This window comes from Dipodomys merriami, unplaced genomic scaffold (genome assembly GCF_024711535.1).
Source record: "Dipodomys merriami isolate MVZ:Mamm:240054 unplaced genomic scaffold, mDipMer1.0.p SCAF_1487, whole genome shotgun sequence".
NCBI lineage: Eukaryota > Metazoa > Chordata > Mammalia > Rodentia > Heteromyidae > Dipodomys > Dipodomys merriami.
Window position 1 is genome coordinate 39,338 of NW_027202812.1, and position 71,270 is coordinate 110,607.

Below are 71,270 nucleotides of genomic sequence, written 5' to 3' on the forward strand. Positions count from 1 at the left end.
AATAATTAACTATATCATCCTTTACATCCTGAAGAATAAAGTGAGATGTTACTCAATGCTAATCTACATTGTATAAACTAAAAGGAGAAAAAGAAAAAGGAACTTAATTTATTACCTTTCACACAATTAGAAATTGATTACTGCAATTCTCATTTCTTTTTTTAGTTTTCATTATAGATTTTTCTTAACTTATACTACATATTCAAGGAGGATTCATTGGCACATTGTCACACATTTATACTGTCTTCCAATCAATCTCACCCCCTTTACCATGCTCTGTCCCCTTCTCAAAATATAGCTCCCTCCTTCCCTCCAGATTTCCTTGTTTGGTTTTCATAGTTGCAAATAATCTAGTTTGTCAGTATTAAACCTGTTTACCCCGCACTCAGGCACACACTGTCTGCTTGTTCACACTCAACTAGAGTCTATTTCTGTTCTTCTCATTCCCCTATTGACCATCAGCTTTTAAGTTTCTGTATGCTGTTCAACTATATACTTGCAATGTAATACAAAGTTATTTACCTTCCTCTCTTCCATTCTCCTCTCTCCTCCTCCTGAATATTCTCTTGATTCATTTTCAAAATTTAACCATATAAGAAATTAATTATATGCATGAAAAAATTATATGTATACCTACATATGGATGTCTATTTATATGCATGTATATAAATGTATATTCATATGTATATATTAACATATATACATATACACATATATGCATACTTATAACTATGTAAAGCTTTATGAATATGTATGACTTTTAACTCTAGATTTCATATACAAGTAAAAATATAAAATATTTTGTTTTTTGAGATTGGTTTGTTTCACTTTGTATGATACGCTCTAGTTCCACAGCTTCTTTTCCCAATGTATTTGTCACATCTAGAGGGTTTGTTAAACACAGGATTGTGTCATTAGAAAATAGGGATAGTTTGACTTCTTTCTCTAATAGAATTTCTTTTTATTTCTTTCTCCTGCTCGGTTGCTCTGATAAGGAACTCTGGCATAATGTTGACTATGAATGAGGGGAGTGGACATCCTTGTCTCATTCTTGAATGTAAAGTAAATGATTGCAGGTTTTCCTCATTTAATATAACATCAGGTATATGTTCGTTGTGCTTTATGAATTTTTTGTATGTCCCTTTTATTCCTAGTTTCCACAGAGCTTTTATTATAAAAGATTGAATTGTATCAGAGGCATCATCTGCATCCATTGAGATGATCCTGTGTTTTGTTCTGTGTCCTGTTTAGGTAATACATTACATTTATTGATTTGCGTAGGTCAAACCATTCTTGCATGCCTAAAACCAACTTGATTGTGGTGTACAATTTTGTTGATGTGTTACTAAATTATATTTGCAAGTATATTATTAAGAATTTTTGTACCAATAGTCATCAGTGAGATTGATTTATAATTTTCTTTGTAGCATTTGTGTTCGGTTTTGGGATGAGGATAATACTTGTTTCATAGAATGAATTTGGTAGTGGCCCTTTTTTATTTCATGAAGGAGTTTGAGAAATTCATTTGATTTCTCTTGTTTAACTTCTCTTGGAATTAATCTAGTTTTAAAAATATCTGTCCCTTTATTTCATTGGCAATTCTTGTCATGACTCTAATGAGCTGGTTATCTGGACATTTCTCCTTCATGTTCACTCTCACAGCCTTCCTTATGACATTACTGGTTTAGTTTTTGTGGCATGCTGTCTTATTTGTTCATGAATTTCATGAAGTTTTTTCTGGGATTTACTTATCTGGATCCAGAGTATGTGGCGGTTTCAATCTCCTGAATGCTCTTTAGTGGATGACTCTGCAGCTTGGTTCAGGTCTTGTGTATGCTGGGAGTGTGCTCATCAGTTGAGTTTTTCATTCTCAGTGCTCAAGATACTGTGCAGGACTTTTTTTATACTCAGGGTGAGAAAGCTTGGTTCCAAAGATTATTGTAGACAGAACACTACAGTTTTGTGCTGAGGTTAAGTTCTAAAGAAGAGTTACTGCTCCTGTTGTGATCTTCTTAGATAAATTGTGGACTTATGGGATATCTTTGTGTTCTTTAACCAGAGGAAGCATAGTGAGGATGCTGAGGGGACAGTCCTGTTAGAGTAATTCCAGACATTTTCGTGTGTGTGTGTGTGTGTGTGTGTGCACGTGTGCACCTGTGTGAAGAAATGGAAGTTAAGCTTTACAGAAGAGGTTAATGGGAAGCTGGGTGAGGTAAGCAAGCTGAAAAAAGAAAGAAATAGTTCAAATTTTATGGGGTCAGGGTACATTGGAGATGAGCTTGGGAGAAATGAGCAAGTATGTAAGCACTCACAAATAGATGTGAGACAGAAGCCACGGATTGTCAAATAAGGAAAAAGAATAAAAAGGAAACAAAGAGAAAGACAGGTAAACGGACTAATAAGGTAAACAGAGGCAGAAAACAGAAAATGAAAAACAAAAAACCACAACAAATAAAACAGAACAACAATGAAAAAACCCAGGTCATATTCAGGTAGTCTGGTTCCTAGGTGTTCAGGGAGAGAGATTAAGGGATGGGGAAAACAGGGTTAGGAGAGGAGAGGGCTAGGAGTTTCACTGGTAGTGTAGGGTGGTATAAATGGGGAGAGGCAGGGCTTTTGGAAGGGCATGAAACTGTGATTCACAAGAGAAGACTAAAGGCAGCAGTGGTACTCAGTAGACACTATGCTGAAAATGAACTGTACAACTTGTGGGTGGAGATGGGAGGGACAAACTGGGACAGAACAAGGGAAGGGGTGACATTGTCCAAAAAGGAGTATACTCCTTCCTCCTGACTGTAACCCCTCTGTACATCACCTGTACCTCACATAACAATTTTTAAAAAATAATTAAAAAGAGAAGACTGATGATCGATTATTGGGTTCAGAAATGACAGTTTCAGTAAAACAGGGAGAGCAGGCAGCTGAATGTGTTACAGTTCTATGATGGAAGGATGCAATTGAAGATAAAGTGGCCTTTTTCTGATTTGTAGACGAGAGGAACCATAGGGCAAGACAAGTACAACACTCAGAATGGTTGAAGCAATGTGAGAACAAGGGCAGACAGACCTCACACAGCAACTAGGGGTTCCTGGATGTTCTTTGTGACTGCATACCCACATGTGCAGTTTCAGTCCAAGTGTGGCAGCTTTGCTTCCATTGTAAGACCTCACACAGGGGAAAGGCCTCGGAGTTCAAGCTAAGGCTCATGGCTTCCGCCTCCCTCCTGTGTCTGTCTCCGTGGAGAGTCCCCTGGTTGCTGGGCTGCCAGTAGGGACTGTTCCAGACGTCTTTGAGCTTCTGTAGCTTGGTGGTTCTCGGGGAGACTACATGGAAGATGCATAGTTCCAGCCTTCCACTTTCCCTTGTCACTGTGCAGCAGTTCAATGCCGGCCTTTCTTCCTCTTGGCTGTTCTTTGGGTCCATGTAAAGGTCCCGCTCAGTGGCCCACATAGAACAGTTCTCAATGTCCCCCAGGGCAGTAATGAAGTGGCTCATCCCACAGTGTGGAGACCCAATCCCCAGTCCCAGGCACCAGTGTCCTGGTGTCCTCTGGTCTCCTGTGCAAGTACGGGCAAGTGAGTCACTTGTGGACTCTTATTGGCTGTAGGTTCCTTCCTCACCTTCTTCTTTGGGACTGGACATAGGGCACAGACTAGCACCTGCACCCTTGCCCAGAACTCCCTTCTCTTTTGCCCACCTCCACCTCAGCCTGGGGCAGCTCTGAGCATACCCTTCCCAGACCCTTCTCCACCTGAGGGCCACAGGAAGATTCTTCCGCAGCAAGATATTACCATTGGTCACATACCTCTCCATCCCAAGGCTGTGTGGGTCTATTCTCCTGTGAAGAGAGTGGGCTGTGCAGCACCACAGATCTTTAAATTTAAATACAGAGTTTTGAATTGTACGCGAATTCTATTTGTTTCCTCCGGCTTTCTGAGTGAAATGGGTGTTCCGGGGACAGGCATCCCCCTCTCCCTCTGGCTTCACACCAGTTGGAGGGGAAGCGTGGAGGCAGGAGCAAACTGCTGCCCCCTGGCCACAACTCCAGGCACCATTGCAGAAAGGGGGTGGGTGGGTGGACGGGAGCTGCAGAGGGGTACACTGGTGGACTGTGCACAGGCAGACTACAAAGAGGTTCCTACAAAATGCACTCCATTGGAGCATTGATGTCCCAGAGGCCCCTCAGGCCCCTCTAAGCTGGATCTGATGTGTACCAAACATGAGTATTGTTCTAAAACACACAGGGAAACATTACCATCTGGTGGCTAAATGTTAGCATTACACCCACAGGGCTGGAAATCAATCCAATCAGGGATCACCTAATTTCCTTTGTATTATCTTCAGTTGTACAAAACAGGTTCAACAACATGTATGTTAATGAGTACAATACATCTTGGTGACTGCACCAAAACTATCATTAAGACATGTCTTGAGGGCAAGAAAGATACATAGTCTTTTGTAAATACATCTAGAGAAATAAGAAACATTCCATTTAGAGTTTTCCCCAGTTCATAGACTATTGGCCACCTCAGTGGAATCATGTATTTCTAAACTTAATCAAATGTCTCCTCACTACATTCAATTGCAAAGACTTCATTTCCCCAGGTTACAAGTGCCCGGGGACAGTTCAGGAGTGGAGTCCAGAGGGAAACACTTTCAGGTGTTGAGCCTTGACGGGGAATGGGAACCCATAAGTCCATCCTCGGGATTATAGCGCTTCTCTTGGCAGAAAAAAGTGTTTTTGCATCCTTCCCCCTGAGGATGTGTCTTAAGCTATTTTGGGTTGCTAAGAACACAATGCCACAACTGGGCAAGGTCCTATAAAGAGGTAAAATTCGACTTGTGTTCTGAAGGTCCAAGGCCCACAGGTTACACCTGGGTCTTCAGGGACTTCTTGCAGGCAGGGTCCCAGGGCAGCACAGGGCAGTGGAAGACAAAAAGAGGAAGGTGTGTGTGTGTGTGTGTGTGTGTGTGTGTGTGTGCACACGCGCGTGCGCCACCCCCCCTCATCTTTCTCTCTCCTCCCCGATTCCTGTCAAGCCATTAATACTTACCGTATTCATCCCATGGGGTCCAAGCCTGTTGACCTCATTGAACCCTAACCACTTCTCAAAAGCACCCAAACACGCTAAGCGCCAGAGTCAGGTTAGATGCCCACTCTCCAAATACTTAGAGATGGATGGGGATGAAACCCTAATAGGAGCTTTGGAAGTGACAAACCATATTTAAATGACAGCAGATTCCCCAACTTCCCCCCACATCGGGTCCCCATAGCAGCATACAGTCACTCCAAACAAAAAGCCCCAGCATCGCAACATGGTTCAGAATTGATTCAAGGTCAAAGCCTTATTCTCTGGGTAACTTTTTCTGGTGCAGAGTCCTCAAAAAGTCAAAACCAGGTTACCTCTGTCCAAGATACAACAGCAGCACAGACACAGCACTGACTCTGCTGTTTCAGAGGGGAGAAAGAAACTGAGAATCAGAAAAAAGCAATCAGCCCAAATCAAGGGCAGACATTAACTTTTAGGGTTAATGTCTGGCCTCCTCCTGGTTGGGTCAGTGCTCCTAGATGCTGCATGGAGCACTGCTCTGAGAGGTGCAAGTTTAAAGCCCAGAAGCTGCTCTCTTCAGATCCTTTTGACAGACCGCAGCTCTCTGTGACAGATGCTGGAAAGCTGGTTGCCAACCTTTCTGGCTCCACTGTGCATTTGCAGCTGAGGGTACTTTGATGCTGTGGCAAATGTCTGCCTGGCTCCTAGGCTTTCTTTTGCAGTCAGGGTCGGTGGAAACTGCAGTGACCCTGCCACTTTTGTGTTCTATCTGCCCTGGAGCCCAGGGGCGCTTCCTTGTGAGCTTTACACTTGAACTATGGTTGTAGCTGCGCTTTGTCAGATGAAAGCAGCCAGAGAAATGCTGAGGCGGCGCTAGGCGCTGAGTTCAAAAGTGGTCAGCTTGGTCTCTAAAAACGCTCTGTCCCTGAAGGCCACTTTGTTCGTAGTGTGGGGCAAGGCCTCCTTCCTCCTCTCATGAACAAGCCTTTTCATTTCCCTGGCAAAGCTGCCAAGTTTCCAAATCTTTCTATTTTGATTGTTATTATCATTAATTATCAATTCAAGTCTCACTGTAAATCTGACTAACAGCAGCCAATAGATTCGCATAATAGTCTTAAGTGCTCAGCTTTGTAAGTTCCTCTACGGAGTAAACTAATGTATTACTTTTTAGTTCAGCCATTCACAGGTCTTAGGGCATGACACAATGTATCCACGTGTCCTCACAATTTCCAGCCCTATAGTTATTTACACCGGAAGCTATTCTCAGTCTCACGTACCAAGCCTTCACAAAAACCTCCCCCCAAAGCTTTGCTGCAACATTCTGGTTTTTGCAAGATTCCCTCCGCCAAATTTCTATGACCTTTGCCTGTCATTGAGTTCTAATGCCTAGTGCACATGTTCAGAAAGGTTTTGCTTGGTAACTGTAGTCCTGGATTTTGTCTGGTCTGTTTTCAGATGGAAAAGCCTGGTGCGATCTGGAGGCGCAGCTAACATTCTCAAGGCTCCCGTCGAATGGTTTAAAGGACCGGGCAGCCACAGGTGTCCCGTGCAAATGTGGGTGGGGATAAGGTGTGGTTATCCCGAACTGGTCCAGCTGTGAGGAGAGGCCTGAGGAAGACCCAATCTCGGGGCGTGGCCGGGCCTGAAGCCTTTCACCCACGGCGGGTGGGCGGGTGGCGGGGACGCGGCGCCGGCCCGGGCTGCAGGCTGGTCCGGTGCGGACCGCGAGCCGGGCTGGGGACCGGATGACAGCTGGACACGCGGCAACGGGCAGCCCGGGCGCAGGCGCACAACCACCAGCAGCGCAGGCCGCGGAGCTGCTCCGCGCCCGGGCCGGCGCCCCCTCCGTCCCCGTCCTCCCCTCGGTCCCGGCCCCCCTGCCGCCCCTCACCCGGCCCCGCCGCACTCGGGGCGCATTACGCGGTTGTAAACCGTGCGCGTTCTTGTCCCGCACCGGGGGGGGGGGGGGGTGCTCCCGCTCCGGCCGGCGCCTGTGACGTCATCGCGAGTCACCTCATTCACGGCCGGGCCCCTTAGGTGTCTATTAAGAGCCTGTCTCGCGGTGAGCCGTCCATGAAGGAGCCACCTTCGGCGAGGGGCCGAACGTGTGGTGCCTCCACTGTCCCTGGCCGTCTGTGTTTACCGGCGTCTTTCCGCCGCGCCTCGAGGCGCCCCGCGTCTTCTGTGCAGGCACTGGGCCGGGCAGCCCCGCGGCGGCGAGGGGCGGGGCCGGCCGGGGCGGGGCGGGGTCCTAGCCGGGGCGCGTCGCGCCGGGGGCCGCCGGGGCGCGTTTCTCCCGGGTGCTGGCGGAGCTTGCGGCCCGCGGGGCGCCTCGTCGTCTCCACGGGGACGTCCGTGCACGGATGGACCCGCCCGGCGCCGGCGGGGAGCGGCCCGGCAGGCGGCGGCCCCGGCGGCGGCACCAGCAGCGGCGGAACAGGGCGGACGCCGTGGGTGTCTGAGGCGCGCGTGCCCCGGGCCCAGGGCGGCACCATGATGCCGGGCGAGACCCACTCGGCGGCGCCCGGGACGGCGGCCGACCTCGCGCAGTGCCAGGGCTGCGCCTCTCTGCAGCAGGTACGCGCGTCCCCGCGCCCGCGCCCGCCCGCGCTTCCCCGCGTCGTTGTGGGGACCGTTCCCGAGGCCTTGCTGGGCTTTGCATCCGGAATTCGTTCCCCGGGATGCGGCCTTGCGGGGTGGGGTGGGGAGGGGGCGGGACGCGCACGTTCCGGGGGGGGCCCTTGTGTCCCGACCCAGCCCCAGGGCTTTCGGGGTCGGCGAGTGACAGGTGGAGGCCCGAGGAGATTTGCCCTTCTGAGAAGAAGGCCGTGCACCGCCGGCCCCCTCCTGAATGTGTGCAGTTCGCAGGCAGGGTATTAGGTGGCGTGCGTGGATTGTCTGGTTCCACGTTTGGAACCGCAGTCTGGCGTATAATCCCAAACTTAATTTATAAAGCTAACTGACGCGTTAATTGCAGGACTAAAAGAATCAGAAGCATCCGGAGGTATAGTTTGTAACAGCAGCGGCGTGGATTGTTTATTCTTTACGCCGGATCGGCAGTCTAGCTCCAGATCCTCAGGGAGCAGTGGGAACAGCCCCCAGTACTTATTTCCAGCGACGCCCCCAGCTAGCTGTCTGAAGGCGGAGCCTCCTTCACACTGTCTTCACGGTGAACATTGTGGTGAAGCTGGTGGACATCACCTTTCATAAGGAAGACCTTTATGGTGTTTGGGAAGGAAATATAGGAGGATGTTGAGATGGTGGTCTTGCCTCTTGGCCGGGGTGGTCAGGTGCCCAGTCTCGGAGGCAGTGACAGTCAGACGTTGGAGTGAATTGCTGATCATTGCTGAATGCCCTAGCAGGTGCGGAATGAACCTTCTGGGAAGGGGGATTAACAGGTGGAAAGACAGGTGGTGAGGAGGGCAGGGGTCCCTTTGACTAGAAGAACTTGGTCTGTGTGGCATGAGCAGAGGAGAGGGTAGAAAGAGCCACAGACTAGATGGCCATCATGGGAAGTGTGGCTTTTATTTTAAGTGCAGTGTCTCAAGTGACTCCCCACATATTTACAAATGGTTAGGAGCAGGAGATTGAGGGCTCAACGCTGGCACTCTGGTAGAACAAACCCAAGAGTCGGTTCATCGCCCTAGTTAGACTGCCTTGTGTAGCGATCTTATCCTCAATACCTCTCAGAAACATAGGTGAAAATCTTCTGAATCTCGAGTCATATTTATTAATTTATTCATTCAGCAAATCATTGATCCCCTGCTGTTAGGCCTAGAAGATTCTTGATCTCTTGGAGCATCATTTCTCGTAGGTGGGGTGACAAAGAAGTTAATGTTAGAAGATAGTAAATATATCAGTGATAAACAGGCAAGAAAAAGAGGGCATGCACGGGTAAGAAAAAGGGCAGTGGCTGTTGGAATTTCAGCAGTCCTAGGAAAGCTAACATTGAGCTGTGGGGTGAGAGAATATGCTGTTGAGTATTCGGAGAAAAACCTGTCACTGGAAGTCTCAAGTATGCAGCGCTGATGGAGTAGGTGCTTGCCCAGTTCCTTGGACAGACCAAGAAGGCCAGCAGGTCTGGAGAGAATGGATGTTTGGGTTTTGTGAGACTATAAGTGTAAGAGCAGGGCTGGTTATGTGAGGGTGTGACTGGCTTTTGGAATGAGATGGTGAGCCATTGGAGGTGTTTTGCTGGAAGACAGTGGATGTGAAGTGTGTTTTTCAGTCTTGGGTTGATTTTCTTTCATGAACATGTCTACCAGCCATAGTTTGCATTTTGTTAAAAGTGATGTCCCTCAGGATGTTTAGCCTGAAACTGGATGCCACCCTTACTGCCTCTTTTCCCTGGCAGCCTGCTTTTACCATTGCTTCTCTGGAGTCCTCCGTTGTCTCCCCTCTCCCCCCACATCTCCCCACTTACCACCATTTTCACTTTTTACACCATGGTCAGAACCCCTCTCACCTGTTACCTAGAGATCTTCGCATTGATCTTCTTTCTTACCATCATGCCACTGTTGGTTCTCAAAACAGCAATTGATGAAGTCATGTTTTAGTTACATCCAGAGTATGTAAAACATTCTGTATGGTACAGGATCATAATAAGTTTTTAGGCTTTGAGGACTTGTACTCGGTTTACTCAGTTCTGCTACAGAAGTGTGAAAACAGTCATGGGCAATATATAAAATCGTCTGTGTGTCTGTGTTCCATTAAAACTTTGTAACAATTAAGAGGGCCTTAGTGTGCAGATCGCCCCTCTAGATTAGACTTTGGGTTGTATGTTGGTTTCTGTTTGCCTGGAACTGGAATGTCTTTTTAGTGGAAAGGGGTAGCTATTATGAGTGATGTCTCCAGCATACTCCTTAACTGTATGACACATGAGACTGGAAGAATAGGTTCCTTCCGATGACAGAGAACGTTGAGTGGTGGCCACTATGAAGTTTTGTACTTCTGTCAGTTTTCTTGAGTGATGGAGCTTTACAGTGCTTGGTGTTGAGGCTGAGCTGGAGGAGTATACAACTGAGATAAATTGTTTTGCCAATACATTCTAGTGTAATAAAAGCCCAAATTAGTTGAAGGCTGATGGAAATGAGAATGGAGTAAACAGTGGTTCTGAATAGGAGAAAGTGAAGATAACTCTGGTTTTTGGAAAATGGAAGGGGTAGAGACTTAAAATATGAATGACCTTGAGAACTGTAGTAGAAGGCGAAAGGAAGAGCAAGACAAGTCAGAAGGTGTGTTAGAGATATAGGACTGATGTTTAGGAATGACATTAGGACCTGGATTTTCAGCCATTTTTTTCATTTATTCTTTTAGATGGTCTATTATACTTGTAAGGGAGTATAGAGGAAGCCAGTTTCGATGGAGACATTCATTGGGAGAGTTTTACTGGGAGTTGGAAGTAGGAGGAAGAAGAATGAAGGAATATATTGTGTTAGTTAAACTGAGAACCACCTACCTAATGAGTAGCCCTTGAAGGTGAGTGTGGAGAAAGAGAAAAGCAAAGGTAGACAAGCAGGGAATACATTATAGAGCCACCCAGTATTGAAAAGAATAAAAATGAAAGAAGAAACAATTCGTTAGTTAGATAATCACTTTTAGGAAAGCTATTTCTGCATCTGCTGTCTATTGCCACAGCAGGGACTGTATTTTATACCTGTATTAAACTTTTGCATGAGAGAGAAACCGTAGCATTGGTTCTACTAAACTGAAATGATCTGGCAAAAAATTGATGGGCCATCCGTGTCAGGGGTACTTCATTCTAAGGACTTAAGTTTCTGAATTGACCTCACTTGCTTCCACTGAAAAGCTTCCTTTCTTGTCTATTCTTCTATTTTTTCAGTAGTTGGCTTTGCTAAGAATTTTGCTTCCTGCAGAACTATATCTGAATGTAGTGCTTGAGTTTATTGTGCATATCTTTCTAATGTAGTTTTCTCTATCTCCTCATCTCCTGTCCACACTTTCCTTGGCGGCAGTGTTTTGTCATTGAAGTCCATGTGGGTTGCAACACTTCCTCAGTCCTGTAAGCCAGTGTGGTCTGATGATTGTATACATATGAAGTCTTAAGTTAATCACCTATCAGGTCACTTTATTCTGCTTTTGAGAGCCCTGGTTTGCCAACTTCTCTTTAGTGCAAATCAGCCATACTCTTAGGAAGCCAGATGAGAGTTTGAAGCTCTTGCCCTCATGAACTAGATTAGATTTAGTCAGTTGCGTGCTTAACCGACCTGGGACAAAATTGAGCTTATGATTTGGATAGCCTTGTGCTTGGCTCACATTGGCCACAGATAGAAGTTAAAGCTTCACTGCTTGGAACCTGAAATATATTTTCCCCCAGACCTATTTGTAGTAGGAAGACCCCTACTCAGGCAGGCAAGCCCACCAAGTCCTCCAGAGTGACAGAGCCCACCGCAATAAAGTTGTTAACAAAGAAGCAACTTTATTGAGAAGGTTCCTACCCTGACCGGCCAGGGCCGCAGCACCGGCTGGGGAGCTGATACTTTGACCCGGATGGCCTACAAGCTAGGGTTTTTAAAGGCAAAATCCATGTGGTCAAACCTGGCCGCACACAGGTGACCGACTACACACAAAGGATTGCATAATCATCTTAGGCCATACGCAGGTGGCCAATGGAGTTACAGTCTGTCTTATACTAGTTGTTTAAACTATCCTATCATTTTGGTTTGAATTGGCATGCGAATTTGGTGGGCAAAAAGCAGGTTTACAGTAAGCGGGTGGTATTGCCAGTTGAGCAAGATTACAACCTATCTACTTTCTTGGTCAGTCTTTAACTGAACAATCAAGGGTGAGTTAGGTTGTGAAGAGGAGGGGGACCAGGTGCATTTTTTTCATTCTGGGAACTAGGCCTGTTGGAGCCAAGATGTGGCCCTGTGATTAAGGTGGTTTTTCTAGTTTGAACGTTGTTTAAAGGTTTTTAGTCACCACCCTAAAAAATGGAGTCTAAAATCCGTAAAACAAAGGCAAAGCTCAAAATGGAATCATACCAGCTTGAGCCCCATCTCAGGATCCACTTCATATTGATGTACACATTGTTCTGTGGCAAGGAATGCTTACAGAATTGTAATTCATTTACCAATCAATGATGTACTTGCTCCTGGCATGGATTCTGATGCACAGTCTTGAGCAGAAGCAGCACGGAGCTCATTCTAGTTGGAGTCAGAGAGGAAAAGCACCCTCAGGTTAAGTGTAATGGAGTCAGTTTGGTAGGAGATCCCCAGGGAGCCCATCCTTGGGCCCCTGCGTGGGATGAGTGCGGCCTGCCCAGGGCTTCATGAAGCAAGCTCTGAGGGCAAGGGCGCACTTTGCAGGTCACTGGAGGAGGGAGAGTACTGTTGGCTGAGGCCACAGGCTGTACAGAGGACTAGGGGAGGGAAGGGTTCACTACAGACGAGGGACAAAGGAAGAGGTCCAGGACGGGCTTCCTCACTCTGGAACTGAGTGCCTGCGATTGCCTACGTGCTGCTGCTGCTGCTGGCACCAGTAGAGCAGCTCTACCCTTGCCGGCATCGTTCGTATTTGCTGCCTGGACCAAGAACGGCTCTTTTCCTTCCTGGTTGCAACTCCTGTCAGGAACACACCACATTTCCTTGTCTTGGCTCTTCAGTCTCCCTTCATCTTTGCCTTTTATGTTTGTGAAAGTTCATGCTGTACAGCCTTAGCATTCCTCAGGAGACCTTTGCTGAGACCTGGAGATGCTGTGGCGTCACATTGTGCTGGCGGCCAGGGGTGACACCCAGTCCCAGTGATTCCCTGGGGCTCAGTTGTTAGTGCCTGGTAAAAGTCCTGGGCGTGGCTTACTGCCGGGGAAGACTACCAACCAAGCTAGCGGAGGGAAGACACACCCCACACACTGCATGTGCTACAGCGTCTCCCAGCGAAGTCCAGCAGGGAAACTCCACAGAGACTCAGCATGGCTGGTCTTGTACTGGTCCTGTAGCATCGCAGAGAGGAAGCAGGTGTCCACCATAAACCACATTGCACTGGGAGCTAGGGAACGAATAGGGGGAGGGAGCTGTCCAGATTTTCGAGTTTGCAAGTAGCAGCCTGTGGTTTACCTTGCACGCTGGCCTTTCTCAGTTGAGTATTCTCACAATGCTCGTTGCTGGGCTCACACACTTGGATGCTCAAGCAGGAGTGTGCTCAGAGGTCAGGGATGCCCTCAGCGTCTGTCCTTCCAGCCCAGAGCATCACCAGTGCTCAGGTTGCGAATCTCCTCCTGCCTCTCTAGATATTCCTATTTGTATAGCGAACTGGTTCCCAAATTGCTCCTGGATACCAACATCTTGATGTTCAAGTCTCTCATGTAAAGTAATGTAAGGCATATTTGCTTATCATGTGCACACAGACTATTCTATTCTTTAAATCATCTCTAGATAAGTTAGCTCCTGACACAACACAAATAACGTGTAAGTAGTTGCTGTTGTATAGTACTGTATTGTTTAGGGAATAAAGCAAAGTCTGTGCACTGTCAGAACAGAGAGCCGCTAGTGGTCAGGACTTCAGTATGTCTTGGGTGGGGGGCACGTTCTTCAGCCAGGAGCACATAGTAACCCAACCTAATAAACTATTATTCATCACAGACATATTTGTGGTTTACTTTCTCATTAGACGTTTTGAATAAGGAAGAGGCATCTGATTTTATGAGCCTTGTATATTATTAGAAATACTGGACATAGTACAAAAAAAAAGACAGAAAGGCTCCCTCTGAACTAGATTGGAGAAACTGCTTCAGTAGGATATTGGGAGACTAAATCTAGCAGGGTATGTAAACAGAATTAATGTAGCATTTAGTTGTTTTTATTCCAGGAATGTAAAGCTGCTTTACCATTAGAAAATCTGTTATAATACACTGCAACTCATGAAAATAAAAGGTGGAAGAAAAACGCATTTAAACTAAATAGAAACAAATTAATTTAGGAAAATTTATGCATATCCAAATCTTTTTAGGAGACTATGTATAGAAGTTTCATGACATGTTGAAGGAATATTAACCAAAAACATGGGACAGAGAAAATTGTAATTTAAGACAAGGAAGTCTCACTTGCTATTCATTGAGCACTCTTTCAATTCAGGAAGACCAGGTCTAACAGATGAACCATAAAGCCATCATTGTGGGCGGCTGTTACAACTATTCACATGGAACTTCTAAGGGAATCTGCAGATAAATTATTTAATGTTGTAAGAATTGTGTTGCAATACTCTGTTTAGCTCCTTGTATCTATTAATAAGTAGCATTTTTATACAATGAGCAAGCCTAGTTTAATTAACAAGCAGCATATATAGAGATATATATAATACCTTCGCATAGCAGTAAAAACAAATTGGGAAATGAAATGTAATAGAAACAGCACAAAGGTAGTTTTGTGGAAGGGGCAGAAACAAGTTATCTGAAGCAGAGTCGTAGAAAACTTACACAAAGAATTCAGGATTGAAAATAGGTAAACAGCATTTTATATATTTTGATTTCAGATACTACAGCTCTTGTACAGGGGTTTTCTCCCTCACATCAGTACCAGAGTTTTTATTCTGGTACAAGATAGTAGATGAAAGATGGATAATGCAGTGGATGGGGTGTGAATCTTTTATTGCAGTGTAGTACGGTGGGTGGGGCATGGACCTTTGTTAGTGGAATTTACACTTCCTGATGCCAGTAGGGTAGAAGACCTTTTGATGTGCCTGTTGTCCATTCTGGATTCTTCATTTCCGAATTCACAGTCTGTATTCTTCATTTCTTATAACTGATTAGTATGATCTGTCTATATGTTAGGAATTCTTTGTGTGTTCTTCTTATGAATGACTGTTTCAAGATTGCCATGCTTTTGTTAGCAATTGTATAGTGTTCAGTGCCACATAGATACAAGATTTTGTTATTGTTGTTGCTGTTTTTGTTGTTCGTGGGGCTTGAGCTCAGGGTCTGTACACTGAGTATGAGCTCTTTTGCTCAAGGTTAGTGCTCTACCAGTTTGAGCCACAGAACCACTTCTGGTTTTCTGGTAGTTAATTAGAGATGAGAGTCTCACGGACTTTCCTGCCTGGGCTGCTTTCAAAGATCCTCAAATCTCAGCCTCCTGAGTAGCTAGGATTACAGGCATGAATAACTGGTACCCAGGTAGATATAAAAATTTGATGTTGCTTATAAAATATGTTTGTGGTTTGGTGTGTAATTTAAGAAATCTGTATTTACCTTGAAATTATAAAGGCATCATCCTGTTATATCAGCCTGACAATATTTAAATTTTATTACTGTAATCTACATAGGATTTATCTTGCATACATTAGGTTAAATGTGGAATGCTAAATACAGTAATACAACTGAATAGTTCATTTGTTGCCTTTCTGATTTATATTTTTAGAGTATTCATTATGGTATACCCAAGAATAAATTCTAGTGGACTTAGAGATACAAATATTTAATAAAGACCTAAAAATGCTCAAATGACACAGAAGAATTCTTTTATCCTTTGGGGGTGGGAGAGAACCTTGTAAATATGATTCAGGGAACTAAGGCTTAACACAAAAGTCATTCATCTCTGTGTTTTAGAACTTCTGTGTGCATGTGAGTCTATGTTAAGGATCAGTTGGCAGCACATACAGATTGGTAACCTTTGAGAATCTACTGCCCGCCCTGTGTTGTAGCTTGTAAGAGGAAACATCAGTTGCGCACATGATGCATACATTAACAGGCTCTTACTATGAGAAAAGTATGAATGTGCAGCAGTGAATACTGAGGTTTCTCAAGATCATTGTTAGCATTAGTTAAACCCTCTTAAATGCCCCTGACCGGAACGTGGGAATGCAGGTGCTTTGGGTGAGGCTGGCCTGCCCTGTGGGGGTGGAGGGACTGTCATCCCTATGCAGGAGAGCCTGACAGCACTCAGTGTACCTCGGTAAGAGCGGCCAAATGGAGTGTGACCCCTTGGAAAGATGGTGGGAACAGAGTGGTTGTCTGTAGGCGGGGAGGGTCCAGGAGGGCCTCGCTCAGCTTTCTGGCCTGTAGCCCATGCCTGATCTCTCTTACTGACAAGCCAGTGAAACTACAGAGCATGGCGGTCGTCGTACGTGAACATGCCGTTGTAACTACTGGACCATTTAAGTGCACAGTATTGCTGCTCCTGTCCCACTGCCTGAATGTGGACTACCATAAGTGAAACCATCAAAACAGCTGGCTTTTCTAGAAAAAGACCTTTTTGAGATTCTCAGTGAATACGGGGCAGTCTGGATGGTATAAAGGGATGATTATTTGTATTACATATGAAGAAGCTAGTTAGCTACGTTTAAAAATATTATTACTGAAATATATACGGATAGAAAAGGATACATTAAAAGCTTATGTTAAAAGAAAAAAATTGGTTTTAAATCTTAGGACCATTTGAACAGTATAACAATGTTTTCATTTTTAAATTTGAAAGTAATAATTGAGCATTGAATTTGTGGTTGGCACCTAAAGTATTTTATATATCCTTTTATAAAGTGAATCTTGGCCGCATGCTTTTTCTTTCTTTTTTCTTTTTTTTTTTGTCGGTCGTGGGGCTTGAACTCTGGGCCTGGGCGCTGTCCCTCAGCTCTTCAGCTCAAGGCGAGCGCTCTACCACTTGAGCTACAGCACCACTTCCGGTTTTCTGGTGGTTTATTTGAGATAGGAGTCTCACGGTCTCTCCTGCCCGGGCTGGCTTTGAACCACGATCCTCAGATCTCAGCCTCCTGAGTAGCTAGGATTACAGGCGTGAGCCACCAGCGCCCGGCTTTTCTTTTTTCTTTTTTCCTGTCTTGGGGCCTGGGTGCTGTCCCTGAGCTTTTTTTTTTTTGCTCAAGGTTGGCACTTTACCACTTTGAACCACAGCTCCACTTCCAGCTTTTTGGTGGTTAATTGAAGATAAGAATCTCACTGTGGCTCAAGTGGTAGAGCACTAGCCTTGAGCTGAAATGCTGAGGGACGGCGCCCAGGCCCAGAATTCAGGCCCCATGACCAGACCAAAAAAAAAAAAAATAGAACCTCACAGACTTTCCTGCTGTAGCTGGCTTCAAACCACAATCCTCAGATCTCAGCCTCCTGAGTGGATAGCATTACAGGCGGGAGCCACTGGCACCCAGCTGGTCCTATGCTATTTAATTTTGACTATTTTGTTGCTTTTTAATAGTCTCTGTCATTTGGGGTAGTCACAATCCTTTCAGAAACAGTGCAGGGTAAAGACTGGTGGTTAATGGTGATGTTCTAGTCACTATATATTGACTACTGATACAGCATTCACTATGGAAGTATCTTTATTGTTACTGTAAAAGGACTGTGAGCATTTTCATGTGGAGGCTGAGGAGGAGACCATAGGCTACAGATGTGTTGTATGTAAAGTATGAATAAGAAGTTTGTGGGGCTGGGAAGGTGGCTCAGTGGTAGAGCGCTTGCCTTGCATGCATGAGGCCCTGGGTTCGATTCCTCAGCACCACATGAACAAAAAGAAAAAAGCCGGAAGTGGCGTTGTGGCTCAAGTGGTATAGCGCTAGCCTTGAGCTGAAGAGCTGAGGGACAGCGCCCAGGCCCAGAGTTCAGGCCCCATGACCAGACCCTCCCCCCCACCCCCCCAATAAAAAAAAGAAGTTTGTTTATTTTGGTGTTTATAACACATAATGTTAACTTAAGCAAAACAATTACCTGTGATAGTAACACAACTAACTGAAGCTTTTTTCTTTCAGAATTTAAATGAATATGTTGAAGCATTAATTACCTTGAAACAAAAAATAATCAATACGGAGTAAGTATATGTGCGTGTGTTTGGCAGAATATTGTGAACCTGACCAACTGACTGGGTGGTTGTTGGGCATTTGGGATGGGCCTGGTGGTGCTGTGAGGACTTAATTCCTGTGGTGTCTGTGGAGTCCCATTAGCATCTGAACTTTTTGTTGCTTTTGTTAAAGTTTCGAGTTAGTAGTTTCTTTGTTGGCAGTATGGGGTTTGTACTCCAGGTCTCATGCTGACTGGCAAGTGCTCTTCTGTGAGCCACAGGTCTTCCTCCTTTTTACACCTTTTCCTTTTGGATCAGTTGTGGGGCTTGAACTCTGGGCCTGGGCGCTGTCCCTCAGCTCTTCAGCTCAAGACGAGAGCTCTACCACTTGAGCCACAGCACCACTTCCGGTTTTCTGGTGGTTAATTGGTGATAAGAGTCTCTCGGACTGCCTGGGCTGGCTTTGAGCTGAGATCCTCAGATCTCAGCCTCCTGAGTAGCTAGGATGACAGACGTGTGCCCCGTGCACACTTGCTTCCTTGTCTAAGGTTGTGCAGGACCTTGTTCCGCTTATTTTTCACTCCTATTGTAGCTGAGATCACAGGTGCACACCACCATGCCCAGCTTCTTCCACTGAGATGGGAGTCTCATGAACTTTTCTGCCCAAGCTGGCCTGGAATGGTAACCCCCTTGATTTCAGCCTCCCACATGTATGCCTGGGCTGACCTGGAACTGCAGTCCCTTCCAAGTAGTAGCTAGGAATACAGCCTAAAACTTTAAGCTATCTCCCCAAACTTGCTCACAGTATGTTACAGCTATAATGTTAGATTTGTTTATCATTGGAATTAGGTAATAGTCTCATGATTGACCAACATAGATGAAAGAGATTTTACATTGGAAGCTCATAATGTCATTTCACTGCTTTTGAGGATTGTGATACATATTTGAAGCGTGATTTTAACATAGTATATGCTCTGTATAACAAAGTATCCTAATTCTTCTTTTCTTGGTTACAGTAATTTGTTAACAGAATATCAGAAGAAGTGTGATGATATCCTTTCACTGGCTTTTTCTTTTGTATTTTGGGAGTGTACAAATGTATAATAATTAAAAGAGCTATGAAGTTTGTCTGTCAGTCATTTTTAGAGGCCATTTTTATTACTGTTTATCTGCCCAAGTAAAGAACCTTCTCACAGGCACATTAAACAACCAGTCATTGTGATTAATAAATTCTCACAGGAGGAAAGCATACAGTCTCATTTGTTTCTTTACTGTATCTTAGGAGCTTTTTAAGAAGATGTCTCACTGGTGCTGAGAATGTGCCATCTCACAATGTGTGTTTAGCTCTAGGAATCATTGTTGCTACATTGGGTCTTGCTGTGTGTTCATGTTGAATATGCACAGTGTATACTGTGAGGACACTGTGTGGGAAATTGACTTAATTATTTCTGTGACTTGCAGAGAACAAATGCATATGCCCAAAATTATAGAAATGATGTGATCTTATGTTGATAAGACAGTTCCTGTATACTTACCAGATACTGTTTGGGCTTTGAGACATAGCATTGGGAGAATGCCTGCAGGAAAGTCAGCTCTAGGCAAATAGTTACTCAAGTGCATACAGATGATCCTCCCATGTATTTTGGGGGTAACCCTTGATTTGTAATCTCTCCATCAAAATAGACATCTCTGTTTGACTGTAGAGATTCCTGCAGATCCAGCGTGGTCTCCGTACTGTCCTGACAGTGGAATCCTGGTCTTGTCAGTGACTGGAAGCTTGCTCCAACAGTCCCTCTAGCATGTCTGAACTTACACGTGACCACCAGTTACTTAAGTGTGATCATGCCATATCTAATTTGTATGGGCAGAATAATAAAATCATATCATTGCCCAGATTTACTTTTAGTATCTGGAGTTATTTGAAAAATAGAAATCATTATTAATTTTATGTTTTATTTGTTAAAATAGCAGTCATTTAAGTACAAATGCATGCTATTACAGGAGTCATAGCTTCGGTTGTAAAAGTATGCAGCATGTTACAACTACGTTTAGATAACTAAACAGGAAAATTGATTGACTGGTCAAATTTTAGGAGAGCATGTGTTCATTATGTCACTTGGGAAAAATGGTGTAAACATTTTGAGTTAATTATTCACAAATCTAGTAAGGAAAATGTTGGTTTACTCTTGTAGTCTTTTTCTACCAAATGCTAAAATGAAAATTAGAATAATTCTAAGCAGATACAGTCTTCATATTAGTTTTGAATTATAGAAATTTGTTCTGTGATTTGATGTGGGGGACTAGTGTCAGCATATAAATATTTATTTGTTTAGATAGCTGTGCCATTGGCCCACATAGGTATTAGTTAGACCTCAAAATGCAGTGCTGTGGCCTACAGTGCTCGTGCTGCAGTTCAGTATGGCTTTCTCAAATGATTTGATGCCTTTGCTACTGAAGTACGGATAGGTTTTTCAGTGAGTTTACTATGGCAATTAACATATTTCAACTCTGTATAATTCTAACCATTTTATTTATTACTCCTCTTTCTAAAGGGCAGGAAGTATTGAACTTTTATTCTGCAAAACTACAGTAATTACTGAAAAATAAAAACGTGCTTCTTAGCTTTGAGCTTACATTGTAAAACAGAAAGCTGTGGGTGTGTTTTCATAAACATGATTTTCTTTACTGTTATATAAATTTGAATGCCTAAAAATGAAAGACAAGAATTATGTTTAGGTATTTTAGAATATTTGAGACTCATGATATGGGAACATAAGGTTACCAGATTGCAGAAATTATAAAATGATAGCTGATATAGATTCTATGTTCTGTTTGTATTTCTTTTCTAATGTTCATTAAGTGTAGGTGTACATGCTTTTTTGTAAGAGCATGACCCCTTTGCACAGGTGTTATATGTGTACTGCTTGAGAAATGAAGTTCAGGTTTTTGGGGAGATCTATCAGTCATCTGTCTTCTAGCTGCAGATTGATTTGTCTTATAGTGTAATTTTAACCCAGTCTTCTATTTGTTCAAATAGATGTCTTTACTTCGGGTGGCAAGATAGAATCTCAAATATAGTCAACCTTTGTGATCTTTCCTCTATGAATATAAACATAGATTATTAAAGTAGTAAAACAAGTTTTATTCCAAACAAGTATCAGGAGATAAATTTCTTCAAGTTTTCTTTAACAAGTTTTACAGCTGCAGTTTGCTCGAAGGTGAGTGACCTTATCTTCATAATGGATGATGCCCCTGTTTGAGTTCTTAGTTAAAAGTAGACATGTCAGGCCAAATGTTTAAATGGGTTTTAATGAAATCCACTTAGATTGACTCTTCATAGAGAATGTTGTTTTTGTTACACCATTCCAATGAATTTATTACTTAGGGCTTAAATTACAGCCTGTGTTTTTTTTTTCAATAACTTTTAGTTATTGCATTGTTATTTTAATGAAGCTTTACTCTAATTACTATTATCTACATGGATCAAAGGTTTGATGTTATTTATTTATTTATTTAATGATAGTGGGGATTGAACTCAAGAGTTTATCATGCTTGCCAGATAAATGTTATACCACTTGAGTCACAAATTCCAGTCAGATTTTGGCAATGTTTTATACTCTGATTACATTTATTACTTAGAATAAGGTAGAATGTGGTTATACTCCAAGCAGAATTGTACCTGGCTGAATCCTAATTATATCATAAAGCGATGAAGTTCAGTGTTGACATTACCAGGTCATTAGCAGTCTTCAGGGTGTCACCAGCACATGGCGAGATATGGTATTTGTTTTCAGGATGCTTTTTGATTTGCTTAGTCTATTATGTAGAAGAACTAAAATCATGAAGAAATTTTTTAATGTAAGTAGAAGGAATGAATTTCAAAAGAAAAAATTTTAATTCTTTTTTGTTCCAAGTTGTTAATCTCACATTGCTCGCGCGCACGTGTGTGTGTGTGTGTGTGTGTGTGTGTGTGTGTGTGTGTATTTTTTGTTGTTGCTATTGTTGTTTGTTTTTGATGCCAGAAGTAGGACTTGAACCCAGGATGTAGGTGCTGATCCTTAGTTTTGTTACACAGGGTGGTACTTTATCACTTGAGCCATAGCTCTACTTAGGTTGTTTTGTTTTGTTTTGTTTTTGTTGGTTAATTAGAGATGAGAGTCTCATGGGGTTTTTTTGCTCTGGCAGAATTTCTTAGATTGGCAGTTATCACATCTTGGCCTCCTAACTAGCTAGGATTAAAGGTTTGAGCCATCAGACCTTGAGGCATCAGCATACCAGTGTATATTTTTAATTACTCACTGTGGGGACTTTTACATAAGGGTGTTAATACTGTGTTGTCCATTTGTAGAGAGAACAGTACTCTACATCACCAAGTGGAGCAGATGCTCCAGAAGATTTCTCCTCTGCAGAAATGCCAGGAAGAGTTGGGGTCATTGAAAGCAGAGCTAGAAGAGAAGAAGGTACCAGGCATCGTTTTCTTAAGAGTCTATTATCAGTAAATGAGAGTCACTCCACACACACTGGGATTGAATCACAGGGGCTTTTAACATGTTAACAAAGGAGATAAGTGTTCATTAGAACTCTCTAACTCTATCACTGTGTGTAGGGAACCTGGGAGGAGTTGATAATTGGCTTGACAGTGATTATTAGCTCTCTAATACTGTGATCATAGTTTGGGGGAGGATTAGTAGCTGTGATGTTTTATGCCTTTTGTCACATTTTCCTTGCCTTACATGGGAAATACCAAACAAAACTCCAGACAATAGAGGTAGAGAGTGATGGTATTTGACAGTGTAGAATGCATTTGATTCCTTTAGTAATTCTGGTCTGGTAGTGAAACATCAGAGTCTTTGCTCTAACCTAAATACAAATGTCCTTTGAGGAACTACTGTCCTCATTCATGAACCAATGTTTTAAACAATTGGTTTATTTGATCCTTTATAGTTTCTCATTGTCCATGAAAAGCATAAAAATACGAGTCTTTAAATAACATATCCCTTGCTCTTATAGGTAAGTGCTCAAGTTAAGTTCATGTCATGTCCTTTCATTGATTTTTTTTGATAGGTGGTATTAGGTGAAGACACTACTTTGCCTATAAAATTTTGATAAATTTATTCTGTAATAAATAAGGTTAATTTTCTTTCCAGTATTTAGTGCCTGGAAAAGAGATTAACGTGCTGTGCAGTTGCTTTTTCTGTATCAGTTTTGACTGACTTTCTTCTGTGTCCAGGTTGGGAACGTTTGTCCCACGGCCTGTGAAAAGCGTGCACAATCACTTGATAACTGATAGGACAGACACGTTTTCTGCTGTGATCGTCTGCCTATATTGGCAGCTTTATATGGCCAAGAACGATGTAAATATCCACAAGTCCTTAGCAGACGAACGATTCTCCACCTCTTTTATAGAACTCTTCGAAGGGAGTTCATTGCTTTCCTAGATAACTGTGAAATCATAGGGGTAGGATTTGCACAGAAAGGTTACTTACTTAGCTTGCCTAGCCTAACTCATGCCTCCCAGCCTGCTCTGTTGGGCTTTCCACAAAGTATTTGGACTTCCTGGTCTTCCTCACATTGGCTATTATCAGTATGAAGTCTTGTGTGCCCAAACAGTTGTTTGCCAGTTCTAGGGCTTGAACCTCAGGGCGTAGGTGCTGTCCCTGAGCCTCTGTGCTCAAGTCTAGCATTCTATCCCTTGAGCCACAACTCTGCTTCTGACTTTTTTCTACATAGTTTATTGGACACAAGAGTCTCGTAGACTTTCTTTGCCCATGCTGTTTTTGAACCGTGATCCTCACATCTCAGCCTCCTGAATAGCTGGGATTATAGGCATGAGCCACCGGCACCTGGCTTGTTTTCTTATTATCATAGACAGACTCGGTTTGTTGAATTATGCAGTGAAAGTTGAACTGAAATGATCATGACTTTCAGTTCTATCCGTCCTTCATATAAGCTCTTTAGCAATAGTAGAGAGAAAATGTGAACATTGAGAAAGACTTCAGTGGTTCAATGATAAACCCTAATTAGGCTCAGTGAGAGCGTCTTTGAAAGAATAAGTCATCCTGTCAAAATGTCATACGCCTCATGTGGGTGATAAATGGTTGAGGTTCGATAGTAGTCCAGTGCGTGCTGCGAGTCACCTCGGCTGTCCTCTGAGGCTCACCAGCCGGGGCTTTCCCAGCCTGTGGGACCGACTAGCTGTGGACCCCACACATTTTACCCAGCTTCTGTTGCACTTCATGATTTTCCAGTTCGAGAGTGTTAGTTCTGACCACTAATTCTATGCTCTTTCTTCCGGTTATATTGAATTTTAATTGGTGATGGTAAAAGTGTGGATTATTTGATACTCAGACCAATTATAATGACAATTTCAAATTGACTTAAAATAGTATATTGTTTTAAGTTTTATAGCTGTGTTTGGTTATATTATACATTATGTTAGATCCATCTGTCACGAATCTGGTTACATTCATGAAAATGTTCAGTAAGTTGTACTTTGGTTTCTTGCCAAATAGATATTTCTTTAGTTAATTTTATACTAATAAAACAGCTTATCAAGGTCAGTGACTTTAACTTGGACAATCTTTTTTTTTTAAGAGTTCTCTAAAGTTATATCAGGCTTCTCACCAGGAATATGCTCGTGTGAAAGAAGAATGCTTAAAAAGCGATGCCCAGTAAGTAATTTTTAAATTACTATATAACTAGTTTCATTTTTGAAACAAGATAACCTATAACCAATAGTATTTCTACTTTTTCTCTGTCTTTAGTTCTGTTGACCATAATGAACTGTGTGATCCTAAGCTAATCTTACACCTTTAATTTCCACCTAAGGACATGAGTCAGACCTATTTAAAGATGTAAGACACAGTTCTGGGCCCCTTCCTGTGTACTACTATATAACAGATGTCATCTGTCACAGGATCGCATCTGTGGAATGGGTAACTTTGTTACCAGGAATGAAAGGGCTATGGAGAGCATCTTCTTCTTGTTTTGAGATTTGATATCATGTCCACGTTATTTATGTGGCAGACCTCAAGCTGTACACACACAGTTTACTATGAGGTAATGGGACAGTTATGCAGTTCTTTCTTAGTGAGTTACCTGATTTCCCTGAGCTCAGAAATCCATCTTAAACAGATGACCGAGCTTGTGGGGCTGTCACAGATGTGTTTCTGGCAAAGCCTGGGGTAGGTCCATATAGTGCACATTTCATATGCTAACGGAATGTTTTAAAGCCATTTTAGAAATTGTGCCCTCAAAGTGGCACAGTGTTGTACAGCATTCTGTCTTGGCTTATTCTACTCTCCAAAGACTTGATGGCAATGCTAGACAGTCACATGTGATACTAGTTATGATTAAAATTTTGTTATACAAATCTTCCTAATTAGAATTAAGAATTATAGTACATGTTTTTGTTATGCTTTGTTTGCCATTTAACTTACAACATTTGATTACTAGGAAGAAGAAGCTAGAAGCTAAAGTGAAGAAGCTGGAAGGTAAGTAGCGCTATTCCTACTGGGTCAATGAAAACCCTTGGCCATACAAATCCTTGGTGACAAAGGTTGTAGAGCTTGCCCAAATGGTTGAGTTTGTGGATTTTGATGATACAGACCAGCACAACTGTATCCAAGAATCTGTGAGGAAGCAGGTATGTACATTCCCCTGCTCTCTGTTGTCAGATCAGTACATGGAGATGGAAGATAGTCTCAGAAAGCTTATTGTTCTCAGAAGAGTAACAGACAATTCTTATGCTATTAAAAAAGCAGTAATTATCTGAGTACCAGGGGCTCGTGCCTGTGACTCTGCTTGGGAGGTTGAGATCAGGAAGATCAGGGTTCTAGGCCAGCCTGGGCATAACTGTGAGAATGTCTTATCAAAAGATAGAATGATACACTCCTGTTGTCTCAGCTGTTGTGGGGAATGAAAAAAAAAGGGGATATAGTTCAGGAGCACGGAACTGAGACCGTGTTTCAGATAGAACTGGGGCAAGCTGCACACTAGCATTTTGTGCCTGTTATCTTAACTACACAGGAGGCTGAGAGCTGAGGATCATGGCTTGGAGCTGGTCTCAGCAGGAAAGTCCATGAGACTCTGCTATCCAGTTAACTAGCACAGAACTGGAGATGGGGCAGTGGCTCCTGTGGTAGAACTTCAGCTGTCAGCAGAAAGCTGAGTGAGAACCAGAGCCCTGGGTACCAACACGCATGTGTGCACGCACACACAGATAAGGAAATAGTTAGTGTGAAAAAGGATCTGAGCAGTAGTGTGCTTGCCTGGTGAGCGTGAGTGCCACAGAGGGGAAAAGCAGGAATTATTGAAAATGGTTTAACTTGGATTGAATCATATTGAGAACTTCATATTTTCTTAGTAAATGATACTAGAAAGAGTATTATTTTTAGTATAAAAAATGACTACTTTTAGTGTCAAAGACACCGGTAGAGAACTTTTTATGATTTTTTTTTTTATTGGGAGTTGTCTGACATCCCGTCTTCTCCCCTTCACAACCTTTTGCTAGGGGCTTCTAGCCTCAACAAGTAGGCAGAGTGTAGAAGGACCCCAGAAATATACCTCATCCTCAGTTCACAGACTCAAAGTTGTTTTGTTTGCTTTTTATTTGCCATCAGTCACGGTGTGGTTGCACCTGGACAGAACATCCAGTAGCAGGAGGTGGGGTTGGCATTCCCACTGTGCACGCATCTTCCTTTAATTCCTGTGGACCTCAGCAGTTACCTCATCTGCCTCACGTTAATTGTGCCCAGCTCCAGACATGGCGTCTGTAGTGTGGAGCGTGAGCTTCAGGGTGGTTGGGGTAGGGTCTACAGAGGGGTCATTCCTGAAAGCATTCCCAGCCACTCATTTATCTAGAGTCAGCTATATGTTTGACTGCAACTCTAGAAATGTTCCAACATCATCCTTGCACAGACATGGACAGAAGACATAAAGAACAACATTCCAGTGCTCTAGGTCTTGCCTTCTGCTTGTATGTGCAGGTTTGTTTTTAAGGAAATACTGTTAGAGATCCGTAATGCCTGTGCACCTTGGAGAAGAGCTGTTCTATGAAGCAAGATGTAGCCTTTGTTTTCACATAACGTATTTTTTCCCAGAAGATGATATGGCCTAATAATTGTTGTCCAACAAATACTTGCACATTAGAGGAGTGAGTTACTGCAGCACTGGGGTCTCCTTTTCCCCAGCTTTGTATCTGAACAGACCCCTATGTGAAGTTGGCACGGATCAGATTCTTGGAAGTGTGCACACTCTGGTACTTGGGACCACAATTGGAATACACAGTTTGCTAATGATCCAGACGATAAAAGTACTTAATGAGTCCATCTCTAATCAAAGCACGAGGCAGGGAATTCCAGGAATAGGTAGCAATAGCTACGGTAGCATTAAGAAGGTTGTCTCCTGATTACCAGTTAGTGTGATTGGGTCTAACTAACTAATCCTGGGACCCGATTGCTATTCTAACATCCGAGATTATTGCTGGTTATTGAATTCAGAAAACCCAGAGATCAAACACCATCTTCCCCTTAAATGTGGTTTCTTGTGAGTGGGAGGGATTGAAATTGCTTTGGTTGGTTTAGGGAAAAAAAATATGGTCTCCCTCAATATCATAATTAATACACAGTTTTATGTAAAACAAAAGGCTTTCCTACATTTAACTTTAGTGAAATACTTGCAGTCCTTAGCAATACAGGGAAGGACAGGAAGGAAGAATGCACCCAGGTTGCCTAGGCATAAAGAGACCTTATCTCAGAAATAGCCAAGAGTTTCTAAAAGGGACTGGAGGTTTGCCTCAAGTGGTAGAGTGCCTGTCTTGCAAGTTCAAGGTCCTGGGTTCAGGCCCCAGAACTGAGCTGGGGTGGGGGAGGGGGGAGGATGAGAGAAATTTGTAGAATAGATTTTGAGTAGTCCATTAACCCTGTAGTAAAGTTACCACTTTATTTTCCTGTTGCCTAATGCACTTTTTAAATACAGAGGCTGCTGTCAAGCAAACTCAAGACTTCAAGCAACTAAGAATTGAAAAGAAGATACTGGAGAAGGAATTTAAGAAGACCCAGGTATTACATAAACCAGCACCCACCAGTGAAATTCCTGTCCTCTGTACTCCTGGAGTTTCTCTATGTTGTGAATACCAGAGCCAGGCTGCTTCATTGCCATAGTCCCGGCGACCTGCTAAGGTGCACCTGGCTTGTGTTTGGGCCCATGTCTGTACTCAGTTGTCCAGAATTAAACATTCAGCCTCTGTTTCCTCCTTCTCCCACAGGAAAGGCTTGATGAGTTTTCTAAACAGAAAAATGAAAAGGGTAAGTATTCCTTCAAAGCTCACTAAACATTTCTGTTTCATTCTGCAGTGTTTTTAAACTATTTTCCTCCACATGTTTTTAGGGTTGAGACATATTGGAACACAAATTTCAAGTGATTCATATGGAAGCATAGATAAGAGTGAGTATATTTGAACTTTTATTTGCTATGTTTAGTGGTCTTGGAGTCTGTTTATTGTTCTTTTGCATGACTGAAAATGCCAGAGCTCGATAGATCTTTCATGTTAGATGAAGTCATATATGTTTTTGTGTGCTAATTTCATGTGCGTTTTATTTTATATACACAAACACAGAAATTCACTGTATTATTATTACAGTGAACTAAAGAGTTCACAAAAGAATGTAGTTTGTTTGGGAAAGGAAAAGTAGAGATAATTTTCAGACCTTTCAATAAGAATAGATTGTCTCTGTAGGTTACATTTTATTACACTAATTTAAATCAAATTTCCTCAATGCCTAATTTATAAGCAATGTTAAAAGTCAGGAAAACTAGAATCAAAGGCCTACAGTGTATTTTAAAAGTTCTAGGGAGGTCTGAGAAAAATAAACTAGAAATCTTGGAGCCAGGGAAGTAAGTACTCTCCTGTTATTGAATGACAGTGACAGTGATGGTACTTGGAGATCCTTACGGATCACAGTGGGAGACTGTGGCCTTCATTTGGTGCTTGTTTGACCCTTGGCCATTTGCTTTTTTTGCTTTCCACTTTAGAAATGGTAATTATGAACTTGAATTTTTTTTAGGGGCACAAAATTGAAATGCTTCACTAGCAAATGATGATATTTTCACCTAGCTAAGTGCTTTTTTTCAAGCATATATGATTAAAACCCTTAAGTGTTTTTTGGTCCAAGTATGTAGTATATCTTGAGAAGTTAGTTGCCCTTTTTTTCCTCCTTGAATTTAGAGAGATAGTTTTTCTTAATTGAGATAAAATAAGCTTGTGTTTTTCTTGGATTAGGACTTTCGCTAGTTTCCACTCCTCGAGGTGAGGCACTGGTATTGTCGGTGCCACTGACACTGATGGTCATACCACAGCCATCTTTTTAGTGTCTGTAGGAAGGGAGGCTGACAATCTGTGGTCCCCGGAGGAAGAGGACCCTTGGTAGTACTTCACTTTCCAGATAGCAGTCCACAGTTAGCTTAGCTTTTCTCACAAGAGCAGCAGAATTGCTTTAGGTCTCACTGTTTAAAGCAGGGTCCTTTACCTTTTCAATGAACTTGTTGTCTCAAGTGAAATGAATGATGATGGCATGAATATTGTCTTGTATATTTGATTTTTCAAGAAAATAAATACACGAAGTCAGCTCTAGACTTGACACATTTAATTCTCAACTCTAAACTGTATCCTTAATGCTTTTTCCTGTTACTGCTTGACTTTGAAAGAAATGAGCAAATTTGGCACTGAGGAGTATTGAGTTGACTTTCCTTTCAAATCCCAAGAAAAATGACCCAAATAACAAATCACTCTCCAGATGACAAGGTGGTGACCACCTATAATCCCAGCACTGGGAAGACTCAGGCAGGGAAATCATTATACAAGCTCAGCCTACCTATAGAGAAACTTTCAAATAAGTAAGCAGCTTTCCTGGATAGTTCGAAGCGAGCCATCAGTAGAGGAAATTAATGAGGAAGATAGAAATCAGGTAGTAACAACTGCAAAGGAAGTGGCACCCCTCACCAAGCAAGGTCCCAGGTCAGATAGCTGGTGAATGCAGGGCGTATGTGGGCAGGTGTATGTGGGTGGTGTATGTGGGCAGGGCAGCACACCAGCACTTCCGGGTCAGGGGCAGGTGTGGGCAGGGCAGCACACCAGCACTTCCAGGTCAGGGGCAGGTGTGGGCAGGGCAATACACCAGCACTTCCAGGTCAGGGGCAGATGTGTGCAGGGCAGCACACCAGCACTTCCAGGTCAGGGGCAGGTGTGGGCAGGGCAGCACACCAGCACTTCCAGTTTGGGGCAGGTATATAGGGCAGGACAGCAGCACTTCCGGGTCACGGGGCAGATGTGTTCAGGGCAGCACAGCAGCACTTCCGGGTCAGGGGGCAGTGTGGGCAGGGCAGCACACTAGCACTTCCGGGTCAGGGACAGGTGTGGGCAGGGCAGCACAGCAGCAGTTCCCAGATGACTGATTAAAAGGTGAGAGTATGTCACACAAGTTTTTTTTCTTCTGTACTTACCTGTGACATGACCTAAAACCAAGTGAAGCAGCAGGACTGGGGAAGAGTAGGTCAGCATATTCCAGCAGTGGTAAAGTGAGAACAAGAAGGCACATAACACTCTTAGTGATTTTCAAGCCCAGACACACCTTTACATGGACAGAAAAGGTATATGGAAAATGTGAGGGCAACTTGGTTTTGGGTGGGTATCGTTCTCTCTCCTCATCCCAATCTGTGCTCTGGGATTTAGAGGATGATGCCCTCTGATCTCAGAGGAGCATTTGTTGCTGAAGAGAGTACAGGTCATCTCAAAGAGAATGTTGAGGTTGAAAGTTACAATTCATGAACGAAGCACATGAAACCATGCCAAACAAAACCTCTTGATCATCCGAGGGTGAAAATGGACCATTTCTTCACAAAGAATGCCAGTGTTTTTAGAAATGGGGAAGAATTAAGAGCTAGAACTGGATCCACAGTTCACAGTTGCCTGGGACATGTTTAGAAATGAAGTCTTTAAGATGTTTTCAAATGCATATAATTTTTGCCTAATGTACAACAAAAATCTCAAATATGATGAGGTAATAATAAAACCCTCCTCTCTACTTCCCTAAGTTAGGGAGGTAGGAAAGCAAAGCTGCGAGACTGTGCAGCATCTTCCCAGCCCTCTGGCAGCAGTGCTGAGCCGTGGTGCCGCAGCCTGGTGCCCCCAGAGCACTCCTGGAGATTCCCATGCCAGCCACCCACAAGCGCCACCTTCAGATGACAGGCTGTTAATCTAGAACATACTCACATAGACTCAGAATAGTTGTTGGATTTTGAACAGAAAATAACTCAGAAGAAAATTTTGTAAGAATAAAGTTCTGATGTTGTAATAGATCATGTGATTTATGGGGGATCGTTCTGAAGCCTTTCTTCAGTATTCGTTTACTGGTTTAGAACTTAAAAAGAAAACTTGGAATGTGTTCATTCTGTTTGCTTAGGCTCCCAACACTGCAGCAAAACCAAACGAGGGCCACTCTGGTACAGCTGCAGAAGTTCTAAATCATGTTACAGAAAATGAGAGTAATGTGCAGCTACCTTTTTCAGACCCCTCTGTTACAACACCTAAGCATGAACTATTTAAAATATAAAGTGATTAAATTGCATTTAAAATACGAATTGTGGTAATTCTCAGGAACATGAGAACTGATTCAAAGAGTATTGTTTGTCTCAGTTCAACACCTGTTTCTAACTAAGAAATAATGATGTGATGAGATGAAAGAGTGTAACCTTGAGAATGATGAGGGCTTGCTCTCAGAAACAAGGCAGGGACGGTTTTAGTTACTACCATCCTTTATGCATAAATGCATGCTTAGGCACTGCAAATACCAAGTCAGAGGCCAAGTCGCCATTATTCACTCTGCCCAAAAGACTCCGCTGGAAACAGCATCAGATGTGCCACAGCACATGTGTTTCCTGTGTGCATGCCTGTGTACCGCATGCCGTTTCAGACATGACCATTCTCCAGTGGTTATTGGAGCATTAAGTTTCTAGGAGAAGGCCCAGACAGCTTGCAGTGCCCCTAGGAGGGAAGCCAAAATGTGCTGAAGATGCAAAAGGAAGACCTGAACACAGTATTGCATTTCCTCAGAGTATTCCCCACAGTATTACATGCCCCTCTTGCTTGAACATAGCTGTGACGAGATAGTCTCACTGGAAATCCCAGTAGAAGGGCAAACAGTTGGTGAAGATTTATCAGGAAAATAGAGGTTCAGAATAATAAGAGGAAAAAACTCAGTTGGGCCTCCTGCTTTCATACCATAGTTATACATCTTTCATCACTAAACAAATGTGTTATTGATAAGGAAGTTGATAGTGCAGTGGAGAGGAAAGGCCCCGAAGTAATCATAAGTGCCTTAAATGTTGATAATGGAAGCTTTAAATGAAGTTAAAAGTTGTATGATAGTGGTTGACTGAGAGGTTTTACCTTCACAACCAAGTACTGAACCCATTCAGGGTTTTTTTGTTTGTTTGTTTGTTTGTTTGCTGTGTCGGGGATGGATAGCTTGGTGTGGGGCGTCAGACTAGATGTAACGAGTAGGTGGTCTTTTAGAAGCCATAAGGCTGGTTATTAGTCTCCATGAGAATGGAAAAGTAACTTTTTTTCTTTTTTTTTAAGGTTCCCTGTTTGCTGCTTTGGGTATACGTAATAAGCAGGGATCCTGGTCAGGTCATTTAAGCAAAAGGGATTACAGTGTTTGGAAGCTTTGGGTAGGTTAAATCACAATGTAGATAAGCTGCTCAGTCGTGGAATTTTGGAATTCAAAATCTTGGAACCTCACACACAGAAGTGCCAGGTGGACTGCGCAACAGGAGAGGCTGCTTAGACTCATTCAGTAACTGTCCCCGTGTTTCCTATCCCCTTTTTGTGGACTTCACTTCTGGAGTGACTTAGTTTGCCATTTTAAGTAAGACTATCTTAAAACCTGTAATTGATTCCTGGGAATAATTATTTTGGTGTAAGAGATTAGTCTTTTCGTCTCTGAACTGGCTGAAAACTTTTGCTGCTTTCAACAAATGTTCAAATTTAGAAGCTTAAGTTTAAGGAACTTGAAACCTTGACATGGTCTGAAATTACCTAATACTTTATTTTTAGTTGAATTTTAATTAGTTTGGTTGCTTTTCTATGCATACTTTACCATAAGCTGTTGTTATGTATATTTTTATGATTATTTTCTGGTTTTGAAGGTATGTTTGGAATTTGTGTACTAACTAAATTTAAAAGCTTTAAAATCTTAGACTTATAATCTTAGAATTTCATTAGAGCAAATCGTGTTGTACTTCTCTTGACCTTTCAGCTTGAATCGTGGTTCTTCCTATTTTAGGAAAATAGATACCTTTGAAGATGGATACAGATTTCAAAGGTTTTATGTATGAAAGCATGTGCTTCTGTTTGTTTTCGCACGTGTGTGTGTGTGTGTGTGTGTGTGTGTGTGTGTGTGTGTGTGTGTGTGTGTGTGTGTGTGTGTGTGTGTGTGTGTGTGTGTGTGTGTGTGTGTGTGTGTGTGTGTGTGTGTCTAACGCACCTGCTCCTACATACACATGTTCTGGCCCATGCTCCCCAGAATCCATGGGTCGCTACGACAGTCCCTGGCCCCCCTTCCCAGCCCATTTACTTACGGCATGGCCGTGATCTTTAGCCTTTCCATCCATGGGACACTTCTCTTCAGTTCTTGTGGCGTATCTGCAGCCCCAGACTCTTACATTGCTGTACCACGGACTTGTCTCTGGCCCTGTCTGTCTCAGAGCTCTCTGCAGGAAATGCACGGGCTAAGAATTTATTTGTGTAATGCAGAATCAACAAGTAGATTGGATCAAGTCTTATGCCTACCCACCTCCTCCAAGATATAAGAAAACCAATATTTAGTGATTTTTTTTTTAAACAAAAGCATTGTAGATGTTTCTATCAATTATAAGCCACTTGTGCCCAATGACTGAGTTTGGTGAGTCCCTATTAATGCTGTTTCACAGGAATGTATTTGGACCCAGATGAGTCCAGCCAGTTGGCATGATGTTAATATGTTGCTCTTTCACAGGAAAAGTAAAACTGCTCCTGAAGGAACTCTGGCTGTGTGTGAACACAGCACACAGGCTCCCCGGTGACATTGGCAGGCACACTCCAGGTGAGATGGGCTTACTTACACAGAAATGGGGAAGTTCGCAAGCCAGATGCACAGGTTCAGTCCTGAAGTCCCAGCCATGTGGGACATGGAGAAGATAGTGGTGCCAGTATAGCCAGGGGGAGAAAAATTGCAAGACGGGTATTTCAAGAGAACAGGCTAGGCACTGGAGGCAGGGATTGAGGGATCACAGTCTGGGGCTAGTCCTGGCTCAAAAGACTGTGAGACTCTGTTTCAGCCAGTGGCCAGGCACCGTGGCAAACACCTCCATGAGGAAGCACAAATAGGATCGCAGTCCAGCTGACCTGGGCAAACAGTTGTTCACCTAAAAATTAATCCATAAAATAAGACTAGCAGAAGTGATCAAGTGGTAGAATGCCTGTCTAGCAAACTTGAGGCCCTGACTGTAAACTCCAGTACTTAATTTAAAAAAAAAAAAAAAAGGAGGTAATGGAAGCAAAATACAGTTGAACATGGGAACGCATAATTGGAATTGTAGCCATGGCAGAAAGTGTTCATGTTAATGGGAGGATTGTGGTCTACACAGCCTGAACAGAAAGTGAGACCTTGTTTCAAAACTAACCAGTAAAAAGGTTGAAACATAGCTCAAGAAGTAGGCCACTAACCTAGTAGGAGCAAGCCCTGTGAGTTTAACCCTAGTACCACCCTTACCCCCTGTGCTTTTGGGTTTTTGTTGTTGTTGTTGTTGTTGTTGTTGTTTTTGGTCGGTCGTGGGGCTTGAACTCTGGGCTTGGGCGCTGTCCCTCAGCTCTTCAGCTCAAGGCAAGCGCTCTACCGCTTGAGCCACAGCGCCACTTCCGGTTTTCTAGTGGTTTTATTGGAGATAAGAGTCTCATGGACTTTCCTGCCCGGGTGACTTTGAACCGTGATCCTCAGATCTCAGCCTCCTGAGTAGCTAGAATTACAGAGGTGAGCCACCAGTGCCGGGCTGCTTTTGATTTTTTAATATTCCATGAATCTTAACAATGAAAGACTGAAATAAATGAATGAGTGTTCTTGTTTATACACAGTTTCTTCCCTTGATTATGATTGGCTACCAGAAGATACATTTAACTTTTAATTTTTAATAGCTTTCATCAAAGAACATTCGGAAAATCTGGGCAACAACCAGGTGTGTCTGGCAGGTGTATGTACAAGATGGAAGGGTGCGCTGTTTTTAAATCATTTCATGAGATTGATCCACTAGGAAGCTTATTTCTGACCATTTATGAGTTCCTCTCAACTCTTTATTTGCAGAAAGATGTCCTGGAGACATTCTGCCATGTTCTCAATCTACTCAGGATTTCAGATTTGGAAATAAGTAATAGCCCTTCCTAAAAAAGGGAAGAAAGTAGCTGACTTGTGGAAGATTAAAGTGATTGTAATCAGGTTTTTATTATTTTATTTCTTAAGTTCTGATTAATAGAGCTAAGTGATATAAATGTGCATCTGACTCTCCTCCTAGGCTTTTCTGTAGACAGTTTCGTCCAGAATGGTAATGGGCAAGTTGCCGATTCTTTTTACTGGATTCAGAACTTGCTGATGTACAGAGGCTCCCTCCGTGTGGCTCTTTTGAATCAATTTCTCTCAATTCGCTTTCTGAATAATAATCTTGACAGCAGACAGGTGAAAGCTGCAAGTCTTAAGTTAGTCTCTGCAGTTTAAAACATATCTAGTTAGGCCGGGGCTGCCTAGGGATTCTTTTCAGCCTTCTGTACTAATAAGTAATCATATTTGATACACTTTACACTTTTAATATGTTAGTGAAGTGAGTTTCTTCATTTAATAATCTGATGTTTTCATTTAAAAACACCCTTTTAAGGATATGTCTATTCTGTTATCTTTCCCAAGGTAGAAGGAAAAACATGGCAAGTTTAGAGTCTTCTTATATCTTAAAATATATTATTTTTTCCTCCATGCACTGGTGGATCACTTGTAATCATAACTATTCAGAAGGCTGAAAACCAGAGAATCACAGCTTGTGACTGGCATAGTAGAGAAGTTTCTAGAATCTATCTACAGAATAATCAGAAAAGCAAGGACTGGGAATGTAGCAGAACAGCAAATCAGTAAGAACAAGGCCCTGAATTCAGCCCGCCCCAGTGCTTCTAAAAGTACACGCACGCACGCACGCACGCACGCACGCACGCACGCACGCACGCACGCACGCACGCACACACACACACACACACACACGCATATGTTTTTCTGAATGTTGTGATCATATCAGAAGAGTTACAGATCAGTGTAGAGAATCCCTTTACCATCTCAACTTGGATTTTCCATTACCAGAGATCAAAGCTGGAGTATTTGGTATAATCTTGTGAACTGAACTCTAGAGCTCTTGTGATTTGCACAGGTTTTCCCACTCAAGTCCTCTCCCCTTCGGGAGTCCAGTCCTAGCCTGGAATCATCTTGCTTTCATTTACTGCTCAGTGGCTGACAGTTTGCTTTCGTCACTGTTCATGTCTCTGACCTCATAGTGTGTACTTACTTTATAGAAACTGATGGTTTTGGCGTGCCGGACCTCAGTGGGAGTGTCTCCCTGTGCTCAGGGCACTGAGCTGCAGCAGTGTGGATGTGCATTATTAGACTGCCACCACCGAATCAAGAATTCCTAAGTGGATCTTACTCCCACAATTGCTGCTCGAGTATTTGTCCAGTAGTGATTTTTATACGTGTCATTTTTTTCTTCATTTATCTACTAGAATTCTTACATAAGGAAATGTTGGTCCTCCAATCATTGTTTGTTCTTTTATCTATTTGTGTATATCAATGTTGTTGCTCAGATAATTAGTCTGTACCTTACAGTTCAGTTCTCTCCATGTTTGGTTGGTGATGGTGGTCATCTTAAGGGTAGATCCCATGCCTCTTGGTACACCCCATTCTGTGTGGAGTGCTCATGTTTGGCACTGCAAGATGTTTTCTGTCTTAAATTGAATCTTTTAATATTCCATGAATATTAGCCTTATAACCCCATGTTTCCAGAGAGCTCTGATGTTCTATAAAATACTCTTAAAACACTTTAAGATGTAAGCATAGGTTCATGAAGATTTTCAGGGACCCACAAATCTTTGCAGATAATCATTACCAAAGTCAGATTCCTAAAAAGCTTCTCTAGTAACATTTGTGTTGCCTTATGATGTGATGGGCTCAGTGTTGTGCAGAAATGATCACAGACAGGCAAGATCCTGGGTGACTTGAGAGAGAAGGTGGTATCTCAGCTTGTGTGCACAGAATGGATTCCCTGCCACATTTTCCTGTTGAATGGAAAATTCCATGTAGAGCCTGAATGAGTTGGCAAGGCCCTTACCCACTGGGTGGTGAGGAATGTGGTCTGGTCAGCCCATCTGCCCTTGTCGTCAGTCAACTTCTGTGACGCTATGGGATAGTGTTTAGAAACGGATCAATTGCCTTTTCAAAAAACATTTCAGCTGATTAGGACCTAATATTGTAAGCACGTTGAATTGTTAGTATGTTTCTTTTAAAAAAAAAAGTTTTCTTGATATGATGAGTATTTGATATCTATGTATCTCTGTTCTCCTGCCCCAGAAAAAATTGGCCAGGACGACAGTAGCTTCACAACATCTAGGGAGGATGACACACCGTCTCCATCACAAGGGAGTCCTTCCAGGGCCTCAGGTGTGCAAACGTGCCAGGCAGAACTGTCCATGGAGGTGGAAGAGAGCTTCGCTCCCTGTGAAAGTGTGGCAAAGGAGAGGCCCTTTGGAGCTGGGCTTGGTCCTGGCCGTGCTCCTAACGAGGTGTTAATGCGGAGTCCTGATGAAGAGGACAGGGCTGGCGCTTCTGCCCATGCTCCATTGTTTGATGAAGATCTTCAAGCTGCAATTGACTTCTTTAGACTTCCTCTTCCTCTTGTGTCTCCAGTGCCCTCTCCTCCTCTGACGTCCTCCACAAACCACCTGCGCCCCTTGCCTTCCTTGCTGGCACCTGTGAGTCAGTCCTCTGAATTTAAGTTCATTAGGTGTCTGTCTTCCGTCTGTGGTCCTCCGAGGGAATATAGTGGACCGAGGCAGTTATTCATCTCAGCCAATCTTACTAGACCACAGTGTAAGAAGTTAAAAAATCATCTAGTGCGCACTGGTCAGCACGTATAGTATGTCTTTTGTTTTGTGTTTGCATTTTTATTTGTTCTTAACCACAACTATCTTACAAGTTTTTTGTAAGAACACTGTGTCCTTGGCTTTATCCCTAGTGCCAAGCAGTGGTAATAGGTAAAAAATGAAGTGAGCACAGATTGGCAGGCATAGAGGTCCGTGTTAGAAGAAGCCCCAGGTATAGCCTATGTGTCATTGGCCTCTAGTAGCTGAATTCTTCAGTTTCACTCAAATTCACATTTTTTAAAATTTGTGATAGGTATTTCTCAGGGGAGCAGTCTTGACGAAGCAGATTTACAGAGCTTTTAGCTGAAGGGTCAGATAAATTTGGGATATAGCTCATATATCTATTAGACATCAAGCTAGGCACGGGGCTGGGGCAGGGAGGCAACAAAGAATGCAGTGCCAGGATGGTTGTGTAGAGGACGGGGAGGAAGGGTGTGGATCATGGCGGCACTGCATTCGAGCCCTATGGCACTGGGAGGCACTGCAGGGGACGAGGCCTCTTCCCGAATGGAGGCCGGTGGGGAGAGGTGCTTCTGGAAGAGAGAGCCTTCTCACTGCACTTTAAGAGTTATTTCTCCAGGAGCTATTAGACCTGGGGCCATCAGGCACCGGGGAAGTATTCATGCAGGCCATCCTAGAAGGGTCCTGGGTCTCTTCATAAGGAGTTTCCATTTTATCTTCAGCGCAGTGGGAAATCCTAGATGAGTCCAAAGGCATAGACTGTGAGATGTTCATTTGATTGTTTCTGTTTAGTCACCTTGCAGGGTGCCTGAATAGAGAGAGCCAGAGGGATACTCAGAAAGCAGGAAGGACTATGGCCAAGGTCGAATTTAGTATATAGTGTACTTTTAGTTTGAGAATGTTAGTGGTCAGCAACAGTTGATAGGTAACCCTTTCCATGTGATCTTCAGGCACACCTTCGGTCCTAAGTAGAACAGGGTTCAGGAGGAGGACATTTATTATGTGAGGATGATGAGAGTGGGTGGGTGTCTGGGGATTTCTGGGCTTCTTTACAGAGAGGGTGGGGTGGGATCACACTAGAGATCCAGACATTGCCTGTTGGAAGATCCCAGAGCCTAGGCTGCCCTCCTTGGGTGATTTACAGAATTCTCCAGGGAACACAGACCCACATATATACATACACATGTAATTGATGCTGTTCGTCATGTTTGGTTGTTGAACACATGTGTAATTCACATAATTTGTATTTTAAGGAAACCTACTTTGGAGAGTACACAGATTCCAGTGATAATGAGTTTGTCCCACATGAAGATTCTGCTGAAGATGATGACACAGCTGACTCACAGGCTTGTTTTGGCCTAGCCAGAAAAAATAAAGGAAATGGTACCTGGGAGGAGAGGCCCAAATCAAAAGAAACTGTCCAAGTTCTAAATAAGTTCGCAGTAAATGAAGTGAAAACGGTTGGGTGTAAGACATTAGCAGCACCCCTGGGAGAAGCTTCAGCCACATCTGCTTTTGCTCAGGAAACGCGCTGGACGGTGCCACCAGACTTCTTGAGTTGCAGAGGTCGACTGGCAGATGAGGGGTTTGGGGAGAGGAGGAGGTCTGTGCAAGCTGAGCAAGTGCTTCCCGGTCCCTCCAGGAGCCTGTCGGTTGAAAAGTTGTCTGGTGGGCTGTCAGGAGGCCGGGAGGCCGAGGCTGGGAAGTCCGGTTTGTATTTCATGCCCCTTGGCAAGAGGCCTCTGAATGAACTCATTGGCTCTGATGAGAAAGCCTCGTCATCGAAAAAGATAGGATCACCCCACTCAGAGTTTATCAGGTACACGCTTGCTGATGAGTTTCCTTCCACATCAGGTGGTGTCACAGGTTGTGGCTCTTTTCCAAAGACACCTAGAGAAACAGCAAAGGAAAGGGAAGATGATCAAGAATCCACTTCAGAATCATCGGAATCCGAGGATGACGACCCAGGCGACGGGCTGGGTCCAGTGGGACAGGACAGTGGCACAAAGTCTTCCTCGACCTCGATGTCAGTGTCTAATTTCAGTCACCCTCAGCCCTCGAAGCTACAGTATGTTAACATCGCAGAAATGCTAAGTAAAACAATGCCCACCCAACTGCCTCATTCAGAACAAACACTACCCACTCGAAACCTGTTACTTGCGCAGTCCGAGCCACCAGAGCCCTCTCCGCAGGGAAGCAACCCGGGGAGCCGCTTATGTTCTTTGAGCCCAGGACTAGAGTCACTGACGTTTAGAAATCAGAGGAGCAGGCAGACAGCAGGTGCAAACATGGCAAAAGACACGACCAGAATCTCACTTTCTCAATCAGTGTTTAGGAAGATGACAAATGGTGGACAGAGTGAAAGCCGAGATCCTAAGTCGGCTTTGCCTTCCACAGGTTCTGAGTCTGGCTTGAGCGAGAGGGACCGTGGTTGTGATCAGAGCACTTCGTGGCACCACAATGATTCAGTAAGGAGAGGCGGTGAAGAAAGTCCAAGTGCTACCTCAGAACATGAACAAAAGTCTAGCCATCAGCTAGAGAAGGCCGAGACAGCCTCACAAAATGGGGCATCTTCAGCCACACTTGAGCTGCCAAGAGAAAATGCCAGTCCTGCTTCTTTACTGCTCAGCCCAGCGTTGGTCACCATGGGACAGGCAAGTCCCGAGCAGGATCTGAGGGGCAATGTGGATGTGGGACACCGTGAGAATGAGTTGACGTCAGCCCCAGAAGAGGGTGATAACCACGCTGATGATGTGCCTGCGGCGGAGTGTGCTGCGGATCCGGCCAAAACAACAGGAAATGTCCAAGAAGGGCCTGCCCAGAGGAGCACTTCTCCAGAACTTTCTGTGTCTTGTAGCAAACTGGATTTTGATTCTCAAGGTGGTCCTGTACCAGCAGAAAATGTTGATTGTTCCACAAGTAGGAGATTGTCGTTCTCATCTGAGGATGCCCCCTGCCAAAGCCAGGACTCCAAGGAAGCCGCAAGGCTCGAGGAGGGGCCAGGCGAGGCTCTGGGCGAGGCACCGCGGCCCTCACAGGCTCCACCTGCCCCAGATCCTGACCCCCTCTGCCAAAGCCAGGACTCCTCCAAGGAAGCCTCAGGGCTTGAGGAGGGGCCAGGTGAGGCTCTGGGGGGGACACCATGGCCCTCACAGGCTCCACCTTCCCCAGGTCCTGACCCCCTCTGCCAAAGCCAGGACTCCTCCAAGGAAGATGCAGGGTGTGAGGAGGGGTCAAGGGAGGGTCCAGGCCGGGCACAGCAGCCCTCACTGGCTCCGCCTGCCCCAGATCCTGACCCCCTCTGCCAAAGCCAGGACTCCTCCAAGGAAGATGCAGGGTGTGAGGAGGGGCTGGGCGGGGCACCTCAGCCCTCACAGGCTCTGCCTGCCCCAGATCCTGACCACTCTGGGGTGGAGAGCGGTGAACTGCTTCCCACTGAGTCCGCCAGGTCAGGGGACCGTCCTGCAGAAGAGAGCCCCTGTGGGCATGCAGGCAGTCCAGGCGGTGATGCTTTGGCTGTTGCAAACGATTCTGCTACCATGCGGCAGAGTTGTGAGCTTTCCAGAGTGACATCCCCCGCGCCTCCAGCTTCCCCCCAGCCGGACCTCCCCACGGCCACCGGGCTCTCCGGAGTGCCTTTCAGGTCAGCTGTGGAGATGCGGGGCATCCCCAGCAGCAGCCTTCCTGGCACTCCAGAGCGGGGAGAGGAGAGCAGCACGGACGGGAGTGAGCCTTTCAGCTGCAGCGAGGGAGAGCTTGAGGGCGACGCTGTGGCGGGCAGCGGGCGGCAGCAGACAGCCAGTGATGCCCAGAGCACTGCGGGGGGAACGGAGGGCGCAGCCCCCGCCCACCAGCCTGCGGTGGATGTGGGGTACCTGACCTTGGCTCTGCAAGACTTTAACATCAGTGCTTTTCCTGACATAGACAGACTTTCTACATCAGACGTTGCTGTGTTTCTTGAGAGTTGTCAGTTACAGGACTATAGTTCAGGGGACTCTGTTTCGGAATGTTCAAGCAAAGGAACAGAGATGAGCAAAGAGCTAAAGCAAAGTGGAGTCTCAGGAGAGAAATGTGAGGAGCAGCTTTGTGAAGAAGAAACAGCGGGCACCTCTGAGGAGTGGATTGAATCGGAAAAGGTTGACAGCTCCTTAAAAAGTCCCCGTCAGCTTGTCCAGTGTTCTTTGGAGACCCTGACTGAAGTTCTCACCAAGATTGGGCAGGAACTTCAGCCAAACTGTGAGGACTGCGATGATGCGGACAGTGGTGATTTATCGCTCGTGAGCGTGAATAGCCCAGCTACTGAAGCTTTGAAAGAGAGTGGCCCCTCCGAGGGAGCCAGTGGCTCAACACCCCATTCTCCAGAGCAGTTCCTGCTCGTCACTGAAGAGCATGTTGAGGACCGCTCGGGCGGGCTCGGGAGTGCGGACGCTGGGAAGGGTGGCCTGGCTGCACCTGCAGACTCTCCAGTCCCCGCCTCTGTCTCCGTGACCCAGTCCAGGACGGAGCAGAGCTCTGGTTATGAGTCGGAGACGTTTCAGATCCACACGTCTGCAGGGACCTCCGAAGTTACGGACACACACTCGGAGAAGGATCAGACGGGAGGCACCGAGAAAGAGGTGGAGCCGGCGGCGGGCGGTACGGCTGCCTCCCCCACTGCGGACACTCCTCAGGCTCAGGAGGAGGTAGAAGCTGCGTCTGTCTCCATGGCTTCCACAGAGAATTCTCCAGAGACTGGTCACACAGCCCCTCCGTTTCAAGAACCTCCAAGTGGCAGTGCCTTTACAGCGGCCCAAGGGGAGGTGTCAGGCAACAGCCAGAGTGCCAATTTTGATAAAAGTCGCTTGCGTAATAGACCTGTTAAGCCTAGTATATGGATTAGTTCTCAAATATACGACCAGACCTTTGAGGCTCAGAACGTGGCATCTGATCATACGTATTATAACTCAAAACTAGAGCCATCTGGCAAAAATAAGACGCGATCCAAAATTTCAAACAAAGATCCATCCAACAAGCCAGTGAAGACTTCAGCGAGCAAGGGAGAAGTTCACACCGACGTCCCTCAGTCCCTTTCAGGAGAGAGTGGTATGAAAAGTCAGAGAGGTCAAACTCAGCCCGTTCTGGCACAGGCTGATACCTCTGGGTCCACAGATGGCCCTGTGGACACTCTGAGCAAGATTCGCCAGGAGGTGGGGCCCCCGCTGCCGCCTCTTCTGGCCCCGCTGATAGCTACGCCCCCACGGGCTGCCCCCGCGCCCTCGCCCCTCCTCCCCAGTCCGTCCTCCCCAGCCTCTCCCCTTGGTAAGATTTCCCCGGCCTGTGAAATCCCAGTGCCTCCTCTGCTGTCTCCGTGGCCAGAAGAGCCCCTGAGCTCTTCCCCACCCGAGCCCTCTCCGTCTCCGTCTCCAGCAGCCGGTGGGAGGATACTGTCCTCTCCTCTGCAGTTCTGTGCGGCCACACCCAAGCACGCCCTTCCGGTGCCTGGAAGACTCCCACCCTGTGCCCCAGGCCCGGCTGCGGTGGCAGTGCCGCAGGAGAATTCTGTGAAAATCCTTGATACCATGTATCCCGAGTTGTCCGCCCGGGCCCGGACCCTCAGCATCCTCAAAGGCAACATGCAGCTGTCTCGAGGGACATCTGCCGACGGTAAGACCTTGCCAGGCCGAGTCAGCGCTCTCCTGGGCCTCAAAGCCATCACGTCCACATCCACGGCCTTTGTCAAAACAGGAAGTAGCTCTGGTGGTGACAGTTGTCAAGGTAGGTCGAGAGACTTGGGACCTCAGCAGGCCCCGGGTAGCAAAAGAACATTGTCAGCATCTGCACCGAGGAGTGCCAAACGACTGCGCCTGGACAGCGAGTCCCCAGAGCCGGAGCCCCAGGGGGACGTGGGGGAAGGGGTCCACGGGAACCTCCCGGAACACCCCCGACAGGCCGAGGTCACCACAGAGGAAAGGAGCTCAGTGCTGGCCAGCAGCCCCGTTCCACAGTTGCTTGTGAGCCCCAAAGAAACCGTGGAGTCCCATGATCAGGCCATCCTGCATGCACTGAAGAAAGTGGCTGAGTCGTCCTTCGACCTGTTGCCTGTCATTAGGAGCCATGTCTACGTGGGAAACATCTCCAAGAAGCCTGTGATGAGAGACCAGGAGAAAGAGGTGGTCTTTGAGTTCAGCACAAGGAAAAAGGTATGTGGCTGTTTTTCCCCACGCATGCTCATACTGTCCTCAGAGGCAGCCGTCTGGTGTCAGCAGCTTGTGCAGATGACCCTGAGGTCACCCCAGTGATCTGAAGTACTGGGAGGCATCCACTGTTAACTTAAATTTTTACCAGGGAAAAAGTATTGTGCCCTAAAATGGTTTGATCCTGGCACATGTGTAAAGGCTCAAAATGCTCAAATGGCTGTTACATAATACATCTATCACTGCTGAGTGTGAGGACAGGAGGAAGGGGGCTGTGGTGGTCTGTATGCCCTGCTCACTGGACCTTCTAAGCCTTTACTCAGGTTCTAGTTACTGAGCAGGTAGCATCTCCTTTTGAAGATGGTCACCAGCACTTAGTGCCCATCCCTGGACCTTTGTGGTATATATGTTTTGTTTGGTTTTGACTGCTGTGTTCAGAAAGCAAGAAGAACATGAAAACTGTATATTTGAAAGGGTTTTCTTTCTTTCTTTTTTGCCAGTCCTGGGGCTTGAACTCAGGGTCTGGCCTCTGTCCCTGAGCCTCTTTGTGCTCAAGGCTAGCACTCTACCACTTGAGCTGCACTGCCACTTCTGGCTTGTTCTGAGTAGTTTATTGGAGATAAGAGTCTCATGGACTTGAACTGGAATCTTCAGATGTCAGCCCCCTCAGTAGCTAGGATTGCAGGTGTGAGCCACTGACACCTGGCTTGGGTTTTTCTTTTGATATGGAATGAAGTCAAATGATCATTTAATACTCCTAATCACTAAACATATCACCTAGTGTCTTATGTTGTAAGCAGTATAACAACTTTAGGAAGCAAGAATGTGAATAGAAGTAGACTGGACCTAATGAACACACCGATTCTTTTTGCAAGAACCTGGAAATGATGACAATAAGGCAGTCCGGGTGTACCCTGGGCATGTGCTGTATGATCCACCACAAGGAGCAGAAAGACCTGGGATGGCTCATTGCCTCCAGTGCTGGTGGCTCCTTTGCTGCTGTTGTACTTCTAGTCCTGGGCAAGTTTAGACGCCTAATTGTGTGATACGTAGCTATTTTTAGAGATACTAGACATAAATAACAGTGTACTTTGCTTTTTTCCTTCTTCCAATCCAGCATTTAGCAGAACGCTTGCTTCGCTCCATTCTCTCAGAACTAAAACTTCAGAAGAAGTCTATAGACCACAGTTATATCCATGCCCTCTGCAGGGTGTATGTGGGCATTTGCCGGCAGCTTGGAGACTTGGAAAGAGCTCGCTTGTTTTGCTATAGCCTACTTAAGGAAGGTATGTTTAGGTTAAAACATTTTTGTGTCCATTTTTATGTGTAGTTTTCTTCTGTTTATTGTTTATTTTTTATTAGAGTTGTATTGTACATCTATTAGAGGACAGCTTTGCTATTCTACCTAACTTTGCTATACCAAATTTTCAGTACAATTAAAATTACTTATTGTCAGCACATTCAGTTCTACTTCTCTGTAAATACAGTATCTTTCCTTACTGTGTATTTTATTTATTAATTTTGTTGTCGGTCCTGGGGCTTGAACTTGGCTTGGGCACTATCCCTCAGCTCTTCAGCTCAAGGCGAGTACTCTACCACTTGAGCCACAGCGCCACTTCCAGTTTTCTAGTTGTTTACTGGAGATAAGAGTCTCACGGACTTTCCTGCCCGGGCTGGCTTTGAACTGTGATCTCAGATCTCAGCCTCCTAAGTAGCTAGGATTACAGGCGTGAGCCACCGGCGCCCGGCTTCTTACTTTGTATTTTAAAGTCCCCCGTAGTCGCAGTAAAATGCCGGACTCCTCTTCCAATGGCTAGGCAATGGTAATGGCAGCAGCTGTGAGATAGAGTCATGGCACGCAGAAAGAAGGTGTCGGGGGGGAGTACTGTGTCTTCTGTTTCTTGTAAGGAATGGAATCGGGAGCCACTCCTTCAGTGCCGTAGATCATCAGTGTCTGTGAATTGCCACTTCATACTATATATGACAGTCCGTGTAAAGGGTGCCCACTTTATTTCTATATTTGCTTCTTCAGTCACTGATTTGTTCATCACATCATTATTATGGGCATCACACTTAGTGTTTGGAATTTTGTGGTGGCCAAATCAGATGCAGGTGTGACTACTCACAGTGACTGAAAGGCCATAGCTACATTCCAGAAGCTCACCGGCTTTACTAGTTGCTGGGCAGTGGAGAGGGATCGGGGCCCAACCACATCCCTGTTTATTCCTAGCCGGGATCCTCTTCCTCTTTGCCTCCACCTTACCATGGCTCACTCTATGACTACACATAACTCCGCCTCAGTCTGTGTCCTGTATTCTCATTTGTCTTCCTGGCCTTAACTGGTCCATGTCATATGATAAAATTCATTTTGTCTTCTCACTCTCATTCTCTGGGTTGCACATTCTGAGAAAACAAATGTGTCTTCTTCTCGTTTCCCTCTGCAAATTGTTGGTAACCATGCACCATCTACTGTGTGAATGATTGGACCTGGGATGGTAGCTTTGATAGTTGGAACAGAGTGGTAGTGTTCCTTGTCAAAGAACTTGCTCTGTGATGGGAAGATGCAGAGAAAGTGTGCAGTAAAGAAGGGAAGAGAGAATTCTAGGCAGGGAATATGTGTGCAAAATATTTTGAAAGAAATATCAACAGATGGAGTCAGGCTGTTAAAAACTAACAGATAAAGAGGTAGGTCAGAGAAAAAGAGACATGTCTTCATGACAAACCGGCTAAAAGCCTTCACAATGACATCAGAAAACTCAATCATTTTTATAAAATAAAGGCATTTGTTGACTTTGTGACCTAAAACTTCCAGTGCTAGGCGTATGACTGATAGAAATAGACATATCCGTGTATAGCTCATAACTGGAAACAGATGTGGATCAGCAGGGGAATGGAAAATTGAACTGTGACCTCCCCCACAATGGAGATGATCCTTAGCTGTAAAGGAATGGACTACATCATGAATGAGTCTCAGGAACTGTGCTGTAGAAAAGCCAGATGGAAGAGTTTGAGAATGAAAAGACATAGACCTCATAGTGACATAAACCAATCAAGGATTCTCTGTGTCTGTGAGGTGATCTCCCGAGCAAGGTTGGACAGAGCAAGTTGTGGTGATGGTTACCTGGGTTCATTAATTTGTCAAAATACATCACCTCTAAACTTAAAAGAATACATAGTTTGTTAATTTTTAGCAAGGATTTATGACCAAAGGATTGTCACAAAAATAGGGCATATATATGTTTTTATCTATGTGAATATATATACACGTGTATATATTCACACATATACACGTATATACACATTACATATATATATATTGCTCATTACATCAAATATCTTTATAACTCATACCTCTGCGTTTGCCTTCAGAGAAGCTTCTTGTAGTGACATGGGTAAGTCGGGAGAATCTTGAGGCTGAGGAGATTGGAGACAAAATATTTTCCTTTTCTGTCTTATTTTTTCCTTTTGCTTCTACTGCTATTTATTTATATACCATGTTTAAAAGTTAACTTCAAAAAAGTGGCCAAGAGGAAATAAGAGAGAAGGTTTGAAATGGTTGCTGAGGTCAGATCTTATCTGAGTATCCATTTATATGCCCCTAACCACAGGGCAGCTGTAAGGCTCTGGTGGGATGAATAATACATTGTACTTGTGGCTTTAAAATTCATTCACTTGAGCATATGTCATTTTACCCTCCGGTTTTCTTTCTCATAGATTTTCCAGAGTCTGAGAAACTGGCTTTGTTTATTGCAAACATGTGGCATGATGTATTTGTTTCTCAGTCGGTGATTAGTAAAGCAATGCAGTTGGTTGCGAGGCAGCGAGCTAAGGGAGAGGTTCTCAGCTGTTTGAGAGCCTTCCTCAACTGGGAAAAGGTGAGCTTTATTTTTATTTCTTACAGTGCCATGCTTGAACACCGTACCTACATGATGCTGTGTTAGCTGTGTATTCATTCCTAGGGCGTTTAGAGATGCTGTTCTTCATTTTAGGTCCTATAAAATGCCATTTTAGCATGATTGTGTCCAGAAAGAACAATGGAGCTGTCTTAATTTAACTTCTTTTTACACTCATTTATGACTGATGAAATCCACATGCAAGTGTATATAAATCAAATGCTGTTGGAGCGATGAATTATTTAATTTTTACACAAATATTTAGAGAGGTGAAACGGTTGATATCCTCCATTTCTTCCATGGGTAGGCTTTTTCTTATTCTAATATTTTATATTTATCTTTCTACTTAATGGAACATGTTGTTCTAAATCTTTTTCTCTCACATTACCTTATATTATTTGATTTTTCTTTAGTTACTAATATGTCCAAGTAGGATATTTTATCTAATGAGAATCTGACGATATTAAATTTTTGGTTTTAGCTTTCAAATCGTTTTCTAGACATGGAAGAAGAGAAATGTTTCCTAGACCCAGGAAAGGAGAGCTCCAACTGTTTCCTAGACCTGGGAGGGGAGAGCTTAAATCATTTTCTAGACCTGGGAGTAAGCCTTGAAGAGGAGCGCTCAAATTGTTTACTAGGCACAGGAGAGGAGAGCTCAAATCGTTTTTCTAGACGTGGGAGAAGAGAGCTCTGATTGTTTCCTAGCTCTTTAGAGGAGAGAGCTTTCTAGTAACAGGAGAGGAATGCTCTTTTCTAGGGATGTAAAGTCAGTGTTTGAGAGGTCACTTGCACAGGACCTTCCATATCCAACATCACGGACACTCAGCCACACGTGCACGGTCCCTCTACAGCGAGTATTCTCTATCCAGAGTGATTCAATTGCAAGAATTAATGAGTTTGTTTTGCTTTGTTTTACTTTGAAATACTTGCAGACTGTACATTGAGTCTGCCCATTCTGAAACTCTAGAATGCTCTGGAATCCAAAGCTTTTTGAGCATTATGAGCATGAGTTTCAGATTTTCAGGTTAGGAGTACACAACTCACAGTACCGTGTTTGGAAGAATTCTCTCTGTTGGCATTTTCAGAGTAACATCTCTACCCTAGTTTATGCTGTGGGGTTAAAACTCCTTCAGAGTATACTTTAGAAATGACTGCTTGGTTTAAATTGCTACTCAGTTACAAAGTTGTAAAATTATTAACCTGTTACAATGGAATTTAAATTCATAAATTATGTTCCAGTTGTATACCAGGTAATAGTTTCAAAGGTAACAGAGTTACTGTAGCCATTGGTTTGTGTTAGGCTAACTCACATTTATCAGATTGCTCTCTTCTCAGTGATCGATGCTGTTTCTAGACTTCAGTATTTTAGGTGTGATTGATTTTAAAGTAATCAGAAACTTAACATATTCCTCAAAACACTTCAAACTAAGCAACAGAATATTCTAAGCACTAAATCAACTTCTGAATGCAAAAGATCAAATTTAGAATGTAGGATATGGATTCATTAACTATTCAAATATTGCCCACTGAACTACATTCTCTTCTAACATTTTTAGTTGCAAACATGATTCTAATATCAAATGATCTATACCATAACAATAGTTAAACATCAGGTGCAATATGAGCTGGAAGTGGGAAGGCCCTGCCTGCTCCATTGATGAGTGCTTATTTACTGGAGAGAAGTGAAGATTTTGTCCCCAAAAAGACTTGTAGTGGAATGGGCAGAGCCACAGTAACCCAGATGTCTGTCAGCAGGGAAGTTCACCTATTCACGCTGCATCTACATGCAGCAATATCCAACAACTACACGCAGATGTGAAGCGTGCAAGATTTAATTATGTAGTACTGCCTGGGTCAATTTTAGGACTTTGTAGAAAAGGCAGACTAATTTCCAGTGCCAGAAAGAAAACAGAATTTAAAGGAAGTTGTAATTATTATTTTTTGGTAACTAAGATTAGAACTAATGCTCTAGTGATAATGGTGAAAGCTTACACTCTTCTCTGGATTGCAGCCAAATCTTCTCTACCTGAGTGAATTTTGCCTGTAATTTTCAACCATTCCCATCTCACAGTCATTGTGTGATAACTATTATGAATAAGATAACCATAGCTTCTTAGAAAGATTTTCAAAACCTTCCTCTTGGTGTTCAGTGAGGTTGCCAACAGGATGCTGTGTGGCTCAGGCTTTGAACCGCGCTTCATGATTTGCTTTTCTTCTGCTAGAGCGCACCCGTGGATGTGGGTGTCATGGTGTCGAAGCTGCTGCTGACCATACAGTTATGTCCAAAGACAGAGTTCCAATCCAGCGAGACCTACGGTGAAGACCTCAGCGGTGACACGTGGGAATACATATTTGCCATCGATCTGCTTTGCTGCCATCAGAAATGGATTTGGACACATGATAACATTATAAGGTGGCCTGTTTTGCTAACTTAAAAAGCATTGTTTTAATTGCAAGGTAGTCTGTTGAATGTTTAAGTGCTTTGATTGCATTTATTTGTAACACAAGGTGGTTGAGATATTTGCAGATAACTTCATTTGAATGAGAGTTGATAAAAATTGCCCTAGAACATTGTCATCACAAGCAGTTGCTTTAGTTTTTGCTACTGTTCACTGCTTTTTGTTATATTTTGTTACTGCTTCTCCCTAGCAGGAGAGATCTCAGGAAGTGGGACTCTTCTTCCACATGTAGACTAGTGACCACACAAAGGAGGGTGTAGAATAAAGAAAGCATTCTCTTAGCATACCAATAATCTGAAAACATGCAGAGGAACAGAAATATTTCAAATTACAGTTTAGCCACTCTTGACTTGAGACCAAATTCAGCCAGGATTCACCAGGATTCCACTGTTTGAGCTGTTCTCTGTCCATCTGTAATTCTAGCACTAGTTCTAACTTGCTGCTTCTGAGAGGGTGGGGACAGTTGTTCTTCAGATACTTTTATGGGACCCTGTCTGAGAAAGGCTGGTTTAAGGGAGTTTGTGATATTAAAAAGCATTCCAAATGTAAAGAGTCGATAAACTAGGTCCCTGAAATACTTGAAGAATGGAAACTGTAGAAACTGTCTTTGCAAAGATTTTTCTGTGTGCAAGGATGCTCTTTTACCCTAGGCATCCAATGCTAGGACAGATTAGACATCCAAATATCAGTAGGAATTGTATCATGTAGAATAAGATTGAGTTAAATGTACTTATCTAGTGTATGTATGTATTTAATGTTAAAAATGTATAACTGTAAGTAGAATTTTTGTGCATTTACATGGAAAAGTATTTCATCGTCAGTTACTAAGTAAGTCGGTGTCAGAACCCTGTGGCCAGTTCCTGACTGAGTAGCTAAGTGTCTGAGTCCTCTCATGAATCATGGGGCTTCTGTCCCCAGTGGGGAGAAGCCGACACCGTCAGAATGTGAGAAAACTCTATGCACAGTGCTCCCAACCAGCAGCGAGGTCAGCGTGGAGGATTAGGGCCTGGCGCTAGACCCACCTCTCCTCAGCAACTCAGGCCCCACCATGCAGTTGACCTGGAAAGGTCTCAATCAGTAGTCTGTATCTGAGATAGCATCCTTTGGAAGTTCTTTGCTTTTCATTTTTCCTTTGTCTGCATTTATCATTTCCAACTATAATAAACACCATGCAAGAAACAGAATGAAAGGAGGAATGGGCCTGATTGTCAGTCATGGGAGTTTGTTTGTCCTTCTATGTTGTGCTTGGGTTTGGACATTTCGGGTCCCTCTGGCTTGGCCCTGGAGCACCCGTGACTTTGTCTGACATCCACTGGTCCACTGGAGGCTCAGAGTCCATATTCCATCTCTTCCTAATTTGGTGATGTAAGGGACACTATAGAATAAGGACTGTACCAGAGTAAAGACGCAGGTATTTGCAGCCCCTGTAACCAGTGTGGGTGGGCACGAAGATCCTGAGAAGCTGGAGAAGATCTGAGCTCCCAGGGCCTGTTATCATAGAGAGAACGGGAGTGCTTGCCTCCTCGTGCTCTCAGGACAGCGTGTGAGAACGTGCCTGCTGCACGCCTAACCCCTGGGGAGTTGGGAGTCTGGAGGACTGCAGTTCAGAGCTAGCTGGGCTTCCCAGCTCCTGTTGTCCGGCAGAAAGCACGACTCATGGAGTACAGCGCCAGCTGTGAGCCAGCAGGCAGATCAGCGCGGGACCCACACAACAGTTTTGCTTGATGTGCTTATCTCTTTCCGTGTCTTTTTCTAGTAAGGAGCTGTGGCCTGTAATGGATAAGTGGATAAAATACAGAAAAGGACACGCCAACATTGCCTTCACTCCCGACGTCATTATAGCATCTGTCCTGAGACTGATCGGTGAGCCATCCCATCTTTGCAAACTAGCCAAAAGCATGAGAGTCAGCTAGGTGTTTCCAGGGTCCTTCTGGATCAGGAATTAGCCCGATTTCTGAGGTCATTACATATTTACTGGCTCTCTGTCACAGCATTCAACCATAAACTACCTGCATGTTTCCAGGGTCATCCTTGATTAGGAATTAGCCATATATGTATGCTACGGTCATTAAATATTTACTGGCCATGCCTGCATCCCAGCCCTCAGAGTGTATGTTAACAGGCACCAGACTGGTTCCTTGGGGCAGACAAAGTAAGTACTGTGGGCTTCAGTTTCTCCAGATTTGAAGTCAAGAAGGTCACGAAAAGCATTTGCACACTCATCAGTTGCGAGGTTCACCAGGCATGCAATATAATATTGCAGTGTCAGTCCTCACCCCAGCGTGGGGCAGGTCCCAATCTGAGGACTCTGGGGAGCCGAGGGCTCTGTGCAGGTTGTCCAGTGTCTGGGTTGTACACTGGTGGCTGTTGGCTGTAAACTTGATGCCGGCCACCGCATACTCGGCCTGCCGCAGCCACTGCCCTCCACATTCAATTTGTTGTGTAGTAGCTTTGCTGAGAACGCAGCTTCATGCGTTCCCTGTGTGCAAACAGGTGATTCTCCCTTCCCACTGCACCGTCTGGAAGACAAACAGCACAGCATTGAGTCTCCACACGATGCTCTTTAACAGCCTGTTCTCACTGAAGACATCATTCTGCAGGCCTACAGTGCTCAGTGTTACAGAACAGAAGACATATGCTTGCAGTTCTAGGTAACATTGACCAGCATTTCACCAGAGACTTTAGGTGTTGTTTTGTGTTGTTTGCTTTGCCCCAGGTCGATTAGGCCAATTGGGTTTGAAGGAAGGATTTCCAACTGCGGTGAAAAATATTAGCTCTGTGATTGGGACGTTCATACAGCATGCTCAGGACGAAGGTAAAACTCTTCCATTAAAATTGCTTTCCTGTCGCTTAGCCTCACTTTCAGCCTGCTGCTTCTTTCCTGGCTTGTACCTGGGACGGGAGCCAGCGCGGCCAGCGTTGATATTTGCGTGTGTTCTGCCCCGGGCTTGGCCTCTGGGTGCGCGGTCGCGCGCTGTGCTGGGCCATGCCCCCCCTTTCTCCCTCTGCTCTGCCCTGTCTGTCCTCTGGCCGTGGCGCTGGCTTCCACGGTCCTCCTGCTGGCAGTTGCTGACTGTGGGCAGCGGTGCTGTGCCCTGGCATGGACACTGCCGCCTGCTTCCCGTGAGGAGGGGATGAGGGCCGCCAAGTGGAGCCGCGGGGATCCCCGTCCCTGCTAACCAGCCGCACAGCCCAGAGGGTAGGCCATTTTTCCTTAGCAAAGCTTAGCTCAGAGTCACCCTCAGAAGCGAGTGTCAGTAGGAAGTTGTGAATTCAACATTAGAAGCGTCATCTTATGCTGGGCCTGGACGCATAGCTTACCTTGGCTGAGAGATCTTTGTCCGTAGCACTCAGCATGTCACTGGACCTGACACCACCAAGAGCCTCCTGGAGTGCTTCTCTCAGGCACCTGCCTGACTTAGGGCAGTGGCCAGGTACGGCCCATTTTTTCCCCAGTCTCAAGGGCATAGAGCCTAGCGAGTCCTTTTGCCAGTGGTGCGGACTTGCTGTGTTGCTGTGGCGGGCATTTCCCTTGGGAGGAGGCACCGCACACCGCACAGCTAGGGAGCCAGCAGTCTTCTGGGCGTGACAGGGTCTGCACGCCACACACCGACGCCCAGGGGCCATGCGGCTTGCTTCAGTTCAGGAGCCTGGAAGTGCCCTGCCAGATCTGAGTTTGCAGGTGTGTCTGCCAGCGAAGCCCTCACTCAGCCCAGCCCCTGCAGACCCCCGCTGTGGGTCCCCTCACCCCACCCCTGCATTCGGTTCTCACCAGTGCATTTTTGCCCATGGGCCATGTGGAGCTCTGCCCTCCTTGCAGTGCTTGTGAGTTGGAGAGGAAGTTATTAGAACAGGAGCAGTGCCTGCATTGTCAGAACTCACCTTTGGATAGGTGAGGTTTGAGGTTTTGTGCTGTGTGTTTACTTTAATACAGTTTGGGTGTCCTTAACACCCAGTTTACAATTTTTTTCCTAATCTGTTTCTGGATGCTGATAGATTACCACAGGCAGAGATTGTCCAGCGTACATCTTCCATTCATAAAATTATTAAAATATTTGATAAAATTACCCTTAGGCTATCCATGATGGTCTCTGAAAGGTAAATGAATTTCACATCTCCTCCCTAGTCCCATCCCTGAGTTCCGTGCTGTGCATGTGCAGGTGTGCCAGGGTACAGAATGCCTGGAGCAGTTGCCGTACGGAGCACTGGGCCACGCCCACTCAGTGGCCACGCGCCCCTGGTCGTGCGGTGCCCCCTTAGTGTGCCCTGTTGCACAGTCCCTTCTGCATAGACTCCACTCTTAGGTAATCTAGACTAAATTAAATAAGCTGAGCTTCAGTAAATTTTAATTAAATGACTCCTAAATAAACTTGTGCTAGAAGAGAACAGTGATGACACATTTGTAAGTCATCAACTAGCATTGCACAGAATGTGCACTGGGTGTCTAGGGGCAGGGCGTGTGCAGGGTGGTGTGAGCAGAATGTGGGCAGGTCTGGAGTGTGTGGAGAGCTGGTGTGTGCAGGAAGGGTGTGAGCAGAACGTGGGCAGGGCAGGGTGTGTGGAGAGGCAGTGTGGGGCGGGGTGCACTCTTGTCCAGATCCCGCTCATGAGCCCTGCCTGGCATGGGATTTTGCAGGAATGCATGGTGGTGGCATCATGTTCTCGAGTTCTCCGGGCACTGCGCCAGGCCCTGTGAGCTCGGCCAGTAGTATACAGCTCTTACAGAAATTTTAACTGCAATTGGCTAGCACTAGTATTTACTGCTGGAGTAGGAAGTGTGTAGATGACGGCATTAAAACTGTCCTGTGCTTGCTTGCTGTGTTACAATTAACCGGAAATCCCTTGCAGATATCCCGTGGGGCATCCAGCTAGCAGCCGTGTACGCCCTTTGCGATCTGAGCCCCAGCAACCCAGCACAGATCGCCCAGGTCCTGGAAGGCTGGCGCAGAGCGGCCTCCAACAGCGTGCCGTCCGCGCTCCTCGGCTACCTGGAGGAGGTGGGCACCCTGGGCCAGGAGGGCGAGCCCCGCGCCACCCCGTGAGCGGGGAGAGCCCCACAGGCTCACCAGTCTGCCTTCGGATACAGACTGCGGCTCCACGCAGCACCGGGGCTACCCCCCTGACCCTGCTGCCCCCACTGTGGCTCCCCCGACCCCGCTGCCCCCCCACGTCCCTCCAACCCCGGCCCCACGCAGCACCGAGACCACCCCACCCCACCAACCGTGCTGCCCGCCCTGCGGACCCCCAACCCCGGCCCCACGCAGCACCGAGACCACCCCACCCCCCCAACCGTGCTGCCCGCCCTGCGGACCCCCAACCCCGGCCCCACGCAGCACCGAGACCACCCCGCCCCCGACCGTGCTGCCCGCCCTGCGGACCCCCAACCCCGGCCCCACGCAGCACCGAGACCACCCCACCCCCCCAACCGTGCTGCCCCACCGCAGCCCCCCAAACCCTGGCCCCACACAGCACCGAGACCACCCCCCCTACCCCCCCAACCGTGCTGCCTGCCCTGCGGACCCCCAACCCCAGCCCCACGCAGCACCGAGGCCACCCCACCCCCCCAACCGTGCTGCCCGCCCTGCGGACCCCCAACCCCGGCCCCACGCAGCACCGAGACCACCCCCCCTACCCCCCGACCGTGCTGCCCCACCGCGGCCCCCCAGACCACGGCCCCAGGCAGCAATGAGGCCATTCCTACCGTGTTATCCCCACCGCGGTCCCCCAGACCCCAGTCCCACGTAGCACCGAGGCCCCCGGATACCAGTCCCACACAGCACCGAGGCCCCTCCCAGAACCCAGTCTCACGCAGGACTGAGTCCCCCTCCTCCAGACCTCAGTCCCATGCAGCACCGAGTCCCCCCTCCTCCCCCCGCCCCCCGTGGCCCCACGCAGCACCTCGTGAAGGAAGTGGGGCAGGACTCTCGGCTTGGCAGAGAGGAGCCGAGCAGGAGAACAAGCAGTGCTGACCACCGCCCGACCGCACCCCGGCCCTGGCTGCTCTGGTCTTGTGACGTGTCAGTTGTGTTACTGTGTTTTGGTCCAACTAAGAAACTTGAACTTAGCCCTTTTTTTGCTGCAGGAAGTGTCCTATTCGTGGCTTCTTAAAACCGAGTGTCATTTGATAATGAATTTAGCAGTAGGAAAACATGATTTGGTTCTTAGCTGCTGTGGACTGCATTAATGCTCACGTGAATGACTAGGAAAAGGCAAATTTGCTTTTATTAGCAGAAAAGTGTCATGTTCTCAGCCAGGGCGGGCTTGGGAAGTCCTCTCACGATCTCCGTGTGAACTGCTGGAACAGCTCCCGCACTCGCGGACACTCACTTGGATGCGCTCGCTGAAGGAAGAGGTGGGCGGCGGCCTCCCTGCCGGGCCTCCACGGCCCAGGCGTGGTGCGGGCCGCGCTGGGCCGTGTCTCATGTGGGATGATATTCCACTTGGGAATTTTAGTATTTGTATATAGAAAATGGTTTAATAACTCGCCGTGATTCTGACCTGTCTTTATTCATTTCTTAAACTCTTGTATGTGTTTTTATAATAAAATAAAAGCCCTGTACCCTCTTGTTCCGACGCTGCGACGTGTCCCTCACTGCCGTCTCTGTATGGAGGTGTCTGCGCCCGGTGCCCGGCAGGGAGGTGCTGTTCACCCAGAGCCGGGTTCTCGGGGCGCTGTGGTTGGTCTGTGGTCTGTGGGTAGAACCGTGGACTGGCCGTCATCCAGTAAGGGAAGCGTGGGGGCCCGCTGTTGAGAACAGCCCCGGACCTCACGTGTGACACAGCAGGACCTTAAAGGAGGGGGCTGGCCTGCACTGCAGAGCGCCCTGCTGGACGAGGGCCCAAGCACAGGCTAGCGCGTGAACCCCAAAGCGGTGAGCCGAGGCGTGGCCTGCACTGACAGCTCCTCCTAGGAGAGGCGGAAGGGCCGGAAGGAAAGCAGAACCGAGGGAGCGCCTGGCTTTGGGGAAGGCTACACAGGTCTGTAAAAATCACAAGTTCCAAGATTTCCATCTGCTGTGGAAATGAGGAGACATCCAGGCATCAGTGCCTGAAGCAGGTTCTATTGAGATGGGGACACAGGTTAGGCGGTTGACAGGTTGTGAGGCTGTGTGTGTGTGTGTGTGTGTGTGTGTGCGTGCGCGCGTGCACATGTGTGCGCGTGTGTGTGTGTGTGTGTCTGTGTCCACCGAGGGAGAGGACTGACTGGAAGCAGCTCAGCCTGTGGTTGGCAGAGGTGTGCTGAGGAGGGTGAAGAGGACGAGGGCAGGGCACGCAGCAGTGAGCCGGGCGCCACACCCATGAGAGGAGGACGTCAGTGGATGAAGCGGAGTGTTCTGGGAGGGGGAACGGGAAGGCAAGGTGGGACTTCGCACGTGGGGTGTGCTCAGGCAGTTCACAGGTAACCTCGGTGTGGACGCATTGGAGCCTTGTGCTGTCTGGAGCCCAGCGCCGTGTGGCTCTGAGCACTGGCCAGTGGTCAGCCCTGCTTGCCTGCTGTGAACTGACATGCATGGTGCTCACGCTCCTGGAGCAGAAGCGCTTTAAGTGGACAGGAGTTCCTGGTACCCACACAGAACCGTGTTGTGCAAGAGCAACACAAGTTGGGGAGGTTGAAGGGTGCGGGTGCAGGAGGCCGAGTCGGGTCTGTGGCCCGCACAGGTGCTGGTGCACTGGGACCTGTGGGTGAGGTGAGCCCCCATCTGAGCAGGCTGGCCGCTCCAGCTGCTGATCTTGGCTCTGGACAAGAGAATGCTGCAGGGCGGCCTGGGACCTGCTGGGCCTGCTGCAGAGAAGAGGGCCAGGGGCCGGCAGATTGCCACAGGGACAAGAGGCAGGGGCTGGGCAGATCGTAGGCGTTAGCATAACCATGGCTGCCTGGTAACCCTGTGGAACAAAAACACAGTCACCTTAACGGAGACACCTCTGACGCAGGGTGCCGGCCCTGGGAACCCAGAGCGCCAGGCCTGGCCAGCCTCACTTGGCTGTCTGTGCTACGCACTTGGTGCTGTCTCCTTCCTTCATTTGACCTTGTTTTAATTGTAAAGGTGGTGTAAACTGTCTCCTGGTCTGGTGTCCTTCGAGATTTTGTAAGACAGCGCACCCTGTGCTGTTTGCCTCGTGGCCAGCAGGGGGCGCTGCAGCCCCGCCCATCTGGTTTATTTCTAGGGGAAATGAAGGTTGATTGATAGAACATCAAAAAAAGACAGAAGCAGATACTCTTCCTGTTTGATCCTTTTTTTTCTGGTGACTTTTTAATAACCCTAAAGCAAAATGTTTTGACAGAAAGGTGGGGAGGGGCACCGCGGTGACTGGCGGTGATGGAGGCAGCCTGCACTTCATTCACATTGCCCGCCAAGGCAAGCGCCCACACTCCCTGCCCCTGTCCTGGCCCGCTCTCTCATGCAGTCTTGTCAAGGGTTTGTAGTGTGCCTGTGACGTGAACGTGGCTGCCTTCCTCTCTAAGACTGACAACGGACCGGGTCTCGAGCAGAAGTTCTAAACGTGGACGGGAAGATTGCAAGGTCAGGCCAAGCCATTTATACACACACCGTGTTTTCTGCTTCCTTCCTTTTACCTGACACTTGTTCAAAGAAAGTGTGCGTGATTGTGAAACATGGGAAGTGACTTGCTCCCCCAAACAGAATTAGGAGGAGTGCCTGCTTTTATACCAGGAAGTCTCCATCTTATTATCTTTCAGTATCTTTGTGACCAGAGCTGCTGCTGTTTGGGAAATCTGTCTGTCTAGCACAGCCGAGTTCAGGTAATGCAGGCCAACTTAGACTTGTGAGCAGCATCCAGGGAGAGGCGGTGCGGTCTGGGCTGTCCTCTTGCTTTTGAGAAAACCACACACCAGGGCCTCAGCAGGCTGTGCCCGCCTGCCCTTTCCAGGTGCCGGTGTCCACGCTGAAGCGCAGCCCGCCCGGACCACCTGGCTCTGATTTCCTTGCTCAGCTCCACTACCACCCCTGCCTCTTTGCAGGGGTGCCGTGAGGAGAGATGCCAGCAACTGCTCCCCACAACCTGTCAGGAGTACGCACTGGAGCCCAGTGAGTCCTGAAACACGGGCTGCACACCCGCCCTGCTCTGGCATCTGCCACGCACACCTGCCCACACACTCCTGCCCACACACACCTGCCACGCACACCTGTTCCTCCCCACACCTCTACCCACACACTCCTACCACACACTCCTACCACACACTTCTGCCCACACACTCCTGCCCACACACACCTGCCCACGCACACCTGCCCCTCCCCACACCTGCCACGCACACCTGCCCCTCCCCACACCTCTACCCACACACTCCTACCCACACACTCTTACCCACACACACCTGCCCACACACTCCTACCACACACTCCTGCCACACACACCTGCCCACACACACCTGCCCCTCCCCACACCTCTACCCACACACTCCTACCCACACTCCTGCCCATGCACACCTGCCACGCATACCTGCTCCTCCCCACACCTCTACCCACACACTCCTACCCACACACACCTGCCACACACACTCCTACCACACACTCCTACCACACACTCCACACACTCCTACCACACACTCCACATACTCCTACCACACACTCCACACACTCCTACACACACTCCTACCACACACTCCTACCACACACTCCTACCACACACTCCACACACTCCTACACACACTCCTACCACACACTCCACACACTCCTACCACACACTCCTGCCCAGGGCACCGCATTCTGCCTTCGGAAGGTTGAGTCTTCGCGTCCATCCCTCTGGAGTGGGGCGCTGTCCTCCAGAACCTGGAGAAAAGCTGCTGGCCACACAAAGGCCCAAGGCTGCTGTGTGCTCTGCTCAGGGCGTCAGGGCTCCCATGAGGGAGTCATGTTACACTCCTCAGAGCCCAGGTGGAGAGGATGAAGCCCTGAGCAGAAATCAGAGCCCTGTCTCTTCCTCCCCCACTGAGGGCCAGCTGCCCTGCCACCCTGGGGGCAGTGGCGGTGCAAGGCCCAACTCCCCTGCCCTCAGCTAGTGGGCTGGCACACCCAGGGTAGCCCTCAGTCCCTAAGAGCTGAGTCAGCCAGTCTAGACAGAAAGGCTGCATGTCAGATGAAGCAACTGCTTGGCTTTGTGCTGGCGTTCGTGTTTAGAATCTGTGACACTGCTTCGGAAAAAAAAAGATGAAGATGGAAACATGTCAAGAATGAGATGATAGGCAGTACCGGCTGTGTGATTGCCTGAGCCACTGCTGCCCGCCCCTGCCCCCTGCCCCCGGCCCACACCTGCCCACACCTGCCCACACCTGCCCCCTGCCAACACCTGCCCCCTGCCCACACCTGACGCCTGCCCACACCTGCCCACACCCGCCCACACCTGCCCCTGCCCACACCTGCCCACCCCTGCCCCCTGCCCACACCTGCCCATACCTGCCCACACCTGCCCACACCTGACGCCTGCCCACACCTGCCCCTGCCCACACCTGCCCACACCGGCCCACCCCTGCCCCCTGCCCACACCTGCCCATACCTGCCCACACCTGCCCACACCACACCTGCCCACACCTGACCCTCTGCCCACATCTGCCCACACCCTCCCACACCCGCCCACACCCGCCCACTCCCGCCCACACCCGCCCACACCTGCCCCCTGCCCACACCTGCCCACACCACACCTGCCCACACCTGCCCCTGCCCACACCTGCCCCTGCCCACACCTGCCCCTGCCCACACCTGCCCATACCTGCCCACCCCTGCCCCCTGCCCACACCTGCCCACACCTGCCTACACTTGCCCACACCTGCCCACACCTGCCCCCTGCCCCCTGCCCCCTGCCCACACCTGCCCACACCTGCCCACACCACACCTGCCCACACCTGCCCACACCACACCTGCCACACCTGCCCACACCTGCCCCTGCCAACACCTGCCCCTGCCCACACCTGCCCACATCTGCCCACACCCGCCCACACCTGCCCACATCCGCCCACACCTGCCCACACCTGCCCCTGCCCACACCTGCTCCCTGCCCCCTGCCCACACCTGCCCACACCTGCCCCTGCCCATACCTGCCCACACCTGCCCCCTGCCCCCTGCCCACACCTGCCCACACCTGCCCACACCTGCCCACACCTGCCCCTGCCCACACCTGCCCCTGCCCACACCTGCCCACACCTGCCCCCTGCCCCCTGCCCACACCTGCCCCTGCCCACACCTGCCCTCACCTGCCCCTGCCCACACCTGCCCACACCTGCCCCTGCCCACACCTGCCCACACCTGCCCCTGCCCACACCTGCCCACACTTCCCATACCAGTCCAGCTGGTGGAAGACCCTGACCCAGCAAAGTGTACACTAAGAGACAGTGGGCAGTGGACACCTGAGCTCTGCCTCTCGGTGCTCCACCCACGGCTCCTGTAGGCACAGGAGGAAATCCTCCCCCCCCCCCCCCCCGCCCACTATGAAGCACTCACTGTGGTCAACAGAAAGCAGCCGTATTCACAGGTGTTCCCATGGTCCAGGCCTGAACTGCAGAAGCACGGTCGTGCCCAGGGACGGCTCCCGCATGGGAAGGGCAGGCTGGGAGCTGTGGGCGCGCCACTGTGGGGAGGCCAGGCCCTCCATCTGCAGCCCGGTGCCTTGAACCAGCACTTGCGCATCCTCCTGGGAAAAATGAGCTCCTGAAGAAGGGTGATAGAGGCCTTGATTTAAAAATTAAACAAAGCAAGCACCATACAATCTTACACTTCATATTAATCCCCATGACACCCCAGAATGCAAACAATTTTCATGGTTTTATGAATCTGCTAAAACTTAACCCAAGATGAAAACATGTTGAAAAGCAGAACTGGGTCCCATGGTGACTTTTGCTGGTGCACCCAGTGTCCTTGGAGAGAAATCCCTTGAGAAAACCAAATAACCTTAAAAACAGAGAAATGAGCCAGACACTGGTGGCTTACTCCTGTAATCCTAGCTAGTCAGGAGGCTGAGGTCTGAGGATCACGATTCAAAGCCAGCTGGGACAGGAAAGGCCATGACACTCTTATCTCCAATAAACCACCAGAAATCCAGAAGTGGCTCTGTGGCTCAAGTGGTAGAGCACTTGCCTTGAGCTAAAGAGCTGAGGAACAGTGCCCAGGCCCAGAGTTCAAGCCCCATGACTGGCATACAAGCAAAAAACAAACAACAACATAAAGCCCCCAAACCAGAGAAGTGCCTTAGAAAATGCCCAGCATCCTGTGTAGTTCTTCCCATTTAATACACGGGGACTGGATGTGTACTTAATGTGCCTTCATCAGAAGAGGCAAATGGTTGCCAAACCTCCTACATTCCACATTTCTGTAAGTGAGGGCCATTCTTTGTGTGCTGAAAAAAATCTGTTGGTGAAATCTCCAGTGGAGCAGAAAATAGAATTTTTAAAGTCCTCCCACCTGACCTTTTCTGTTTCATACTTCTAAAGTCTAAAATTCAACCTTTATCACAGTGGTAATCATGTAGAATAATACTTCGCATGGCTCTTTTTGTTTGTGAATGCTGTTTCTTTGAAGAAGAGGAAATAGGTTTTGTGGATCTTTATGCAGTTTTGCATGTCTTTAATTTCTAAATAGAAACCTTGGCATTCCACAAAACCTAAAGCAAGAGTGAATACAATTCCAGAAATTGTGAGCCTATTTTAATTTTTCAGCTTTTCTACATCTTCATCTTTTTTCTGATCAGCTTGAGTGTAAAAAAATGAAGACAAAACAGTGTGCTCTGAGTCAATTTTATTATTTGCAAGTTGTATTTATTTGCTTTATATCTTGTCCTGTTGATGGTTTTCAAATTCCACAACACAGCCAAGGAAGCAGAGAGAGAGAGAGAGTAGTGAAGAAGACAGGGATCTTAAAGGGTAGAAACCCTGTGCTGGGATCCTCTACTTGATTTTTTTAAATTATTCTTGCCAAGCTCACAGAAGTGTTTCTCAAGGAGACTTGATAAGCACCTCTTGCTCCGCTCATGTCTGCAGCCACCTGCTCTGCCCAGCAGGAGGCGCTGTGCAGTGTGGCTGGAATTCAAGAAGAGTGTGCACAAACACAGGCTTAGGAAGAAAAAGAAGCAAACAAGTGTTCCAGATCCACAGAGCCACCTTTTCCCCAGACCTGCCCCTGGTGCGAATCTCGGTGCAACACAGAGGCAAAGACGGCATTAGCAGCAATGGCAGCACACGTAAGGAGCTAAGGAGGGTTGTTCCTGCAGGTGGTTTGCGGTGCCAGTGAGAATTCTGGAACACTGTAGGCTTCAGTCAAGACTTTTGTCGGGGCCTAAAAGCTTTTCCTCTAGGAAATGCCATGTCCCCAAGGAACACCTTGAGGATTTAACCTGGTTCCTCTTGTCCTTTGGTTATTCTGGCAGGTCGTGGCTGTGACAGGGTCCTGGGGCTTGTGGTCACAGTTGGTAGTCACTCTTGGAACGTTTTGATTGCTTTCTTTTGTCTTTGAGTTGTCATTCCCTGTGTTGGAGATGGACTGAGCAGGGATTTGATTGAAATGTTCAAGTTCGTACAGATGGCCATGATGACTCTGTCATAGGGTGCTGGTTTCGTTTGCTGTTAAGCATCTATGCTCCATAGAGAACTCAAGAGTAGGTTGTTTTGTTTTAAATCCAAAGGCATCCTCCATCATTTTCAGAGCATGCTTGCATACTTACTTCTGAAGCTGCAGCACAGGTGGGTCGGGTGCGTGGGAGAGGCCTGAGGTGCTGGGTGGACCCTCAGAGTCACCTGCTGGCATTCCGATCTTCAGGCAGAAGCTGACGCCCCCACGTGGAGCGTGTTCCATCATCCCCGCTGCTGCCTCTGCTCACATTAGAGATTCAGGCGTGGGGAGGCTGGACGAGGTCCTCAGCCACGTCACCTTGCAGGGCAGCCATATTGCTTTTCCCACCTGTCTGGCCAACAGGGCTGACTGCGCAAGGGTGGTTGTACCAGGCAGCAAGGGCACGTCACCTGCCACCCCTGCACACCGGGGCACTTGTAGCCCTCCTCCATGTACTGAATTCTGTGTCATGTGTCTGGCCAGCACAGTTATTTTGTTCCCTGCTATATGGCCTGTGGCCAGAATTAGGTGTGTCACCTAGGCAACAGACCTGCCCCCAAGAGCAGAGTGCACAGGAGATGGCTTTGGGGAAAGAAACTGTGGAGGAGGCAGAAGGTGACAGGTGCAGGCCTAAACCCCTTCCCACCCTTGCTCTTGGAGCAGAAGAAAAAAACAAAACAAACCCAAGGTCATCTCCCTGAGGACTCCAGCAGCCATGACGAGGCTGGGCTTTTGCCGCCTGTGGACCCAGGGCCCACAAGCTGGGCCACAGTCGTTCCAGTCCAGGAGTGCCAAGTTCTTGGAAAAGGCAAATGCAAAACCCCACTAAGAGAAAGTTATTTCAAACCCAGGCCTAAGCAGAGGCATCTGTAAAGGACTGAAAAGGCACATAGGAGCGCTCATGCATGTGCATGCTCACACACGTGCACACACATACACGTGCATGCACACACACGTACACACACACGTGCACACACACAGCAACTTGCATATCCTGAAAAATAATGGAGTGAAGCCAATCCTCAAATACGACCTGTATAATTTTCATTCCAGAGATGGCAAAATGACAGAAAGGGAAGACGGACTATTGGTTGCCAAGGCCATGGTGGGGTGGCTGGCAGGGAGGGGCCACTGGGCTACACAAAGGGGAATGAAGGTGGCCCATCCTGCAGTGATATCACCGCTCTGCTCCCCGTCACACCCGCGGCTTCATCCCCTTACCGTGTTTCACCGTCATGGCATAAGATCCTGTCATTGAGAAAAATGGGTACAGGAGGGCATGGGAACTTTATGTGACCCGTGATTGCAAGGGGAGCTTCTATTATCTCAAATGAAGAGGTTAAACAAAGAAGGCAAGCAGACACGCTTCCAAAGCGTGAAAGCTAAGAGGATTTCTTTCGGTCATTTTTCCGTAAAAAATACTGGAAGCATTTTCTTAGACGGAAGAGAAAGTATATCAGTCCCAACCCTGCAGCCCAAGGAAGCAAGCAATGAAGGCCATCAGCAGGGTCATAGTCACTATTAGAATAAATAGGTCATATTTATTATGAGTCTAAGTGGGCCTTATTATAGCAATACAAAAGAGCTTGTTAGAGCATTGCATGAGAGCAGAAGAGGGCAAAGGAGAGGGAAAAGGGAGAAAGATGATTACTCTTTAACCTCTGCCCGTGAAGGTTAAATTGGATCACTTTTGAATATTTATTTCAAGTTGTTGTAGGAAGGGGAGTCAGTTCTGGAAGTCAGGTCATGAGCAGCAGCATCTGCATCCATGCCGGCCTTCCCCACCTCTCCCCAGCCCATCCCTGCCCTCAGGCTACACTGCTCAATTTTTACATAACCCAGGGCAGAATACCAGCATTGGCCCATCCTTCCTGTGTCCATTCTTATGCCCTCCCCGCCAGACCTGACTCGGGTCCTGGGACATTCATTTGTTGAACCGTTTGTCAGCTGTTCAAAGGACTCGCACCACTGGACACTCTGACAATACACACTGAGTGTATTGTCACTTAGGCTGTTTGCTTGTGTATACATGCTTATAGCCCTGCATACATTCTCATGTGTGCTTGTATGTTAGATCCAACTACCACAGGAGAGAAAACATGTGCTGCTCATCTCTCTGAGCCTGACTTTCTTCATGTAGCATAGTCCGCCCCCCTCCCCCAACCCAGGTCCATCCATTTCCCTGCAAGTAGCATAATGTTCTTCTTTCTGATGAATGAGTGAAGTTCCATTGCACACATGTGCCATATTCTCTGGACACACTCATGCGCTGTAGGGCATCTGGGCTATTTCCATAACTTGGCAGTTGTAAATAGTGCACATATCTTTACCCTGACTTGTAACCTTCTGGGTAGATGCCCAAGGGTGGATTGCTGGATGAAACGGTGGTTCTATGTTTTGTTTTTTGGGAACATCCAAATGCATTATTTATAAGTAGAGAAAGATGGAAATGGAGGAAGGCTGTATTTCTGACATCCTTCCCAGGAACTGAGCTGCCCGCTGGGGAATGAAAGCAAGGGAAACGGCGGGGCAGCGAAGGGTAAATAATGGTTCAGAAGCAGGGGGAGGATCGGCTCCACATTCCACTCCCTGTGTACTGGCCAAGTGGAGGGAAGTTCCCGTTGCTGCTCTGTGCTTCTGGTTTCTAAGCGTCTCTGGAGCTCCCTCACAGAGACTAGGGCTCCATCGCTAGTCCCCTCTGGTGTCGCCAGTGAGTGGCTGCTGGGTCTCACTGGAAGGAAACAGAAGGCTTCTCTTGTTGTCTGAAGCCTTGAGATGCATAAAGATTTCTTAGGAGCCAAAATGCATACTCATAAATATTTTTTGGGGGCTGGGTTGTAGGGCTTGAACTCTGGGCCTGGCGCTGTCCCTCAGCTCTTCAGCTCAAGGTGAGTGCTCTACCACTGAGCCACTTCCGTTTTTTGAGTGGTTTACTGGAGATGAGTCTCACAGACTTTCCTGCCCCTGGCTGGCTTTGAACTGTGATCCTCAGACCTCAGCCTCCTGAGTCGTTAGGATGACAGGCGTGAGCCACCAGCGCCCGGCTTTCATAGATTTTTTTTTCTAATGATAAGATATACCTCTTCAAGATGAAAGTTCACCTCTAATTCCCTCCTTCTGCCTGTCTCTCAGCTATCTTGAATCACTGAGGGATCTCAGGACAGCTGGGAGAACTCAGGCTAAGACCCGAGCTGTGTCCTTGTCTGCACGGGCCGGGCTTCAGCCTCCTGCCTGGCGGGAAGCAGGTGGCCGAGTGTGAGAGGTCATTTATCTGGAAGGAAACATCCCTGCAGTGATTGATGAGATGTCTTTCAGGTGACATTGGGGACAGCAGCATTCATAGTTCTGAGTCCAGACGCCACACGGAGTGTCGCCTGGCTTGTCGCATAATTCTTCCCGAGGTGCCTGCTCATTATCGCCTCCATGAAAAATGGAGGTAAGCCACGAGGTCGGAAGCGGCAGTTGCTTCGTCTCAGCTCTGGTGGGGTTTGGAGGTTTTCTCTTTGGCTACAAGGTGACTCTTTCTCCTCAAGGCCGATGACAAGTGCTTGCACGTGTGTGTGCGCTCAGCCTCCGCGGGAGGTCAGGGTCTCGTGGGCGGCAAGTCTCACGTGGGCCTTGTCCCACAGGGAACTGGCTTGGAAGGCTTTGCCGACCCACCTGGCCTCATGCCGGTCCAGCCAGGCCAGCACAGACTCCTGGCCAGGGTCCCCGCTGCCCTCCTCCGGCCCTGCCCCTTCATGGCCTCCGGGAGGGACACCTGGTGTGCGGCTGTGGTTGGCTCTTGGCTGAACAGGTTAAACGGCCTCTCCGCCCTGGCAGTGCCCTCCCTTCCCCCACACACAGAAGGGAGGCAAGCTGGGGTGAGTGGGAGAAGGCTGTGGTGCCCTCACCTAAGGGCTCTGGTTGTGTGCCGCACTTGGGGCTGGAGGGCCCCGTGCTCACGCTCCAGGCTGGCACCTGCCACGCTGCCTCATTTGCTGCCAGCCCTGCCTCCCCCTGCCCTCTCCCCGCCCCCCTCCACCCAGAGACACCAGCCATGACTTCCCTCATTCTCTTGCCCAAGTTCTGAACGGGCCCAGCACTGGCCAAAGGCCCCATTCTTCCCTGTCCTCCTCTTGTCCTTCCTTGAGGTCTTCTCCCGCTCAGTTGCCTGGCTCCACCCCTGGGCTCCTCAGATCCGCACAAAGTCCTGTGGCTCCCTCCATCTACCTGCCGGCTCTCCTGGTGAGCTACCTGGAGTGCTGGGCTATGGGAGGGAGCTTCCTTGATGAACCATCATCTCTCCCTGTGGCCAACCCCGAGTGCTACACTGGGCTTTTGCCCAAGAACTTCTCAAGAACCATATAGTTGTCCTTCGTGCTATAACAAAACACTTAGGCACAGGTAACTTTCTAAAACGTCATAGCATACTTAGCTTGCTATCTTAGAGCCTAAAGTCCAAGATCAGGTGGAGTCAGCGCCCGTGGAGATCTCCTGCAGTATGGTGTGACCACAGTGTGAGTGCATGGGAGAGACCACATGGCCACGGGAGATGTGCAGGATGGTGTGACCACAGTGTGAGTGTGGATGGTGTGACCACGGTGTGAGTATGTGGGAGAGACCACATGGCCACGGGAGATGTGCAGGATGGTGTGACCACGGTGTGAGTGTGGATGGTGTGACCACGGTGTGAGTGTGGATGGTGTGACCACGGTGTGAGTATGTGGGAGAGACCACATGGCCACGGGAGATGTGCAGGATGGTGTGACCACGGTGTGAGTGTGGATGGTGTGACCACGGTGTGAGTGTGTATGGTGTGACCAAGGTGTGAGTGTGTGGGAGAGACCACACAGCCGTGGGAGATCTGTAGGGTGGTGTGACCACAGTGTGAGTGTGGATGGTGTGACCACAGTGTGAGTGTGGATGGTGTGACCACGGTGTGAGTGTGGATGGTGTGACCACGGTGTGAGTGTGGATGGTGTGACCATGGTGTGAGTGCCTGGGAGAGATCATGTGGCCACACAGGAAGCCAGAGAGATAGAACTTGCTATCTCAGGAACGAATCCTTCTAGAAGCAGCACCCCTGTGACCTAACTACCTCCCAGGAGACACCTCTCCATCCTGCCACCTCGCCAGCACCTGAGCCGGGAGGAGCAGAGCAATCTGAGCTGGATCAGTAGTCAAAACCCACTTTTCCAATGACAATTCCAAGCACAGCATGGCTCATTTTCTGCACAGTTGAAAGAGGAGGGGCCGGAGGCGGGGCTGGGGGTGCTGCCTTGTTCTGTGAGTGGAGCAGATGAGGAACTCTGGAGCTAAACCACTGCTCGATTCCTACAGCAAACATCTCGTTTCATGTCCCTGTTTTCCCGAGATTGGAAAGTTGCTTGCGGAATCAGTAAGTCAAAAACAAAATACAATAAAATGGAGTGACTTCTCCGTGCTATAATAAAATCAATATGTTGTAAATCATTTCTGAAACAACACCAGCCCCCAAGAACAAACACGTATCAGATGGGCACTGTTCATGTTTAAGGATGGTGTGGGATAGCTTAATGGCCAACATGCTACAGCCTGTTCATTTGCTTCTTCTGGAGCCTTGACTCCAAATGCAGCAAGGTGCTTATAAGTGCAGCACGGCGTGATTCATGGGGTAGCTAGATGCTTCCATTTAGGTGAACGTGGTGTAAAGCAGGCTGCGATGAGACAGTCAGGTTCCTTCAGATCTTCTTCTTGCACTCGTCACGGGCTGCCTCGGTTGTCAGGAAAGGGCGGGTCTGGGCTTGGTCTCTACGTTTGAAACCATCCCCTACCCAGAACGGAACCTCACGGAGGTCTCCTCCAGACCCCCTCACCTGTGACATGGAAGTGACCCCTGGACTGCCTGTGGGCGGGGGTGGGGAGCTGGTGATGGTGTGAGCGTGCGGCCAGCAGCAAGCGCAGGCAGTGAGCACCAAGAGGGGCGGCGTCTGCATCCCAGGAGATCCTCCCAGCATCCCAGGTCATTGCAGGGGTGACGTGAAACACCCGTGAAGCACCCTGCCGCCCCAGAGCGGGGAGGGCCGGGCAGCGGCCCGGTGCGGCTCTGCTCAGCTGTTTTTCCCACACGTAATAAGGACATTTCTCATCCAGCAGAGCAACAGCCTCTGAATTGCAGTGAGAAGAGAAAGACCCAGAGCCAGGGCCAGGGGATTCCCTGACCCCGGGTGGACATTTTCTGAGGTTCAGCCACCCTGTCCTTCCAGAGGTCTGCAAAAGAAACCATTGCTTCCCCAAATGAGTGTCAAAAGACAAGGCTGGAAGCGGGGTAGAAAACTCAGCACACTTCTTTGCAGAGCCCCTGACGTGGGAGGCCATTTTCCCTGGCTGAGGTGAATCATTAAGAACAAGAGGAGACTCTTTCACGGTCTGTTGACTGTCTCTATCTCCTGGAGCACCCATAAAATGGCCCATGGATTGTAATGGGTGGTGAGGCAGGTGAGGCTGTGGTTGGGGGCACAGGCAGTAGGCAAACATAAAGAGAGAGATAGTTTTTCCTCTTGGCCCGGTGCGCCAAGCACCGCAAGCAAGCCAGCAGATTGACCCACGGTTGGAGTCTCAGATTGAAGACTAGCGCTAGCTTTTTGTGAGGATTGTACTGAAGGGATGCAAAGTCCTTAGCAAATGTCTGTGCGCATTGGAGGCTAGGACCCAAATAGAAGTGATCTTGGGAAAGCGACTATGGACACTGGGTGCACCAACATTGCTTGTTCTATAAGCTAGAAATTCTTTTTTTCTTTTTTTTTGTCGGTTGTGGGGCTTGAATTCTGAGCTTGGGCGCTGTCTCTCAGCTCTTCAGCTCAAGGCGAGCACTCTACCACTTAAGCTACAGAGCCATTTCCAGTTTTCTGGTGATTTATTGGAGATAGGAGTTTCAAGGACTTCCCTGCCCGGGCTGGCTTTGAACCATGATCCTCAGATCTCAGCCTCCTGAGTAGCTAGGATTATAGGTGTGAGCCACTGGCACCCAGCTAAACCAGAAATTCTTGTTGGCTCATGAATTTCCGGCCAAGCAGAAAATAGTTCACATTTCTTTGCAGATGGAGGGCGGAGAGCCGGGCACTGCAATCTTCGAGCTGAGCTGATGGAAGAGCTAAATCCCGGGGTCTTAGGACCAGCACAGTGTGAAGTCTGTAGGGAACTAGTGATTGGACCTGCT

The 71,270-nt window shown here is 47.1% G+C and overlaps 1 protein-coding gene across 2 annotated transcripts; it reads left to right on the forward strand.

The window, feature by feature from the left end:
* The first annotated feature begins 7,386 nt into the window (after nucleotides 1–7,386).
* Nucleotides 7,387–57,110, forward strand: LOC138826713 (little elongation complex subunit 1-like). Of its 2 annotated transcripts, XM_070021962.1 has the most exons (19): nucleotides 7,387–7,628; nucleotides 17,760–17,818; nucleotides 18,805–18,839; nucleotides 20,988–21,006; nucleotides 22,137–22,248; nucleotides 24,383–24,459; nucleotides 25,244–25,281; nucleotides 27,767–27,849; nucleotides 28,056–28,095; nucleotides 28,178–28,234; nucleotides 33,844–33,930; nucleotides 37,480–37,880; nucleotides 39,266–44,191; nucleotides 45,303–45,471; nucleotides 47,900–48,060; nucleotides 50,301–50,491; nucleotides 52,294–52,400; nucleotides 53,254–53,352; nucleotides 55,386–57,110. In XM_070021962.1, the coding sequence occupies exons 1-19, from the start codon at nucleotides 7,545–7,547 to the stop codon at nucleotides 55,577–55,579; spliced, it is 6,939 nt and encodes a 2,312-aa protein (XP_069878063.1). In that variant the 5' UTR covers nucleotides 7,387–7,544; the 3' UTR covers nucleotides 55,580–57,110. The 2 variants fall into 2 exon arrangements, with proteins under 2 accessions (XP_069878063.1, XP_069878064.1); XM_070021963.1 differs by lacking the exons at nucleotides 7,387–7,628; nucleotides 17,760–17,818; nucleotides 18,805–18,839; ... (6 more) ...; nucleotides 28,178–28,234; nucleotides 33,844–33,930 and adding an exon at nucleotides 35,203–35,316.
* Nucleotides 57,111–71,270: the final 14,160 nt, after the last annotated feature.

Coding starts and splice junctions, on each gene's coding strand:
- LOC138826713 (XM_070021962.1), top strand. CDS start 7,545: ATGATGCCGGGCGAGACCCACTCGGCGGCGCCCGGGACGGCGGCCGAC. Junction 24,460..25,243: donor TGCTTAAAAAGCGATGCCCA/GTAAGTAATTTT, acceptor TTTGATTACTAG/GAAGAAGAAGCTAGAAGCTA. Junction 45,472..47,899: donor CTATAGCCTACTTAAGGAAG/GTATGTTTAGGT, acceptor TCTTTCTCATAG/ATTTTCCAGAGTCTGAGAAA.